Raw genomic sequence first — 61,465 nt, forward strand, 5'->3', positions numbered from 1 at the left:
AGCCGCCATGAAAATACATTTCCCCTGCGACTGCAGCAGAAGATCTCTGGGGCACTCTCATGTAATGCCTGAGCACCTCACAATTAGTGTATTTAGCCTCCCAAAAGGCCCTGGGGCAGGGCAGCACAGTTATCCCCCTTGAATGGAGAGACCAAACAACTTGTCCAGGGACACACCTGGCAGACCAGGGCCTTGAACCCAGGTCTCCCCAGTGCAAGGTGAGCACCTTACGCTGCTGGCTATCCTGCCACTCCGCAGCTGCTGCCTTTGGCCACTTTGGGGGTGGCAGCAGTGATGTGGGCCCCGCTTTGTGAGGTGCTTTCCTGAGCTAGAGCTGGGCTACCTGGGTTCTAGCACCGGGGCGTTTGCACAAGACCCCTGACTGGCTGAGCCGCCCCCATCCTGGGCTCAGCAGAGGAAGCCATTTTGGGTTACTTCCTCCGGCAGGGCTGGGAGGAGAGAAGGGTCCAGAGGAAGGAAGGGGGCCTGGTTCCCACCTCCAGTGTCGAGTGGGCTGGTCCTGTCCCCACAGAAAACAACACCAGGTAGGGGACCAGGTGTTTTCTATCTAGCCTGGCTGCTGTGTAAGTGTTTGCAAGGGGCAGGGCTGAGTGGGCTTGCGGTGGGGAAGGGGATTGTGTGCGGCTGACGGGCTTTGGGTGTCGCCACGGGGCTGACGCTTGCTCAGAGACGCTCACGCTTGGCTCGTGGGGCAGGTCCCACGCAGCTATTCGTGAGTGGAGGCTGTTTCCCTGTATGGGCAGTGGCTTGGCCTAGCCTCCAGGTTACACACCCAGGGGCCCGGGCGGGTGTGTGGCTAGCCGGTTGCACGGCGTGTTTTTAGTGTGGGGCCGGCACCTCCCAGCTCAAACGCAGAGGGACTGTTACCCCAGGCTGCCTTCTCACCCTCCATTTTCCTTTCACCATCACTAAAGCCTGAGGATCCTCTTCCCTTCCAGCTCACTGATGCCAAGAGCCTTTGTCATAAAGGCCCTGGGCAGTTCTGCACAGAAATGCTGTCCCTGAAGGGACACGGGCATCTCTTCCCTTTCCTCACAAACAACAGGCTGCAAAGCAAAGATCTCCCCACAGCTCTGTCACACCCACAAAGGGAGCCACAGCTCTGCAGACACACCTCTACCACGCAGAGCCAGCTACTGCCGTCGCCATCCAGTTCAGCTACCCCTGAGCCTGCCCCCGCTCGCTTTACCGGGAGCGCGTGCAGATAATAAACGCTCCACTTGCTCTCCTCGCTCGGCTCGCAGCCGACAACCCCCGGGCCGTGCTCCATGCCGAACATGCACACTTTGGCACTGACAGGACGCGGGCTGGGTCCGGAGCAGGGCCGGCTCCAGGCACCAGCGTTCCAAGCAGGTGCTTGGGGCGGCGGTTAGAAAGGGGCGGCAGAGTTTCCACGGTGGTGGCAATTCGGCGGCAGCTTCTCCCTTTTGCCGTCCGCGATGGCAGTTTTTTTCACTGCTTGGGGTGGCAAAAGCTGTAGAGCCGGCCCTAGCCCGGAAGATGCACGGGCTGCTCTGTCCTTTGCTCTCACCCATTGCAGAACGTGGATTTTCCTATCACAATCACAGCTTTGGCACACGCCTCAAAGTAACCCCCACGTCTCCTCCTCTCAGACACCTCTACCAAGCAGGCCCAGCTCGTGCCTCCACTGTTTAGTGTCCGCACACTTAACCCCCGACTGCACCTGGTGTGTACGCCAGCAATCCTCATTGGCTGCTGCCAGCTCCCGAGGAAGAGAGGAAACTGGTGTGAGCAACCTTCCCATCCCTCTCCCCTTTTGTCCTTCAATAATGTTTGATGGACTCCTGGGTGGGGGGCTGAATGTGGTGTAGGAGGGGAGGCGCTTGTATATTTCAGCACCTGTGGGGTGGGCAGAATAAAGGCATGTGTGTTACTGGGACGTGTTGGGGCATAGCTGAAGCGGGGCAGAGTTAAGGTTGCGTGGGCAACCTTAACTCTGCACTTCCTGGTTTTCCAAAGTTTGAGATTTGCTCAATTCAGCATTCTGCAAGGGGATGACTGACAACCAAGCGACAGTGACTCTCCGTCAGAGTAGTTTTTTGCCATTGAATGTATTGGCTTTGCAGCTATAGAAACAGGGAGAGAGCTATTTAGAGGGGAATCAGAGAGTGGCTTGTTTGGACTCCTGCATGAATTGATGTAAAAAAAAAAAATCCACTGACCCAGCATTTTACTGGGGGCATTAATTCACCTAGGGAGGACAGAAAATGCAATTTCATATTGATTTAGTGGAAAAACACCCCTACTCCCAGCCGGCTGTAAGACGGACAGAGAGATTACTGGGAGCCCCCTGAGACGCATCAGGCTGAGAACGCAGCCAGTCTGATTTTGAAAGTGAAAAATAAACTCTTTATTCTGTGCTTACAGAGTGAATTCATGTCAGTGTTACGTCCGGTCTTCGGCACGCAGTGTTTGCCGGGACATTAGTGGAAAGGGTTAGAAAAGCGCATAAACTCCCCTGTCTGTACACAAGAGGGTATATATAATATGCATAGAAAACAAACACAGTGTTGCTCACATTATACAATCCTTTTTCCACCTCGTTGTTTTCAAAAGCACTTTCCCGGCATCGATAACTAGTACAAAATAATGCTGACCCTGTGCAATCCTGTTAGAAAAGTGTCTGTCTTCCTGCGGGTTAGTTTATAAATTCTGCTCAGCTTCCCAGTGGCGTATGTAAAGCTGGGGGAAAGGAGAGGGTTCTCGGTGGTGTCTAGTTCTAGAAGAAGTGGTGGTTTTGGAACTGCAAACTTTTCAGACCTGTTAAAATGCCTCCTGATTTGCACAGATGTGAGGTAGGGCTGCTAGCAATGCCCCGGGACTGGGAGGGGTTAACTCTTCCCACACCCCGTTACAAATGTAAGCGGCCACAGCGAGAATCATCGGATGATGTTCCCCACATCACGAGGCGAGGCAATTTTTAGTAACTGCTTCACTGCTGAGTGATGTCGGGGACATGTCCCAGGGCGGGGCGCCGCCAGGACGGTGAGATGTGCCAGGTGCACCCAGCCATTCCCGAGGGGACTGCTGCCAAGGCCCAGGCCCCCTGCCACCGCCCCAGCAGCGAGCTGATCCCACAGCAATGAGATGCTCCTTTTGCAATAACCCCCTGCCCACCGAAGTGCCTTTTCTTCTGCTGATGATGGAGGGATTCCTTAGGGTTTGGGGGAAGGGATTTTTGGGGGGTTGTGGGGAGGGAACTGAGGGTTTAGCATGTTGGGCTGGGTGGAGTGGCGAGGTTAACGTATACAGGGCCTGGTGCTGCATGCTGCTGAACCCCTCCGTGGGCCTCGGTGGGAACTCTGGACCAGGCCTCTGGAACGTCCTTAGTTCTTGAGAAGAGGCTCATCTTGGAGTCAGCAGGGCCAGGTGAGCACGGGTCAGGCAGCTTCACTTGGGCAGCGGGGCGACAATCACGTTGCGATAGCCCTTCACTCCCTTCAGCTTGTCGCTCTCGAAATTCACCACAAGCTTGTGCAGGCCGGACTGCTGGGGGGCCAAGTCCACCCTGACCTTGGCCTCCTGCCCCGGCTCAATGGGGCTGGCGCTGCGGGGGAGAGGTAAAATCAGCAAACCCCAGTACCACCTGCCAGCGTAACTCGGTCCCCACTGCCTGCAGTCCTGCAGGAGGTCACTACCAAGTACCCTCGCCAGACGCATGCATGGCCCGGTCGGGAGCCCCAGGGACACCGGACAGGCTTGTCCCTTTGGTCCTCATAGGCAGCACCAGCCTGACGGGGAGATCCTTGGGGAGCAGCAAAACAAACTGTTTGGGGGGCGGGAGGGAGCTTTCCCTTTAATAACTGAGATGAAACTGAGTGTCCACAGTGGACTGCAGCAAATCGACTCTCAGGACGCTTACAGCCAGATGCCCCCGGACCGTTCCGTACGGCTACTTCTGCTGGGCCTGTCCTCCTCCGCTATCCCCCCACAGCAACTCCTGCTGGGGGCAGCTGGTCTGGGGGTGCTCTGAGCTTCCCCCGCCAGCCCTCCGCCAGTTCCTTCAGTGGCTTTCACTGGGGCGGGAGTAGCTGCAATCTCTCTCAGAGTTCGCGTCCCCACTCCATTCCCCACGGCACCCCCTGGCTGAGGTGGGACTGGGGTAGTGGCATGCGCCTTCCCTGTGCAAAGTTCTCGCCGAGTCTCAAAAGTCAAACTTGGCCCCTGCCCCCGCACAGCAGCCCAACCCCGCAGTGGGAGTAGAAAACACCTACAGCTCCTGGATCTTCTGTCCGTCGGTCAGGCCGGCCCCCTCCAGGGTGAACACGCAGCCGCTCAGAGGGGTCGAGAGGGGGTTGGTCAGGGTGAGATCGGCCACCAGCTTCCGCTTCTGCATTGGTTCCCCTAAAATCTGTTTTTAAAAGAAATCAGTTGGATCCTCAGTGAAGTCCCTTTTGCCATTAGAGAGAGAGAGAGAGAGAGAGAGAGAGAGTGTGTGTGTGTGTGTGTGTGTGTGTGTGTGTGTGTGTGTGTGCGCGCACACATACGCTCCCTTCCATTGCTCTGGTTACTGTTGACCGAGTGTGTAACGTTCCCGACCCCTCCCCGCCCCTGCCCGGCGTGAAGCTGTTACGTTGCGTTGCTCATGTCAGGCAGGCGTCTGCATTAGTTACTCCATTGATTCCAGTGAAACAAACCCCGTTCCCGGCCCCCGGCCTGGCCACATGGCTTGGCTTGGCTCTGCGCTTAGTCTCTGGCTGTGTGGGAGTCACCGAGAGGTGCGGCAATGCACCCTGCCTGTCTGACAGCAGCTATAAACTACCTGCTGCAAACCCCTCACAGCACTGCCCACACCAGCCCGCTCCCCTTTACCAACGGAAACCCTCCTGCCTTCCGCCCTCCGCTCCGGTCTCTCCTCTCTGCCCTCACAGCTGGCACCTGACCTCATCCCACACCCCCGGGCCATACCCTGAATTGCTCAGCAATGCTGCAGCATCCCCTCTGCGGGCTCAAGCCCTGCAGTGGCCCCTTGCATTGTTTGTGAGATGCTCAGCCGATAGCCCCTCAGAGGGTCCTGTGGGAGAGCTGGAGGCTGCCAGGTTTCCCCCTCCTTTCTAGTGCTGAGTGAGGTGAAACGGGAGGCACTGGGCATGGGGAGATGTGGGAAGTGGCTGGCAGTTTGGTCTCGGGGTTGGGGCCCAGGGCGGTGTTGATGCTTTTCAGTTCTGACATGGCACTACACTCGAACTCCCGTGTGCCCTGGGACACAGGTGGCAAGGCAGACTGCCAGAGGCACGCGCTCCCCCAGTGCAGTAGCAGAGCAAGGCTGGTTTCCGTGTCTGATTGCAGGGATGTCAGTTCAATACCATGCATTGGGGGAGGAGGGTATGCTGCAAGCTGCATCACTTCCGTGATTGCTGCCTGGCTAGCACCAAGGATACTGGGTGGAGAATGTGTCCCAGTCCCCTCCGCATCTGCGGAGCTGAGCAGGGACCATACATGTGCTCAGCAGTGACAGGATGGGGATGTACTGAAGCCCTTACCCTAATCTTAATATCCGGGTTCTTTATGTAGATGTCTCGGACCCCAAGGATGATATCTCCGGTCTGGTATTCAATCAGGAGGGCCATCAGCTTGATCATGTTGTCTTGTGTCAGGCAGCTGCCGTACTTCTCATACAGAATACGCAGGGGCACGGTCTTTTCTGGAGAGAAAGGTGAAAAAGATCCGGGTTAGCTGTCCCCCGAAAGCTCAACTCCCTCTGGCTTCCTGATGCCCAAGGATCACTGAGCCAGGGGCTGGGCCATCACCTAGTCTGGGGCCAGTTGTCCCCCTGCAGCTGTTGCAGTCAGCAGGCAGGAATGGAAATGACAGAGAAAAGGGGGTGATTTCAGGTCTGGCACAAGCAGGTGCCACAGACACTGATGTCAGGGGGAGGAGCCACCCCCTACCCTGGCTCTGAGCGTGGTGCAATGTCTGGTTTTCCGGGGCTGGGATTGTCCCCAGAATCAAGCAAGCACGACAGTGGCAAAGTCTGGTGGCAATACCTAGGCAGGAAGGCTGACCGGAGCCGCCAGGGTCTCTTTTCGACTGGGCATTTTGGTCGAAAACCAGACTCCTGGCAACCCTAGAGGGGGACTCAGCAGCCCCGAAAAATGAGGCCATAAGCGACTCTCCAGAGGAGTGCTAACAGGTCAGGACACCTCCGCAGTGACTCTGTACAGGGACGTTGTTATTATTTATTTGTGTTATCGTAGCACCGAGGAGCCCCCATCATGGGCCAGGACCCCACTGTGCCAGGGGCTGTTCGGACACAGGACAAAAGGAGGGACCCTGCCCCAGAGAGCCGCCCATCTCAGTGGAAGGCAAGAGGAGCCAGATGGCTACAGATGAAGGCAGGAGTCCAAGGCAACTGGTCAGCATGATAGGCAGCGCTCTCAGCCCCACTCTAGCTGCAGCGAACTCTGATCACGCCCAGACTCAGTGCTTTCCCCTTGAGGCAAATCTGGTTCATCGTTAGTTTGTCAGGCAGGATGCGCCCATCTGGCACGGACTTTGTCTGGACCTGCCGGAGCAGGACGACTGCTTCACACTCAGGCTGGTCACCATCCAGGTCCCCAGGCCTGTCCAAGCTGACCTAGGAGACCTAGCTATGGCCTCCAGTGGCTCTCCGGCCACTTGATCCAATTTTCAAGGATCTGGATCGGAAATCTCAGATCTAGCAGCCGAGCATGGGTCCAGGGCTGTAAAACCCAGGTCCAGATCAGGCAGCCAAGTGGGTCTGGGAGCTGTAAAACCCAGGTCTGGACCGCGCAGCCGAGCATGGTTTCTGGGAGTTATGAAACCCGGCTTTAACACTTCATGCATTTGTAAATGGGTTTGGGAACACCTGTTGCTTGGTTGTACCAATGAGTGGAGTGGCTTGAGTCAGAATTTTCAAAATAACAATGTATTCATGAGAGAGAACATAGAATGCAGAAATAGTGAGAGAGAAATCTCTTCTGAGAGGGGACAGATGAGTGTGGTATAAAGACCCAGAAAGAGAGACCAATGTGGATAAGCCCAACTCATTTGCTTAATAAGGAGAGAGTCAGACAGGCGCTGCTTTGGCCCATCTCCAAATCCATTTCTGGCCCCTACCTGAATAATGTTCTTTATCCTTTCAGCAAAGATTTACAAATCCACAACAGTAAATAAATAAGCGGGAAACCACTGAAAGCTGCCTTGGCCATAAAGCAGAAGCCCAGAGAGCCAGAGCCTATAAACTAGCAATCCGCCTGCGTGGGGGCTTGCACGTCGAGGCAGGCTGCGGTTTAGTGCAGCACAGCCATTTCAAAACCCTCTCTGGGCAACCGTGGAAGCGGCTAATGCAGCTTGGCGGCTACCCGCCAGGATAAACACCACCTACGTGTCTCAGCTGGGAGCCGACCCAGAGGAAATAACAGACTCTAGGTGCTATTTATCTTAGTAGTTTGCCTCCAGGGTAGAATCAGAGAATACCAGGGTTGGAAGGGACCTCAGGAGGTTCTAGTCCAACCCGCTGCTCAGAGCAGAACCAACCCCCAACTAAATCATCCAGCAGATTTTTGCCCCATATCCCCAAATGGCCCCCTCAAGGATTGAACTCACAACCCTGGGTGTAGCAGGCCAATGCTCAAACCACTGAGCTATCCCTCCCGCCGGTATGTTTGGTGCCTTTATTATTACATGGGATTAAACACAAATACTGAATTCTTGTGCTGCGCCAGCCCATGGTTTGTTTGAACTGAGGACCCAGGTGGCTTGTGTTATGTAATTGAATTAAGTAAAATAACATCTGTCGACTCACATACGGCTGTGGCACACACTGAAAAGCCAGGAAACTGAAGTTCAGAATGAAAATCTGTCCTCAGCTCACAGCTCGTTTAGCAATTCAATGCAAAGTGCCACTCTGGAATGAGGGTTGTGTTAATCTGTGTTGATTTGAGTCTCAGCAGTCAATAAGGATAATATCTTGGGCCAATTGTCAAAAACGGGCTCCAACTTTGAACAAGCTAAAACCAGAATTTGCATAAACAGATGGGATTTGTGGGTGCCATCTGGATTATTGGATTTTGTTCATGCAACATGATGCCTGCTTGATTTGCACCCACAAATCCCATTTCTGGGTGCAAATTGTGTGCAAAAGTTTGCATATAAACTTAGCGGCTGGGATGACATCCAGGTTAGATCTGGCTGTGAGGTTCTTCTGGCCTATGGTGGCCTAGAAAAGGGATGATACAGCTGTCACGCTATTGGCAAGCTTCTTCCTGGAAGTGTATTCTTAGATAGCATTTCTGCCCTAGACTGCCCATCAGCGCTAAGCTGTACTGGAACAATGGCACTGCCAGCCACAAGAAGGAGATGGATGAGCATGAGGGCAAAGCTGCCTTGGCAGCTGGCCCACCACCGGACAGTCCTGGCCTTCCCAGGACACATGGGAATGACGACAGTTTCGCTGCCTTCCGGTCAAATTGCAAAACGCACTCATTTGACTTGGCTTTCCCAGAATACTGATCAATGGAAAACTTGAGCAGCTGGGCAGGGGGAGTTACAAGGATTAAAAAAATTAGATCTTTGTTGAAAAAACAAACGTTAAGTCTTCCAAGGTTCTTAGATGCCCTGGTGCTGAGCACATAAATTCCTAGGTAGACATGCCCCATTCTGTGCCCTGACTTCAAAGTCAGTCCCTCTGTACCATACAGACACTGCCTCTCCACAGTACAAAATGCTGTCTGAGAATGAGCTCAACAAAATGCCAGTTCTTCCACAATGGAGAAAACTCTCTACAATGTTTGTCTGCGATCTCCCCTATTGTCTCAGATCCGGCTGTAGGATACACACAGAATGCTGAGCTGTGCTGTGTTTGCAACAGATACAGCCAGAGATGGGCAGCTACAGAGGGCCGCATTGTCAGCTGGTATAAATCACTACGGTGCCGCTGGGTTTAAAAGAGCTCGGCTGGTCTAGCAAGTAGAGAGTATTTTCTCTGCTCCGTTCTCCCTGCTTTATTTCCAGTGTCGTTCCTGGAGCCAGTCTCTTACCTGCATGGGGTAGGAGAATGACATTAAGAAGATCCTTCATCCCACACTCAGGGCCCATGACTCCGTTGTAACTGGTGGTCCGGGCACAGAACATGAGCCTGTAGAGCCGTTCGGCCTCGGTGTTGTTGCTGATGACTGCGTAGACGTCAAAATCGCAGCCATTGTTCATGCCCTCGGACACCTTGATCTTGATGCTCACCCCCTTCTCCTCCTCAGTCAGGTGACTTTTCTGGAGTTCTGCTTTTGCAAACACTTCCCTTTCTTGGTCGGATCCTGCAGTGCATGAAAAGATCATTGTTACCAGGTAGGTCAACCAGATGCTGGCCCTGGAGCCCCAGCTGCCTTTGCCCTTCTCCCCACAACCATCCTGAATGTGACTGCTGCAGCTTGACCAATCAGATGCTTTATTAATTAGATGATTCTTGTCCAGTCCTGGGGTCCCCCCCATTTGATCCCCCAGCATTTGGCTTTTCTTTCACTGGGCAGTGACCAGACCTTCCCAAGCTGCATCGTGCTTTGCCCTTCCTTTCTGCCTCTATTTCGTCATGACCTACTGAGATTCCTTCCAGTCCTATAATTCTTTGATTCTATGTGCTCAGTGGGAACTAGCATGATTCCTGCCCACAAATCGGCAGAAGAAATGAACACCAGCTGGCACCCGTCCCGCAGCACATCCTCCGACAAGCAGCACATACCCTCAGGATACTTGTAGTTGTGGGTAATGTCTTCTCTGGTATCTTTGCCCACGCTTTTTGTGCTCATGTTCTTTCCTACGGTAGAAGAGTGGATGGTCTTCTTTCTGGAGCCATCCTTCTGCAGCACCCAATAAACCACATCCGCATTGACCTCCGCAAAGACAAATGGGATGTCGTAATTCAGCCTCAGTTCACCTTCCTTGATGGCTTTGACTGGAGCTGGCCCGCAGCAGTATGCCCCTGGGGAGAAAGGAATCTGCATTAGTCTTCCATGTTTAGCGAGCACGGTCAGTGCACATGGGAATGCGGGCTGGGTGAACTGTGCCAGTCAGGATCTTGGATATGGTGGGTGTGTGCCATACACCATCTGGACTGCACTGAAGTATGTGGCCTCTGTAACTGGGCAGCCTGCCCTTTAAAAGCCAGGAGGGCTGGGAGCGGCCAGCTCTGTTCTGGAGAAGAGCCCAGCAGGCAAGTGCTGGGAATCATCCGACCCAGCTGCACAGCATCTAGTGAGTGGCTCTGATGGTTCCCAGCTGGGGGAATATAAACAAAGCCTAGCTCCACAAGGGGCTGAAAGGCCAGGAGGATGCTCTCCAAGTGCTGCGCCAGAAGACAATGAGAGGGCAAGCAAGCCCTGTGAACCCCTGCCAAGCCTGGGGAAGGTCCTGACCATTACGCTGCTGGAGACCGGGGGCCCCACAACCTAGGTTGGGAGCAGGGCTAGTGTGCTATTTTTCTGTTTTAGAGAATAAAAACGGTCCTGAGGTGAGGGCTACGAACAGAACCAGGCTTGGCTGATTGCTTTCGTAGGCTGTGATCAGGCCCACTGCCTATAACATCTCCTTACCTTCGCTCTTCTCCTGAGGAGTTGGATCCAAAGCCTGCCATCCATCACAGCCAGGGGGCAAGTCGGGCCGGGTCATCCAGGACTCCACCCAGCAATGGAAATTCCTGTAAGGAAAGCAAAGAGAGGAGAGAGAGAGAGTTGAAAGGTCATGTCTTCTGGATCCCTGACACAAGAGATGTCCAGCAGCCTGTCCCAGAGGGTCCCAGCTTTCCAGCGCTGTCTGCTAGGGACACTCAGGGGCTGTCCTCTTCCCCTTGCTCAATGCTTGCTGAGGTGGACATTGCCAGGTACCATTACTGATCTTATAGGGGGCCTCAGTCCTGCATGAGATCTGCCTGTAACTGCAGGGAGAACGTGGCCTGCATTCCTGAATAGCCCAGCTCCTGGCATGCCATATTGAGCAATATTCATGTAGCCTGGGATATTATGATGAGCAGTTCACCCTGAAGCAGAGTCCTTTGTCGTGGATGCTACTCACCATATCGTGTCTTTAGATGTCTTCTGCAGGTTTCCCATTTCGTCTAGGTAACGGTCAATGACCAAGTTGCTGTTGGTATCGTGGGCGGAGTTATAATTGGTCACCACACGGGTGGGAATTCCCAAACATCTCAGGACTGGGGAGGGAGTGAGAAGGGGAGAGGTGAAGCCCGGTGCATTTTGTGGCTGGCTATTGGAATCCCTTGAACTGCACTTTCCATCCCAGGCTCTCAGAGTGCTGTCCAGTCCCTGAGCCTCACAACCCCTCTGCAATGCAGGGAAGCGTTGTCCTAGCAGGTGCCCAGGCTGCTGTGCGGAAGCCCAGAGAGACCATGTCACAGACAGTGGTTGTGGCCACAACAACTCGATTTTATTTTTTTTGCCAAAATGTCATACATGCTCCAGGGGAGGCAGCAATGATGGTGCCAGGTGGCCAACAGATTCCTAAGCACCATGTCATCTGGCCATACACAGAGCAGGTCTCGCCCGACGTGACGCTCAGAACACAAGTGCTCCCAGCACTGCGCTGGTGGGGCTGGGATGGGGAGGCATCGTCACTAACGTTCTCTGCCATACCAGTGAGTCAGTGACAGAGCCAAGGATAGAAAACGTGGGTCTCCTGATTTACAGGAGCTAAAACACCAGGGAAGAGTTTTCCCCTTAAACAACACCGGCTCTGCCTTCAGCTTTGACAGAGAATCGCCCTCTTTGCCTGCGTGAAGAGGATTTGGGGCTTTGTGCTTGACAGCAACAGGTCTGTTCCACGCTCTGAGGTGGCGTCAGAGCTCCAGCCGGTGGAAGGATGTTCAGTGACACTGACAGTCTGTCAGGCTCTGATACTTCACTAGAAACAGGGCACAAAAGAGACAGGGGAAATGCTGTCGCGGGATTCCATGACCAGGTAGAATTTAGCATCCAACAATTTTATTTACTCTCCTAGCTGCTGCTTACTATAAATGGGGCACCCTTCAGAATATACCAGGAGTTTTAAAGTTTTGAAGGCCACCGGTAGGGGTGGGCCAGCCTCAGAAATCCACATATGTTTTAGCTATTTTCTGCCGCCTGTTTATGTACCCAGGAGAACGAGGCCAAACCCTCATGCACTTTGTCCCCAAGAAAAATAAGTGCGAGCATGTACATGTGCGTCTTGAAAAATTTAAGGCCTGATTCTGTTCTGATTTGCACCAGTTTGACTCCCCCCACACTGGTAAGGTTACCTTTGATTTGGAGACTTTGTCCCTGTGTGTGCACATGGGGGAATGCCAATGAATTTCCTGTCTGTCATTCACATAGTATTTCTCAATGGTCTGTGTGGATTAATTACATTCTTTTAAACTATTCTTTGTCAGTCATGTAATACATGACGCTGTGCCCTGTGGCAGGGGGTGTTCTGCGTGCTGGGGGGAACGAGAGAGAAGTAACTGAGAAACCAAGGCGTTTTTTATTGTGTTTGCAGTTTCCTGACTAATTAGACTAACAGAGAGTGTAATTGGTAGGAAATCAGCACGGAGCTGACTCTCCCCTGCTGACCTGTGATGGGCAAGTCTGGGTTCCCTTGTCTAACGCCATGGACCTCAGCAGAGTTACTCCTGCCTCACACCAGTGTCAGCTGGGTCACTGTGAGCCCTGGAATGTGGGGAGCGCGTGGGAATCTGAATGATCCAGTCCTGTGAGGAAGGGGGAATCGTCTGCAGCTGTCAGCTGGTCTCCTCACCTGTACATGCCACTGCCGCAAAGACCCAGCACTGGCCATATCGGACTGGCTGGCAACCATACTTCCTCCACCTCCTGAGAATGTCCACGCTCCCTATCCAGGACATGGGGCTCATCCCATCCTCATACTTATTGTCCCAGCGCCCTGCGAGCACCCCCTGATCATCATTGCAATTCACCTGCAACACAATAGATGAGATTCCTGGTGAGCAGAGTGTTGACTGCCCGTGCAGGGACAGAGCCCTCTGGGCCCCGGAGGGGGAAGGACTGGACTGAAGAGGAAAGAAGAGCATCTGTATGAAGTTCTCGGAGCTCCAATTCAACAGCACTGTGTCTCTGTCATGTATCCACCTGGAGCAGGTGAACAGGGCACAGGTTCCAAGCTACGGGAGCCCCATTCCCAGAGTGGCTTTGTAAAAAGATAATTGATGGCCTATCAGCCAACGAGGCTGATGGAAAAAGCAGTCAGAAGGGAAGCTGTGGGTGTGCGTTTGGACTGGATGCAGAGATCAGTGGAGAAACGGATTCATAACTGGAGGAGTGGTGGATAGACTCACAGAACAGACCAATGAAGGGTGGATGGATGGGTTTAGGGATGGAGAGAGGTAGAAGAGTGAGTGGATGGATCGACAGATGGGTGGAGTTTTTATACGTGAGAGGAAGAGAGAGCCACGTGGTCACTCACCTTTATTCCCCTTGCCTGCTCTCTGCCTACTAGCCCATCTCCCAACACCCAGGCAGCTGCAGACAATCACCCTCTTAAAAGGAAAATCAGCCTGCCTCTAACACTGGCTGTTTGCAGCCCTTGGCATTCACCGTTACCACTGCAATGGGGTCGCCCCCAGCCGTATTCACATTATGCAAGCTGTGTACCATTGGCAGGTGCGCCAGTTGGGGGCAGGGCCCCTGGCCGGGGGGAAGCAAAAGTTTGCCCCAGGACCATGTTTGACAGGGCCCCCAAACCTGAGCGTCTCTGTGACCCCCACAACTCCCAGCGTGGAGCAGAGCCACTGCTATGGGGTGAGTGTGGTTCAATCGTGCAGACCATGTGAAAAATTGCGGGGGTGTCTAGTAGCCCCTATATACAGAACAAGGCAGACCACGGTCGGGTCAGCTGGGGTGAGCGGTCAGTGTCGCCGCTGTCTGATGGTGCCCATAATACGCAGGGGCTGCCGCTGGCTGGCTAAACAGGGGCAGCTCAGGGAATACATGGACCAGCCAGCAGATACAAAGCTGCCTGTTGGCCGGCTCCGAAAGTGTCCCGGACTCACCATGGCGCTCACGACTCGGCCAATGTAAACGGGGTCATTGCGGCGGGAGCAGTCTCGGTTTTGGTCTCGAAGGAATTTGGGGTTTGTATCCAGCAGCTGAAGGCAGATGTTCACAATGTCATCTTCAAACTGGTGTGGTGGAGAGAGAGGGGAGAAAAGGGAGAGAGCGCAGTGAAGCCCGGGAGCTGGCGCTGACATAGCAGGCTACTTGTCCCCCCGGGGCGGGTGAGCGTGCCCAGCAGTGGGACTAGGTTTGGGAGGGATAGAAAATAGCTACGTCCCAGGGCGGGAGACGTGGCAGGGGGACCCAGCCCCTCCCTCACCTTAGGTCTGTCTCACTGTTCCAGTGTAACAAGGAGGACACATGGCCAGGGTGTGAGAGAGCCCGGGGGGGCGGGGCAGGGGGCATCCTCTACAGCTGACTGCCCCCAGACCCACCCCGTTAGGGGGCAGAGGCTCTGCAGCTGTCTTGGTAGCTGGGGGCTACCCAGGAGTTTGCCCCTTAGTGTGCGGGCCACGGCCAGGACCCACAAGAGCTTGGACCAGCCCAGGGGGATCAGGCACTGACTGTCTCCCTGGTTCAAACGTCAGTGAGAATGCGCATTCCTGGCTGTTTCTCTGCTGTGTTCGCACCCAGCTCCGTACCAAGGCTCCTGAGAAACGCTTGGCATGTTTACTTAGGGAGGCCGCTCGGGGGACTTGGAAGGAGAAAGCGAGAGCCCGACGGGCTCAGTGGGACCGGTGCCCTGTCCTCAAGGCACCTGTGAGAGCAGTTCTGCAATGGGGCAGCATTGACATTTCAGAGCAATTTTATCTGACAGCCTGGGGCTTGTACAAAGGGGGGAGGGGGACAGGGAGTCTGGATGCTTTTGTCCATTTGTGCAGATAAGGAGCTGGTGTGTGCAAAGTTCAAGGCTAAGAATGGAAAATGAAATCGCTGAGCCTCCCACCCTCAGCACTGAGCAGTCTGCTGGCGTGCAGCTGGGATGCCTCTTTGAAAACCGGGTCATCACCGGGCCCCACGCATCTGTGGGAACCCAGCTGCTTAGCCCCATCATCCTCGCAGGAGTCACAAGACTTCCCTGAAGAGGCTCGGATCCTCCCATGGGCCTGGCTGCCTCTTGCCTCTTTAGGAGCCTGAATCCACCACTTGGGCCCTACTGACATCCGCAGCAGCTGCCCAAATTCCCTCGGCACCCACGGTTCTGCTCTCGGCACCTGACTGTACCGTTGGGTGCGCACACAGCGCCCTTGGTGTTGCCCCACCCTGCCGCTCAGAGCCCGAGCTCTGGGGGTCCCCACCCATCTCGCCAGCAGGGCCCCGTCCTGAGGTATGCCCAGAGCACACCTGAGCCCCCCGGATGAGTGCGTGTCTCCCCCGCCCCAGAGCAGCCGAGTGTGACAGCACTCACCTGGGAGGTGGGAGGACCAGGTTCAAGTCCCTGGTCTGCAATGGGAATTTGAGTGTCAGTGTCCCGCTTCCCAGGGGAACATCCTACCCGCCAGAACACTGGATATGGGGCGGGGTGTCTCTTTCTGTCTGCAGATGGGGCTTAGGGCTCTTGGCTCAGGATCCTCAGTGGAGGGAGGTGTCTGTCTCTGGCCAACCAGCTGCTTAGGTGCCTAATCCCACCACGTTCCCTGCCTTTCACTCCTGGCTAGCTTAGGCAGCTCCCCACCCCGCTGGTTTCTGAAGAGTCCTTACTTAGGGTTTGGCTGCACGGTAAGGCAGTGCCTGGCAAGGCAGGCGGTGAACGTCTCGCACCCCAGCTTGCCGTGCACTAACGTGCTGTGTGGACAAACCCTTCAGCCAGCGTCTAACTCTCCCCCTGCGTTGTGTAGGGAGCCTGGGGCTGAGGGTTGCCCTAGGCAGCCGGCGCTGTAATGCTGAGCCCTGCGCTGCGGAAGTGCCTTGGAGGAGCTGGGCTTGAGTGACAGCTGCTGTTCTGCACAGCCGACCAGGAGCCAGGGAACTCTGGTGACCCAGGGTGATTTTTGTAACGGTGGAGGAGGAATTTGCTGCATTCAGGGGTGCAGTGGCGGTGAATGCTAAGCGGTTGGAAAGTTCCTGATTCAGCTCCACCCCAGACAGGACCCTCTCCTGGGAGGTGCTCAGAAATCTGCAGCTCTGTTGTCTGCCTTGGGAACTGCAGGTCACTCACCCCACTCAGAATCAGCCCCAAAGAGAGAGGAGCCCTCACGGGTGGGGGAGCGTTGCTGGGAGCCACTTGCAGCCCCAGGCCCAATATGACCAAAGGCATTTGAAATGCAGACATGACATGCTCTTGACCAAAATACACCCGGGCAGAGCTCACGGCGCTGGCAGTCCCCTTATCAGCACTGTAACTTGGGAGGGGAGCTGGTTATCTTACAAAGGCCCCTCCATATGTTTCCCAGACAGAGGGTGTTTTTGTCATTATTATGGAATGTTCTGTCCTGGCCCCTCTCCCAGGCCTCGTTGGTTAAGGATTTATGGGCTGCTCCTGGGATCTGAACGCAGCATTTTCGCCTCCGGAAATGAGATTTTAATTTGCCTCCAGCGGCAGGTGGAGTGAGATTTCCACTGAGGTGTTATCAGAGGACACAGAAATTGACACCTGCTGCCAGGCACATGGGATGGGACACACTGGGGGAGCAGCGAACCCTGTTCTGTGTGTTGGGGCTGGAGCTCTGAACCGCCAGGTTCACCTACTGCCACCCACGTGAGATAAAGGGACGTTAGACAGGCTGCAGCTTTGCATTGGGGTCCTCCTCCTGTGTAGGGGGACTCCCCACCGGCATGAAGCCGCTCCACCTCCACCACCTAGCCGCATCTCCTCCCGCTCTAGGACCCCTCTCCCGGTGCCAGCGGAGACACCAGCAGAGGGCACGTGTTAAGGAGAGGCTCCGATGGGCCTGATTATCTGCCGGCAGAAGGGCCCAGTGGTGTAAGTTAAAGCTTTCGTTTATGCAGGACCCAGTCAGCAGTGATTAGCCCCCGGCGCTCTCCCCTCTCCACTGTGCCTGAGCAGAGCCTGGGCCCGGTGAGGAAGCCAGCCTGGTGTGGTCATGGGGGTTCTGTGTGTTTCCCCACTAGCGACTCTTCCCAGAATCTTCTCATCTCTCCCGCTCTGACCTCCCCCTCCTGCCCCTCCAGCATCTCGGGTCGTCATCCTTCGGGGGAAGGAGGGGTGCTGGGCACCGCTCCCCTTGGACTCTCAGTGCCGGCAGGAGCGGACGGCAGAAGGCTGGGGTGGAGAATGCTGCCTCTGCACAGCACAGCCCCCAGCAGCGAGGGACCAGGGCTGACGCCGGAAAGGCACCGTCCCGCTTGGCCACGTGTGGCAGAAGTGCCCGGTTACGGGGTCGGGATTGCTGTCTCCATTCTTCCAGGCCGTTAAGTGAGCCTGAAGGGGGATTGGTGACTTGGAGCAGGGGGAGGGATGTACCTTGCCATTCATGAAGCTATCTGGCAGTAGCGGGTGGGTTCTGCTGTGTTTCCAGAGGGATCCTGCAGGCCCCTTTGAGGTGATATCCTGCATAATAGACTCTGACTAGCTGCACCGTGATGCTACACCTGGAGGAACTCCATGTGCAGGTTCCTGGGCAGAGATTACAGCCTGGGCCCCAAGTCCCTGTAACTGTGTTGCCAATACAGGGCAGGAGATCAGGGCTGGAGACTCACCTGTCCGAAATTCCAGGGAATAGGGACGATGAACTTCAGAGATCCCTGGTAGATGAGGCCCTGCTGCGTCAGCACGAACTCACACCGCTGGTCTTCAAACTCGAGAAAGACAGAGTCGTCTGTGGGGAGAAGGGAGGGAGAGAACAGGGTGAGATGCTCTCCCCCCTTGATCCTCTCATTCCAGCACCCACGAACTAGCCGAGACTTCTGGGAAAAGCAGTGCAGTGGTGGGCGGCCGCAAACCCGCGGAATAACTCAATTGTAGCCCACAGAGTTTGGGCCATTGCCGGAGCAGCACCAAGCCTAGGACTCACGGCCCAGGGATGCAGGAGAAAAGGCCGTGTGTGGTGATGCTCTGACCCCTCTGGGTCAGATCCTCAGCTGGCATGCACTGGCATCGCCCCACAGCTGCTGAGTATCTGGGCCATTGTGGAAAATGGCCACGATTTCCCGTGAGTGATGCCGAAGGAAATGAAACCGTGCCCGCTGCAGACAACATTTTTCATGGAATTTGCTGTAAAATGTCAATGCGATTAGATTTGAATTAAAATGTAACATTGGGGGGGGAGGGGGTTGGCTTTGCTTGTGTGCTCTTCTCCGCCCCCACCCCCATCTTTTTTCCCACTGGAAAGGGGGAGGAAGAAAAAAGAAGAGAGGAGGAGGGAGGGAAACGCAAGAAAATGAAAACTGAAAAATATTCCTGTCGATGAGATTTTTGGTTTTTCTTGTTTCAGTGAAAAACATTGAACAACGTGGCCAAATGTTTTGTGTCGTTTGTTCATTGCAAAAACTTCCTGCCAGCCCTGGTGTTCCGTGGGGGCAGTGGCCAAGTGAAACTTTCTAAACTCCTTATCTCTGAAGAGTCAGCACAAAATGCTTTGGAATTCAGGAAGTTTGTAATTTTAGGCCTTGTATTTCACGTGGGTGACATCAGGCTGCACTTGGATGTGGGAGTCGGTGGGGGCAGATTCCTCGTACTGATGGGGAGAGCAATGGGAGACAAGAACAAGGGGTGGGCAAGCAACCTGGTTGATCACTGGCCAGACATTGGTCCCTCCCTCCACATGCTGCTGTCTGATCTCAGCAGGGATAGTGGTGGCTTTATTTGCACCCTGGCTGGCTCGTTAACACAGTGGCATTCAGAGCTGTGTGTTCTGCCCCATAACCTGTGTCCTGATGGCCATGGTAGCTGGGAGCAGGGCAGCGAGTGGGCAAGGGGTGGGAATTGAGATGTCCCCTTGCATCTGGCAGAGTTCATCCCGCCTCTGGATTCAGCGGCAAGGCTGGCTCCTACCTCCAGTCCGCGCTCTTCCCCATGCACCAGATTGCACCCACTGTCAAGGATTTTCCAGGGAGGGAGCAGATCTGCTCAGCCTTTAGAGAGGGACGCAGGCGTCCAACCATGTGTGCATTGCTATGGCCTGGGAAGGGGAACCAGCGGTCTCTAGGGCTGCTGGCTCTAGGGTGAAGTTAGAGGGATCCTGCCTTGGAGCACAGCTGGGCCTGCTGCTGAAGCTCAGAGTCAGACCTCCCCAAAGTACTGGGTGTTTGGAGCTGGTGTTGGTTCGGCCCATCCAAGAGAGGCTGGCATGGGCCGTTCAGCTCCAGACTTGTGCAGTCCCAGGCAGAGGCTGTTGTTCCGAGTCTGTCCCATCTCCATTCTGGAGAGATCCCTGCAACTTAAATGGAGGAATGAAAATCTCACCTGGACACCAAGGGTTAAAGAGCAAGATGAACTCTCCGAGCCTGAAGCTGGTGCCCTGGTATCCCATAGAGGCCTCCAGAGTCAGGGTATAGCGGCCGATCCGGGCGTCAGGAGGGGAGTAAATCAACAAGGAGAGAGAGGTTCCGTCCTGATGGTCCACGACTGCGCTCCATTCTGACGCCTGGAGGGCATCGGAGACGGGGAAATGGGACTTGGTTCCCGACGACTCGATGGGGCACGGCCCTGCCAGAGCAAACGGCCTCGTTAGCACACCCTGCCTCTGGCCTCTCACTCGGATAGTCCTGGGGACAATGCCTCTGGGGCCAGGGGAAGGACAATGCTCTTGTAGCTTCACCCTGTGTGAGCACCGCTCGAGAGACACTAGCCCTAGGATGCACCAGGGGCTATTCCAGCCTCCCGTGGCGCAGCGCCCCTCACCCTTTGCAGACGTGTCCCGCTGGCCCCCGTTCTCCCTGCATTGGCTGTAGGTAGCACCCCTTATTGAACCAGCTGAGGCTCCGGCCCAGTGTTGGCACCGCGTCTGCCTTCGCTGGCCCCACAGCAGGGCAGAGGCTGGGGGCGGTGGTGTCCTGAGCAGACCAGCATGCGGAGGGCAGGTGAGGCTAAGTGGCTGGCGTGCTGTGGGGGGGGGACTGCACCTCCTGCAGATGATTCTCTGCTCCCAGGACAGAGGAGCCACTCGATGGGCGATTCACGGGGGGACAGAATTCTCCTGATTCTTTCCTATGCGGCTGATGCACGTGAGGGACTTGTCAGTGTGGCAGGCAGACAATGGGGACCCCATTGCTCTGCGGGCTGGATTGGTATGTGATGAGCTGATCCCCTGCCTGCTATCAGGGGGGATGTCTCACGAGACCCTGGCGGGCAGGGGCCCGTAGCCATGGGTAACATTCAGGCCCCAGGAGATGCACGGGCCTGGAGTTTCCCAGCTATGCGGTGCCCTGTGTGCTTTGCATTGGCTGCATGTGCAGTAGTAACTGCGCACACATGGTGCCTGCAGCTGGGGACCCAGGGTCCTTTCCAGTCACTGCCCATCAGCCTGTCCCTGGTCTGCACGCCCCTTGGCTGTGATTCTGTCTGTGATTCAGTCTGCTTCTGCTCCTGAGTGGTGTATGGGGGGAACGGTTGGTTCATGCCCCCCACCCCACCCTTCTGTGGACACAGCAAGGGAGACCCTAAGGGACGCACCCTGGGGAGCCCAGTGTTCAGACTGGGGCACCCCAGGCTGTCTGTGTAGTTGGGGGCCTTGTAAGCTCAAACTAACAGCTCCCCAAATAACCATTTCTGGGTCTGCAGTAGGTGCCAGGTACAGCACCCAGGTCCAGGACTGTGTGAAAGCCTCTCTGCCAGCTACAGCCAAACATCCCAGAGCAGCGCCCCACAGCTGAGCATCACTAAGCCCCTGTTACGCTGCGTTTCCACTCGCCGCCGAGCCCATCCAAGCTCTCATTCCAAAGCCGGGTCCCTGGGCGTACAATACACCCCGTGAGACGAGAGCCCGTGTCCCTTTCACGGCGCCTGGGCCCCACCTAGCACTCTTCACTTCCAGCGTCTAGCAGTGACATCAGTGCTGCCTCGGAACAGCACGCCGCAGCGCGCAGCTGTCCTTTCACTCTGCTCAGAGCGTTACTCCTAGTGCAAGGAGCCGTCCTGGAGCCAAACACTGCTCCTCCCAGAAACGGAGAGAACAGCTCGGACCTGGCCCTCCCCTGTGACTGCGCCCTGTGTCCAGGCAGCTGCAGTGACTGGCATATTTCATTTCAAGTGATGTTCTGTGTGCAGGCTTCCCTCCCACACTGGGAACTCTGTGTTATGCTGGTCCTGGGCCCAAACTCCACCGCTCCAGCGCCCTGCCCTTGCTGGGGAGTAGAACTTCATGACCAGAAATACACATGAACTAATGAGAGTGACACACTTTCTCCTCCTTGCTCCATCTGCGAGGCCCGGGGAGAGCTGACCTGGCTTGTTCAGACGCAGCTGGCTGAGCAGTTTCCCTTTTCAGCCCTGCTCCTTACTCATGTTCCCAAGGAATCCCCCTCCCCAGACAGGCGGAGGGAAACTGCTTCCTTCCCTTGCTCTCCCCTGCCCCCAAACCATTCCGGAAAAGAGCCGGGGGAAAGCTCTGCCTCCCCTCCACAGAGATGCTAATTCAGTGTTGCGAAGAGCAGAGGGGTGGGGACGTAGGTCTGTTATTGGATCTGTCCACACAAGGTACCCGCCTGGAACTGCTTTAAAAATAGACACTGTCTGTTTGCACTGAAATAACTCCCCTTCCTTGCAGGACAGGGCTATTAGCAAGAACTCAGGGTGGGGATGACTTGGTGGCAAAGGCTCAGGTTTGAACTACATGGACTGCCTGGAACCCGAGGTTTGAAGCTGGCAAGGTAGAGACAGCTCTGTCCTGCTAGCCAGGTAGGTAAATTGAGGTCCGTGCAGTTTAGGCCCCCAAACGCTGAGCCCTTTCCTGCTCTGTGCAGGTTTTAAAGAACCCCTAGCACTTTTCTGCAAGAGTAGACATGTTCGTCCCTGTGGCCAAAATGTCAGTTGCCCGCCACCCTCCACCCCAGAGGTAACTGCGTTCGGTTGTGCTCTATGGACACACTGTCACTTGGAACACCCTTTGGGATCACTTGGGGTGAAGGCAGCAAGCAGCAGGTCAGTGGTTGCTGCGTCTGTGTCCGGAATGGCCTGGGTCACTCTGACAGGGAACGTGTCTTTCCGCATACATTTACTGACGGCACGCAGCAGGTGTGTATCACCTGTGTGGCTGCAGGGAGCGGGTGGAGACCTGAGGGCCCCAGGAGGTGCGAGGGCTGGTCTTGGGGGTGAGTGTGCCTAGCATGAAACTAGGGTCACTGATTCTGGGCTTTCAGCCTGTTATGTCAGTTTGTAGAATTTGAAGATATACAAAACAGAAATGTTGTAAACAGGCAAGAAACACCAGGGCAAAAAACCATTTCTAGGGAAGGGCACGTTTCCAAGGGCAGGCTTGAGTAAATCCCTGGAGCTTCAGAGAACGGCGAGAACTGCTAAAAGGCATCGACCCAGATGGGCAATTCGGGGGGAGGGGGGAATTCCCTCCTGGCCCCTGCAGAATGTCAGTTTGTGCCCTGAAGCCTGATGGTTGATTATCTGGATCTTTGAGACAGGCCTGTACCAAAGCCCCAGCTCCAAACACCCTGGAACTGTACATCAGGATCCAAACTTTGCAGCTGGTGCCTTTCTCTCTCCAGGGCTGAGACAAACCTGCACGCTTTCCCCTGCTCCGTGGGGGCACCCTTAAAAGCTACAATGTTAGTCACAGCCCTGGTTCGATGGGACACAGAGGTGCGGCCCATCCACTCATAACCCATAGTCACCATCACAAATTGCTTCTGGCCCCTGTGCCTGACTCAGTGACCTCCTGTATCCTTGGACTGCACAAGCTGACTGGGGTAGGGTTTCTTATTTGTTCTACACTGATCGGCTGTTTGATTTTGACGAGGCCCAGTGGGTGTAACTAGGGCGCTGCTCTGAAAGTCACAGACCACAAACTCCCCTCCTCCAGCGCTGCTCAGAAACGTTCTGTCCAGGGCTGCTCTCCCCTAAACGAAACCCAACAAACCCAGGGACACTAACCTTCCTCACCTGGAGTTTCAGGATGTGTCTCAAAAAACAAAAACCCTCCCCCAAGGATCTGTTCCCAAATGCAGCAGGAAGACAAACTCCCTGGGGAGTTCTTTGTTCTATCAAAGCCAAGGGCAGAAATCCCAATGACCTCAGAGGAGCCAGGATTCCACCATCTGTGCCTAACTCCAGGGCTAATTCTGGCTTGCTAGCGAGCCCTTCCTTGTGGAGGCTCTAGATTCAATGACTTCTCTGGAGAATTTAGGGTTTTTCCCCCCAAGGGAGATGCCATTACTTACAGGTGTGGCTCTCGCCCTAGTTTTGCATCTCAGCTCTGGGATCTATCTCGTCAGAGACCTAGAATGGGTCATGTGTCCTCTAGGCATCCACCCATGGGGATGCCAGGTTCTTGTATTCCAAGATGGGGAAACACAAAAAGTCTGGTCATTTTTATTCATTACATTTTCATTCAAGATGGCTGACATTTTTTGTTGAAACTTTTTTTTCTGACCAAAAGGTTTTGTTGTTGTTGTTGTTGTTGACAGAATGGAAATGTTCATGAAAAGATTTCCATTTTCACTGGAAACATTCTGGCTTTTGTGCCAACCCCTTTTCCCTTCCCCTCCTCTCCCCCGTCTCTAGTTTTACATTTTTTGGTGCAAATCTGAAAAATGTCTAGGAGAATTTTAAACAAAACCAAGTTTTAATGTTTTTGTTGCAACTTCTCATTGGGAAAAATAAATTCCCGGCCAACTCTATGATTCATGATTTTGAATGTCAGTCATGAGCTCTCCTGTCCTGGGCCCTGGCCCTGTTTAGGACCCTCCACCATGGAGGAGGACCTGCAGGAGGCTGGTAAAACTGCTTGAGACAAGACCAGGCTGGAGAAAAGGCATTATTTATTCCCAGAAGTGTCACACTTTAGCCAGTTGCCCGGCAGATTTTCCCAATTCCTCCAACCAAAGTCCCTCTGCACTGTCCTGGTGGGACCTGCTGTGCAGGAGAGGGTAGCTAATGTGCCCGGAGAGTTCAGCCTCTCTTCGGAAGCTGCTGACAAGTCAAATCTCGTATGCTAGACAGCGCAATGGCGTTGTGATGTGGACACAAGTGACCGGATGGAGTCTCACCGAACCAGCCAGGCCAGTGCGTGGTAATGCCTCCTCCTCTGGGGCAGGTATGAAGCTGGAGCAGAAGGCTCCAGAGCTCATTCACAATCCTATGGGCCAACTGGTGTTCCTCCGGGTAAAAGTTGTCAGTACAAAGGATTGGAAAGACATAAAGTGGCTGAAACTATTAATAGAATCTGTGCTGCATTGCAGGGAGCTGTCTCATCCTCCCTGCCCTTGGCAGCTCTTCTGGACAGCAGGAGGATGGCTTTCTGCTTGGAGGTGGGAGGGACTGGGAGTCAGGGAAGGCACACAGGTTGCATCCGCATGTCAGAAATACCCTGTGAGTCTAGTGAGTCTAGGTCCCAGGTCACCTGGCTGGGGCTCGTCCTGCCGGGCTAAAAATGGCAGCGTAGCACGTCGGGCACAGGCTGGAGCCTGGGCTCTGAAACTCGGCGAGGGGGATGGGTCTCAGAGCCTGGGATCCAGCCCGAGTCTGAACGTCTACATGGCTATTTATAGCCCTGCAGCGCGAGCCTTGCGAGTCCAAGTCATTTGACCTGGGCTCTGAGACTTTTTGTGCTGTGTGGATGTACCCATTGTGACTAACTCCTGAGAAATTCCATGCACATACTTGGGGAGGATGGGACCTTTTCTTCCTTGATACTGTATTGCTAAGGAAGGTGGGTGTTGGCCCGCCTGCAAGCTTCCTGGTTTTGTTCCCCTCCCCAGCCCTCTTTGGTTGTCCTTGGCGGGAAACAGCTGCCTGATGTTCAGAGATAACACGGGGAGCCAAGATCTAAGTATCTTTCTCCCCCTCACCCACCCAGGCCTGGAGCAGCCCAGGTCTTGAATAAATAACCCTAGTGTGACACTGAAGGCGGGGCAGTGTTTGAGATAAACCTGGGTGGGAATAATCAGGCAGGAATTAAAGCCCCCAAATCCATGCAGGCTGCTATAACCACGGACAGCTAAAGGAGTCCTCCAGCCCCTGAAGTGCTGTGGGGTGGCGGGAAGTTCCGTTCCTGTGTGGCGGGAAGTTCCGTTCCATCCTAGCTTTGTTCTGCGAGCGTGTGAATATAATGTAACTGGAATATGCTTCATGCAAAAGGTCCCTTGTAAGGTATCTTTACAAAGCTTATAATCTATTGAGTGTGGTCATCCTATTTGTATTCTTGTATCTGAAACTAGAAATATGAAATATAACTCTGAGGGCCGATTGTAATTATGCAAAGTGTGGGCCATTAATGGTGGCTTGGAATCTTGATGGCTCCCATTAACCAGGACAATTGGCTGTAAATGGCTCTGTTTACTTGTAAGTCTTCCTGTATATGTGTGCGCTGGCAAGTGGGTAATGAAGTTTTACAGGGACATGTGATCATGTCACCTGAACTGGAATCCATCTTTAACCTGGTGCTTTTCCATTGAAAAGGAGGGGTGGGAACCCAGAGAGGGACAAAGGATTCCCGCCTTGTGCAAAAGCGATATAAGGGGGTGGAACAAAACAGAGGAGGTTGCAGTCATGAGAAATCCCCTAGCTACCACCTGAGCTGGAACAAGAGCTGTACCGGGGAAAGGACTGGGCCCAGACTAGGAAGGTGTCCAGTCTGGGAAAAAAGCTTATTGAAACATCTCTGAGGGTGAGATTTTATCTGTATTCAGTTTTCTTACTGTATTAGGCTTAGACTTGCGTGTTTTATTTTATTTTGCTTGGTAGTTCACTTTGTTCTGTCTGTTATCACTTGGAACCCCTTAAATCCTACTTTTTGTATTTAATAAAATCGCTTTTTACTTAGAAAGGAAAGGAGGACTTGTGGCACCTTAGAGACTAACCAATTTATTTGAGCATAAGCTTTCGTGAACTACAGCTCACTTTATCTGATGAAGTGAGCTGTAGCTCACGAAAGCTTATGCTCAAATAAATTGGTTAGTCTCTAAGGTGCCACAAGTACTCCTTTCCTTTTTGCGGATACAGACTAACACAGCTGCTACTCTGAAACCACTTTTTACTTATTAATTAACCCAGAGTAAGTATTAATATCTGGGGGGAGGGGGAACAGCTGTGCATACCTCTCTATCAGTGTTATAGAGGGCGAACAATCTATGAGTTTACCCTGTATAAGCTTTATACAGAGTAAAACGGATTTATTTGGAGTTTGGACCCCATTGGAAACTGGGTATCTGGGTGTTGGAGACAGGAGCACTTCTTAAGCTGTTTTCAGTTAAACCTGCAGCTTTTGGGAGACGTGGTTCAGACCGGGGTCTGTGTTTGTAGCAGGCTAGCATGTCTGGCACAACCAGGCAGGGCACTGAAGTCCCAAGATGGCAGGGAAAATGGGCTCAGAGGTAGTCCCAGCACATCAGGTGGCAGTCCCAGGGGGGTTTCACAGCAGCCTCCTAGCTGCGTTCTCCCCGGTAGCCCCTGCAGGACTGGTTTAGTGGCGTACACAGCTGGTGGAAGTATGATCCAATGTGGGTAGCGGGATGAGTAGTGGAGTTGGCCCATCCCAAGCACTGACAGTGAGGCTGGGTCTTTCTTACTGGGTTATACGGTCACCTGGGCAGGACCGAGATAATAAACCTTCTGTCAGGCTGTCCCTTTGCTGGGCTTCCATACGGTGTTCTGTCCCTGGACAGGCCTGGGGCTCATGCTCTGCTCTGCTGGGAAAGGAGTTTGGTCTGGCTAACCTTGACCCACTCAACTCTACTGCACCAGCACACCTGGCCTCTCTTGGTGACGTCCGTCTCTTTGGAGGTCTAATTTTACTCAGCAATTGAAAGATGGAAATTCCCCAGACATTGGCCCAACCCCAAGAGAAAAAACGTGCCCAGACTTTGAGATGATTCATAGCCAAAGCCTCAGAACCAAACCCACATCTTTCTGGGCTGGGTCCACCACTATTGTTCCTGCATGTCTGATTTCTCCCAAGATGGAGAATAGCTGTACCTTGACCCTGAGTAGAGGGTATCTCCTTACCCAGTCACTAGAAGGGAACTGGGATCTTTACACAGAACCAGCCCTGGCCCACACAGAAAGTTAGACCGGTTTAATTAAAGGTGTGATTTTTATACCGATTTGGTTAAAATGGTACAGTTTTGTGTGCGGACACACTGGTATCAGTTTGAACCTGGCTTATATCAGTTTGGCTTGCACTGGTAAATGTACAGGTGCAAGCTAAAGGCATAGAACCAGTTTTAAATCATTTTACGAGAGTCCACACGTACAAGTGTGGAGGGCAGGGGGTTGGACTAGATGACCTTCTGGGGTCCCTTCCAACCCTGATATTCTATGATTCTATGATTCTATGATAAGTTGTAGGATTTAACTAAACTGATTTACATTAAACAATTACAGCTTCCGTGTGCAAACAAGCCTTTAGTCTACGGAGGGTGGAAGCACAGTGGGACCAGGAATTGGGAGTTTTGGGCTACATTCCTGATTCTACCACAGACTCTCTGTGTGACTTTGGACTCTCACTTAAGCTCCCTTCTGTGCCTCAGTTTCCTATCTGTAAAATGGGGATAATATTACTGCCTTTTGTCATGGTGGTGACATGATGCTCAGTTAATTAATATTTATTAGGTACTTAAGATTCTCAAGTGGAAGGTACTATGTGCATGTACAGAGGGTCCATGCCACTAAGGGATATGACTATTTTATACTTGCTATCATTATTTTATTCTGAATTCCTTGCGCTGGAACCTTAGAGTACCATAAAAATAGCTTGTGAATGAAACTCTTATTTGGCTTCTGAAACCTTCTGGCTAAAGTACCTGTTATTATTCCTAGTAGTAGTTTGTTTTTCTAGTTATGGTAATGCAAATCCCAGGCGTGAAAGTGACTGCTTGGATTTTTGGAATGCCGCATTAGGAGCCTACAGATGTTATGGATTCCAACTCAGACGTTCCAAGGTAATAGCTGGGCAAAGCCCAACCCTGTCAGCTCGTCTGAAATAATCCTTTGCAAAGACTGATTGACTTGTCTTCATGCCCAAACACTTAAGAGGTGTGGAACGTGGCAACAATGAACATTGTTGGCTATGGGGAGTTAATGTTACACTCAAGCAAATAACATTCACAAGCGCTGGGGCTTTCTTTCAACTTTTATTATATTGTGGAGCCTCTGTTTTTATATCTTTCTGTCCGGGACTGTGAGGAAAAACCACCTATGACATCAGGATCAGTGCCAGGGAAATTTTACTTTAATGTTGGAAATAACATGACTGAGATAACAGGCTCCTGACAGGAAGAGGAAGCCGTCCTCTCAGATCCCACAATGTAAAACAAATTAAAAAAAGTTTGGACCAAGGGCTTTTAGATTCACTTTGTGAGTTGTAAAAACAAGCAAAGATAAGCCACGGGGGAAGCAATTTGTTTTCTTGAACAAAAATGTGAGGGCCATTCATGTGGTAGTGCTTGCTTATCTGGATGGTGACAGACCCCGGAGGGACTGTCTGCGGGGAATGGGGCGGGGTTGGCCTCTTACTGCGGTGAGGGGTGGGGAGGTGGGGTGATGGGGGTGGAAATTGAGGTCTGCTTGCCTATAAAATGATGGAGGGAGAGGGGGAATCTGTATACGAGTGACAAGTGTGGAAAGTGCTTTTTTGAATGGGCTGGGGCAGGGATGGCTCTCTCCGTGATGCCTGGGGTAGAAAGTGCCCCTCGTGGATGTGATGGCGCTGAGGTGGCTTAGCTGGGCATGGCCTCTCTCTGAGGGGAGGGTGGGTGAATATGTCTGTCTCTGAGGTGAAGGGGTAGGACGGCTCATCTCTGAGGTGATGTGACAGGGGAGGATATTGTGTGTGTCTCTGAATGAGGGGATGGAGGTGGCTCCTCTCCAAGCTGACCACAGCTGAGTTTAGTGAATAGCTCTGGACTTACCTGTCTCTACGTTGAGAGCAAGTTTATCCACTCCTTCCTCATAACCCCTTCCAGTGAAGAGCAGCGTGATGATGAAAGACTGTCCCCTCCTCACAACGAGCTGCTGGTTGCCCATGTCAGCCGTCATGTGGTTCAGATTGTTGCTCTCACACTCCAGGTTGCACGATTCCAGCACCAGATCTGCAAAACCAACAGCATCTAAAGCTCTCTTTCAGGAAGGCAGCAAAGACAGAGCACAAACTGACTCATATTTACCACCCTCTCTTCCTTTGAATCCATCTAAAAAGAACAGGAGTACTTGTGGCACCTTAGAGACTAACAAACTTATTACAGCATAAGCTTTTGTGGGCTACAACCCACTTCATCGGATGCTCAGAATGGAACATATAGTAAGAAGATATATATATATATATATACATACAAAGAAGGTGGAAGTTGCCATACAAACTGTGAGAGGCTAATTAGTTAAGATGAGCTATTATCAGCAGGAGAAAAAACGTTTGTGGTGATAATCAAGACGGCCCATGTAGACAGTTGACAAGAAGGCGTGAGGATACTTAACTTAGGGAAATAGATTCAATATGTGTAATGACCATTTAGTGATTCAGAGGCTAGGCACCAAACTCTGATGCTCCAACTGAGAAGAGATCAGTTTTACTCCTACAGAGCTCATGCATTTGGCTTCACTACCGTGTGTTTCTCATGTGCACGCACACACGGCCAGGTCGTTGTTCTGCTGCGTTTAGGGAATGCAGGTTGCATCTCCATGCACGAGCAGGGAACACTGAGCTCCAGGGGATTCACTAGATGGGAATCTTTACCTTGGTGTATGTCGGTGTAACACAGGGCTGGATCTAGCCCCCTTCTCCCCCCACCACACCCCCACACTCATGAATAGTCATCTACTAATACTCAGTACAAGTTTGGTTGATAAAGGTAACACTATTGATGTAATACACATAGACGTCTGTAAGGCATTTTACTTGGTACCACATGATATTTTGATGAAAATACTAGAATGATATAAAATTAACATGGCACACAATGAAAAGGATTAAAAACTGGCTAACTGATAGGTCTCAAAAAGTAGCTTGTAAATGGGGAAACTTCATCAAGGAAGTTGGGATCAGTTCTTGGCCATACACTATTTAATCTTTTTATCAATGACCTGGAAAAAAACATAAAATCATCCTTGGTAAAGTCTGCAGATGACACAAAAAATTGAGGAGTGGTAAATAATGAAGAGGACAGATCACAGATTCAGAGCGATCTAAATTGCTTGGTAAACTGGGTGAAAGCAAACTATATATGTTTTAATATGGCTAAATGTAAGTAGACACATCTGGGAACAAAGAATGCAGGCCATACTTACAGGATGGGAGGATTCTATCCTGGGAAGCAGTTACTCTGAAAAAGATTTGGGGGTTGTGGTGGATAATCAGATGAACATGTGCTCCCAGTGGGAAGCTGTGGCCAAAAGAGCCAATGCAATCCTGGGATGCATGAACAGGGAAATCTCCAGTAGGAGCAGAGAGGTGATTTTCCCTCTGTATTTGGCACGTGTGCGACGGCTGCTGGAATCCTGGTTCCAGTTCTGGTGCCCATAATTCAAGAAGGAGGCTGATAAATTGGAGAGGATTCAGAGAAGAGCCACGAGAATGAATAGAAAACAAGCCGTATAATGATAGACTCAAGGAGCTCAACCTATTTAGCTTAACATAGAGAAAGTTAAGGGGTGGCTTGATTACTTTCTGTAAGTACCTACATGGGGAACAAAGTTGAAGCTAGATACATTCAGATTGGAAATAGTGTGTACGTGTTTGACAGTGAGGGTAATTTACCATTGGAACAACTTACCAAGTCAAGGTGGCTTCTCTATCACTGACCATTTTGGGCGTTTTTCTAAAAGACCTGCTCTAGGAATTACTTTGGGGAAGTTCTACGGCCTGTTCTGTGCAGGAAGTGAGACGAGGTGATCGCAATGATCTGTTCTGGCCTTGGAATCTGTGAATCTGTGCACACGCACAGCGTACATACATGCACACGCAGCGTGCACACATCTCCCCTGCATTCTAGCCTGGAAATGGCTTCAGTAAAACCTGTCTGAAGTCCTGGGTTATCTGTCCTTTTAGGGTGCTTGCCTAACCAGGGTCAATTGCCTCAGCGGTTGGGAAAATAGCTTCCCACCATGAATCATAGAATTATCAGGGTTGGAAGGGACCTCAGGAGGTATCTAGTCCAACCCCCTGCTCAAAGCAGGACCGATCCCCAACTAAATCATCCCTGCCAGGGCTTTGTCAAGCTGGGCCTTAAAAACCTCTAAGAATGGAGATTCCACCACCTCCCTAGGTAACCCATTCCAGTGCTTCACCACCCTCCTCGTGAAATAGTTTTTCCTAATATCCAACCTAGACCTCCCCAACTGCAACTTGAGACCATTGCTTCTTGTTCTGTCATCTGCCTCCATTGAGAACAGCCTAGCTCCGTCCTCTTTGGAACCCCCCTTCAGGTAGCGGAAGTCTGCTATCTAATCCCCGCCGCCCCCACTCTTCTCTTCTGCAGACTAAATAACCCCGGTTCCCTCAGCCTCTCCTCATAAGTCATGTGTCCCAGCCCCCTGATAATTTCCATTGCCCTCTGCTGGACTCTCTCCAATTTGTCCACATCCCTTCTGTAGTGCGGGGACCAAAACTGGACACAATACTCCAGTGTGGGCTCACGAACGCCGAATAGAGGGGAATAATCACGTCCCTCAATCTGCTGGCAATGCTCCTATTAATACAGCCCAATATGCCGTTGGCCTTCTTGGCAACAAGGGCACACTGCTGACCATATCCAGCTTCTTGTCCGCTGTAATCCCCAGGTCCTTTTCTGCAGAACTGCTGCTTAGCCAGTCAGTCCCCAGCCTGTAGCAGTGAATGGGATTCTTCCTTCCTAAGTGCAGGACTCTGCACTTGTCCTTGTTGAGCCTCATCAGATTTCTTTTGGCCCAATCCTCCAATTTGTCTAAGTCACTCTGGACCCTATCCCTACCCTCCAGCATATCTACCTCTCCTCCCAGTTTAGTGTCAAACTTGCTGAGGGTGCAATTAATCTCATCATCCAGATCATTAATAAAGATGTTGAACAAAACCAGCCCCAGGACTGACCCCTGGGGCACTCCGCTTGATACTGGCTGCCAACTAGACATCGAGCCGTTGATCACTACCCGTTGAGCCTGACAATCTAGCCAGCTTTCTCTCCACCTTATAGTCCATTCATCCAGTCCATACTTCTTTAAACTTGCTGGCAAGAATACTGTGGGAGACTGCAGCAAAAACTTTGCTAAAGTCAAGATATATCACACCCACCGCTTTCCTCATATCCACAGAGCCAGTTATCCCATCATAGAAGGCAATCAGTTTGGTCAGGCATGACTTGCCCCTGGTGAATCCATGTTGACTGTTCCCGATCACCTTCCTGTCCTCCAAGTGCTTCAAAATGGATTCCTTGAGGACCTGCTCCATGATTTTGCCGGGGACTGAAGTGAGGCTGACTGGTCTGTAGTTCCCCGGGTTCTCTTTCTTCCCTTTTTAAAATCTGGACACTATATTTGCCTTTTTCCAATCGTCCGGGACCTTCCCCGATCACCACGAATTTTCAAAGATAGTGGCCAATGGCTCTGCAATCACATCCGCCAACTCCCTCAGCACTCTTGGATGCATTAGATCCGGCCCCATGGACTTGTGCACGTCCAGCTTTTCTAAATAGTCCTTGTCAAGGTTCCTTCCCCACTCTGAACTCTAGGGTACAGATGTGGGGACCTGCATGAAAGACCCCCTAAGCTTATTTTTACCAGCTTAGGTTAAAAACTTCCTCAAGGTACAAACTTTGACTTGTCCTTGAACCCTATGCTGCCACCACCAAGCGTCTTAAACAAAGAACAGGGAAAGAGCCCACTTGGAGACGTCTTCCCCCAAAATATCCCCCCAAGCCCTACACCCCCTTTCCTGGGGAAGGCTTGATAAAAATCCTCACCAATTTGCATAGGTGAACCCAGACCCAAACCCTTGGATCTTAAGAACAATGAAAAAAAACAATCAGGTTCTTAAAAGAAGAATTTTAATTAAAGAAAAAGTAAAAGAATCACCTCTGTAAAATCAGGATGGTAAATACCTTACAGGGTAATCAGATTCAAAACATAGAGAATCCCTCTAGGCAAAACCTTAAGTTACAAAAAGACACAAAAACAGGCATATACATTCCATTCAGCACAGCTATTTTACAGTCATTAAACAAAAGAAAATCTAACACATTTCTTGCTAGATTGCTTACTAACTTTTTACAGGAGTTCTGGAGAACATTCCTGACCTGGTCCCGGCAAAAGCATCACACTGACAGACAGACCCTTTGTTCCACCCCCCCCTCCAGCTTTGAAAGTATCTTGTCTCCTCATTGGTCATTTTGGTCAGGTGCCAGTGAGGTTGTCTTAGCTTCTTAACTTTTTACAGGTGAAGGGATTTTGCCTCTGGCCAGGAGGGATTTTATAGTTCTGTATACAGAAAGGTGGTTACCCTTCCCTTTATATTTATGACAGTCCTTAACCTGTTCCTTCACCACTGTTCTTTCACCATGGCCAAAGCTCCCAGGAGCAAACTGAAACTAATTAATATTTTGAGCAACTTGCTTGTGTGGGAGAGAGAAGTAGCATCCTGGCTGTCTCTGGGCTAAAATCTCTCTTGGATCATCACTGGGGCCGGGGGATGCGTTTGCTAATCTCCTCCCCACTCTCCCTTCTCCCAAGACACAGACAAGCGTGACACAGTTTACAGTCGCTGTAGCTCTGAATGCTGAAGGCAGCCCCGGTTTGGTAGCACCCATAGAACTTACACAGCTCGTGCGTCGATCTCAAAGAGCGTTACAGAGCTGACGCACGTTACATTCCCCGTTCCACCAGGGAGGAAACTGAGGCGCACAGAGAGAAAACACTGTGCCTAATGTCACGCAGCCAGTCAGCGGTAGAGCTTCCCATGCTCAGTTCTGTGCCAGACTCCTTGCACTAGGCTTCTGCTCTTAATGATACAACAATGGCGAGGCCTGAGGCCACGCCTAAGGTGTGTCGCAGAGCTGCGCTGGGTCCATCAGGATTTAAGGGCAGGAGAGGCTTGCAGAGGGCCAGCAGCAGAGAAGGCCAGTGCTTATCCTTCCTACCTCTGGAGGAGTTTGGCTTCAGGCTTCTGCTGCCAAGTTGTTTTGGTTGTTCCCTCCCAAGAGAGAGAAGCATTTCTGAGCTCGGGGAATGCTTGGCTTTGGATGTTCCCTGTGCCCTCCGTCAGGCTGACAGGAAGTTTCCTATTTCCTATGCCTTGACAAATCGGAGAGACTGACCATAAACGTGCTGAGAAAAGGGATGTCTGATGGGGTGGCCTGAGGCATTCTGTGGGGCATGCTCTTGTGGCAGTAGGGCAGAGAGACACTGATATAAGCAGGGCCTGTGTAGGCAGCCGGTGATAATCAGACAGCACCATTACCCGTTCTTTCAGCATGGTTTCCTGGGGCAATGTGATATCATTCATCATTGTTCAAGGCTAGCGACCCGTGAATGCATTGCAGTCAGGCAGATTAGTTGCCAGAATAAGTGAAAGTATTTAATGTAGGAGAACACATAGCGAGTTCGGTGCCAGAGTACCTGAGCCGGAAAACCAGGGCCTGATTTATGGAGCAAGTGCTGACAGGGCTGGGGCTGCTCAGCTCACTGCTGCTTCGGTCCCATCCTCTCTCAGCCATCGGTCACCTAGAGCCGTGGTTCTCAACCGGGGGTATGCCTACCCCAGGGGGGACGCATGCAGAGCTCTTCCAGAGGGTACATCCCCTCATCTAGAGATTTGCCTCGTTTTACAACAGGCTACAGAAACAGCACTAGCGAAGTCAGAACAAACTAAAATTTCCTACAGACAATGACTTGTTTATACAGCTTGTGATACAGGAGGGTCAGGGAGCAGTGGGAGAGGGGAAATATATAAGCCCTAGGCTAATTAAGGCATGGTTCCCTGTAGACTAGGGAGGGTTGCTATAGGTCAGTGGTTCCCAGACTTTAACAGCCCGCCAACCCCTTTCACTAAATTGTGAAATCTCGTGAACCCCCTCCTAAAAATGAATATTTCCAGGGATTTAAGTTTAAGTTGGGGGGAGGGATAGCTCAGTGGTTTGAGCATTGGCCTGCTAAACTCAGTGTTGTGAGTTCAATCCTTGAGGGGGCCATTTAGGGATCTGGGGCAAGAATTGGGGACTGGTCCTGCTTTGAGCAGGGGGTTGGACTAGATGACCTCATGAGGTCCCTTCCAACCCTGATCTTCTATGATTCTATGAAATTTCCTCCGAACTCCGTGAGGCTGCTGCTGCTGGACCCCGTTGACCGCTCCGGTCAACTGAGCTCCACTGAGCTTGGGCTGCAGGTCCAGCTGACCGCCAGGGCCTCGGGCTGCCAGCCCCAACTGCCCAGCCCCACTCTCCCTGGGGCTCGGGCTGCCAGCCCCACGCGGAGCGCTGGGGTTCGGGCTGCCGGCTCCCCCGCTGATGGGGGCAGGGCTCGGGCTGCCAGCCCCAACTGCCCGGCCCCGCTCTCCCTGGGGCTCGGCCTGTCTGCCCTGCAACCGGGTCCCACCTGCTGCCTCCAGTGCCCAGGGTCCTCTGGCCGCCGTTAGTGAAATTTTTCTGGCGAACTCCCTGTAACGTTCTGCGACCCCCAGGGGTTCGCGAACCCCAGTTTGGGACCCACTGCTATAGGTTAATTGAAGCACCTGTAGTCAATTAAGGCCCTGACAGGAACCTAATAAAAGCCCCTGCTTCAGGCAGTCAGAGAAGGAGGAGGAAGGAGAGAGGACTGGAGCTTGGAGGTGTGTTGAGAGATTTGAAAGACCAGCGAACCGAAGTAAGGGAGACCCTGCCCCAGCGTCTAAGGACTGAAGGCTCCCCACCCAAGGGGGAAGAGCCCGCAGGGGTTGAGAGGGGCTGGGGCTCAGTGAGGAGCAAACCCTGACCCCTCCCCTGCTTCCCTCCTCTACCATCTTCCCGGGCCACTAGTGGGGACCTTGGCGGCCCAAGAGCAGGGGCATGGGGTGGCGTCTTAGCCCCCTGCCAAGAAAAGCGCAGGACCCACCATACTAACATCGGCTATCTTGTCACAAGCTCTCCACGCTATACTCTGAAATGTAAGCACAGTACCGGTATTTATAGCCCAGTTGATTTATTTTATAATTCCGTGGTAACAATGAGAAAGTCAGCCATTTTTCACTACTAGTGCGCGGTGACCCTTTCGTATTCTTATGTCTGATTTTGTGAGCAAGTCGTTTTTAAGTGAGGTGAAACGTGGGGGTGTGCAAGAGAAATCAGCCCCCTGAAAGGGGTACAGTAGTCCAGAAGGGTTGAGATCCACTGCCCTAGGGAAGGGGCTGAATGCTGGCCAGAAGGAGGAAGGGAGGGAGCTGCAGAAACCCGTTGCTATAGGAATGATGCCAGGTGAAAAAAGGAAGACCACTGACCTTGCCGCATCCAGAGCGAAAGGCTTTCTTGCAATAGTGCCCTCACGTTCGTGCTTGTGGATATGCCCCCAAAACCTCACCACAAAGGCAGCCCTGTTGCTTGCCAGAAGGGAAGGATGTGTGAGAGAGAAATAATTGCTTTCACTGGTGAGAGGCTATTGTGGTAAGACCTAAGAGATCTAGATAGATGGAGTTATGGAGAAAGCATAGCTTACCCATAATCAAAATGATTCCATTGGGCTGCCGAGCTGCAGGGGTGTGACCAACATATAACAAACTGAAGGGAGAAGGGAGACTTCCATTTTACACATCTCACCCCTGATTTAGCAAAAACTGCACCCAATTACATGTGTATGATCTTATTTCAAGCTAGACTTTGCCAGAAAATTTGGGCCAAATCAGAAAAAGTGTGTTTGAGAAAGGAATTCTAAAAAATGATTTTTGGCTCAAAAAACCAGCCAGAGCTGGTAACTCCAAACTTGTTGTATTCTGTTGGCCTCTTTGATCAGTAACAACCAGTTTATTCCTTAGTTATTAAATTGATGAAAACATATAGTAGGATGTTTGCAGAGCTCTTCCTGGAAGTCTGCATGCTAGTCACTGCAGGTATTACAACGTTCACAAGGCCACGAGTGGAATGAAATATCTTAACGTTCCATTTCCATTTTCCCTGTGTTTTAAAATCCTTTAATGTAACAGGGACACCAGTTTAACTGTCACATTTCTGTCTGCCAGACTTCTATTTCCTACTGGTATAACTAACCCCTAGGACAGCTGCCATGAAAGAGATCAGAAGGGTTTTTCTCTTCTGGTTTTTTGAGTTGTCTTTGCTTTGTGCATTGGAGAGTCAGACCTGGACTCTGGTGCTCACTCCTGCGAGGGATAAGAATGGCCACAGGCCTTGCTGCATTCACAACAAAACTCCCCTTTTCACCCTTGCTTTCCCTAGACATACTTGCACTTTAAACATACACAAACCAGCTCTGAACTAAGCTCTTCCTGGCATCTAGCAGCAGGAGACGCAGAGAGAGATTGTCAGTGTTTGTTTCTATTTTGAAAGATGTCGGAGTGCTTGGAAGTTGGACACACCATGGGAGGGCCCTGTGAGAACAAAGACAGAGGAAGAGGAGCTCATGGAAAACTTCAGTTCCATCTTCTCCTAGGAACAGCCCAAACCAAAGGCCCAGGTGAGGGCCCTCATGGAAGAGAAATGCCAGAAGCAGCATTCCCCAGCCATGGCAGTGAGCACCATGCATCGACCTCAGTGGAGTTTTCCCCATTTACGTGTGCATATAATTTGGTCCAGTCTCTGATGTAAGGGATCCTGCTTTTTATCACCCTGAGGGGAAATGAAGGGTTAGGGTCTTCCGACCCTCCCAGAGTCCCACTGCTGCCCTAGAGCAATGAGCCGTCGGAGGGGTGCTCTGAAGACTCAGCGTCACAGTCCGTCCTGGCAGCCAGCAGAGGGACCCTGCTTTCTCGAGGATGCAGCCATTGCTGGCACCTCCTCTTTCATTCACTTTGATTTTGTCTTGGAACTTGATTGAATAAAACCTGGTCTTGTCACTGAGATCCCAGGTGGCTGAACTGAATTAACTTCCCTGTTTGTTTTTGTCACTGTTGTGGATTTGGCATGTCTCTCAGCTGCCTATCTGCACCTCCACACGCAGCCGTAGGGCACAGTCACTTGCTTTAGGATGGGCTGTGATGCCATATAATGCTGAGACTGTGTTGCCTTGGCTCCCTGACTATAGACTGAACAAAGAGGGCTACACAGTGATCAGAATCTGACATGGGAAATATTATTTCATAAGAACATAAGAACGGACCAAGGGTCCATCTAGCCCAGTATCCTGTCTTCCAACAGTGGCTGATGCCAGGTGCTTCAGAGGGAATGAACAGAACAATTATCGAGTGATCCATCCCCTGTTGTCCAGTCCCAGCTTCTGGCTGTCAGAGGTTTAGGGACACCCAGAACATGGGGCTACATCCCTGGCCATCTTGGTTAATAGCCATTGACGGACCTATCCTCCATGAACTTATCTAATTCTTTCTTGAGCCCAGGTATACTTTTGGCCTTCGCAACATCCCCTGGCAGTGAGTTCCACAGGTTGACTGTCTGTTGTGTAAAGAAGTACTTCCTTATATTAGTTTTAAACCTGCTGCTTATTAATTTCATTGGGTGACCCCTGGTTCTTGTCTTATGCAAAGGGGTAAATAACACGTCCTTATCTACTTTCTCCTCACTATTCATGATTTTATCGACCTCTATCTCCCCTCAGTTATCTCTTTTTGGAACTGAAAAGTCCCAGTGTTTTAATCTCCCCGTGTATGGAAGCTGTTCCGTACCCCTAACCATTTTTGTTGCCCTTCTCTGCACATTTTCCAATTCTAATATATCTTTGTTGAGATGGGGTGACCAGAATGGCACTCAGTATTCAAGGTGGGATGTACTATAATATGATGTTTTCTTCTATCCCTTTCTCAGTGGTTCCTAACATTCTGTTTGCTTTTTTGACTGCCGCTGCACATTGATCAGTGAACTATCTACAATGACTCCAAGATCTTTCTTGAGTGGTAACAGCTAATTTAGACTCCATCGTTTTGTATGTATAGTTGGGATTATGTTTTCCGATGTGTATTGCTTTGCACTTATCAACATTGAATTTCATCTGCCGTTTTGTTGCCCAGTCACCCAGTTTAGTGAGATTCCTTTGTAACTCTTCACAGTCAGCTTTGGGCTTCACTATCTTGAATAATTTTGTATCATCTGCAAACTTTGCCACCTCACTGTTTATCCCCTTTTCCAAATCATTTTTGGATAGGTTAAACAGCACTGGTCTCAGTACAGATCCTTGGGGGATGCCTCTATTTACCTCTCTCCACTGTGAAAGATCTAGAGAAGTGCTGATAAGCGATGGTCACGTAAACAACACCCGATACCGGAAATCTACTGACCCCTATACTTACCTACATGCCTCCAGCTTTCATCCAGACCACATCACACAATCCATTGTCTACAGCCAAGCTCTAAGATACAACCGCATTTGCTCCAACCCCTCAGACAGAGACAAACACCTACAAGATCTCTATCAAGCGTTCTTAAAACTACAGTACCCACCTGGTGAAATGAAGAAACAGACTGACAGAGCCAGCAGGGTACCCAGAATTCACCTACTACAAGACAGGCCCAACAAAGAAAGTAACAGAACGCCACTAGCCATCACCTGCAGCCCCCAAGTAAAACCTCTCCAGCGCATCATCAAGGATCTACAACCTATCCTGAAGGACGATCCCTCACTCTCACACACCTTGGGAGACAGGCCAGTCCTCGCTTACAGACAGCTCCCCAACCTGAAGCAAATACTCACCAGCAACTATACACCACACAGCAAAAACACCAACCCAGGAACCAAACCCTGCAACAAACCCCGGTGCCAATTCTGTCCACATATCTATTCAAGGGACACCATCATAGGATCCACACCATCAGGGGCTCGTTCACCTGCACATTTACCAATGTGATATATGCCATCATGTGCCAGCAATGCCCCTCTGCCATGTACATTGGCCAAACCGGACAGTCTCTACTCAAAAGAATAGATGGACACAGATCTGACATCAGGAATTATAATATTCAAAAACCAGTCGGAGAACACTTCAATCTCCCTGGTCACTCGATTACAGACCTAAAAGTGGCAATTCTTCAATAAAAAACCTTCAAAAACAGACTCCAAAGTGAAACTGCAGAACTGGAATTAATTTGCAAACTGGACACCATCAGATTAGGCCTGAATGAAGACTGAGAGTGGTTGGGTCATTACAAAACCTAAACCTAATTTCCCCCATACTAATTTCCCCCTACTGTTACTCACACCTTCTTGTCCACTGTTTGAAATGGGCCACTCTCATTACCACTACAAAAGTTATTTTTCCTCCCTCGGTATCCTACTCTTAATTGAATTGTCTCGTTAGACTGACCTCGCACTTGGTAAGGCAACTCCCATCTTTTATACCTGCTCCTGTATTTTCCACTCCATGCATCTGATGAAGTGGGTTCTAGCCCACAAAAGCTTATGCCCAAATAAATTTGTTAGTCTCTAAGGTGCCACAAGGACTCCTCGTTGTTTTTTCTAGAGAAGAAAGTATTCTTTCCCCAGCGAAAGACTGCACAGAAAAGCCAGCTATGTGTCAGAGGGATTTCTAAAGGCTTAAAAGGGGTTTTTTATGGCTTTATTTAGATAACTCTCTTTAAAAATAGAGCGAGACTTAGAATAAATATTTTTAGAGCAGCTCTCTGCTGAGTCCTGCTGAAAGGGAGCTTGCAATTTAAAACAGTATTTTAACATTTCACTCTTTACAGCATCGGTGTTCTTACAACAATAGCAAATTACTGAAGCTATGGTAAAGAAAAAAATTAACTCAAAATAGTTCTGATCAGGAGGAAACTATCTTCTATTTTAATCTTCTGCGTGTCTGATTATTCTGCACGTGAGTCAAGGTATTGCCATTCAGTTTCAATACGTTCCAGAAATACAAACAAGTGCAGCTGAGATAAGGAAGCTTGCTTAGTGTTCCAGCCTGAGCTAAAGGAACCAACTGTAATCGACTTTCAAAGTAGAACTCGCACACAGAGACATACCGTGACCCCCCCTTCCATATACACGCTGCAAAGTTCCCTGTAACCAAGCAAAACCTTCCTGATTTAGAAGAATATAAAAAAGTTGTCAAGTTTGCTGAAATGCAGCCTCTAGCAATGTGCCATTCTGCAGCGTTACCTTCAGCCATGGTGTCCAGCCCTGGAATCCCTCTTACTCTGCTTGGAGTGCCTGCAGCAACGAAAAAAGAGCTGATGGTTTATCTCCTCCCACCCTCACTAGTTGTTCTCTCCCTTTATACAGGCAGACACAGCACACACCCCCTCATCTGGGTGGATGGAGCAACCTTAGCAAGAACTGGAAAAAAACCACTGTTTCCAGGAAAAACTAAATCTACCTTTTTTTTTTTTTTTACCAACTTTGAGCCTGGATCTGTGACACAAGCAGGTCTGTAATAGCTCAGTGCCCCCCACACATGCTAAAAATATACGAATAAGGGACACATACAGAAAAGGCCAATGCAGGGACACTGCAGTTGAATAACCCCTCTAGCTGGTCACTACTGTGAAATTCCTTCCCCTGTTTCAGGGAAGGGAATTTCTAATGTCATCCTCTGAAAGGGGGGCTCGGTGTGCAGTGTCTGAGGAGGCTCGTCACAAACCTGGGTGGGTGGGACGTTCTCTTTTAGTTAGTTGGCCCGGAGATTGTGTCACCCGTAATCTGCACAGGCCATTAAAGGGAAAGGCAGAGTTCTTGGAAACCCCCTTCTTGTCAGCACACTGGGAGGAGATGTGCTCTCCTCGGGAAAACCATGGCGGACACCTTGTATGCCTCATGTCAGACCCTGCTCCACCCACCACCCCACGGGCTAACTGGGAGAATGGGTCAGCGAGTGAAGCGCTGGGGTTGTGCCCTTTTCAGACTGCGACCCCACATTCTCCCCCGAGCCACAACCCAGAATCCTTTGGGCCAGTTGCTGTGGCCTTTGACTGTGGGAATTGGCAGCTTTTGGTACCTCAGGAAAACCATTTGCAAGTAGTGGGCAAATCTGCGGGGAGGGGGGGAGGGAAGGGAGTTTGGGACCAATCTATGGTGCTGAGCTCTTGGGGAAGGGAGGGAACTCCCCGCAGAGTTGAGTCCTCGCCAGGAGGGGGTGAAGGTTAAATATTCGGTGGTTCCCCAGGATGGGAGGCGTTGCCGCTCCTGCACTTTGGTGCTGAATGTCAATCACAAGTGGCAGCTCCAGAATCCATCCATGCAATGAGATGGTTGGACTCCCTCACTGATGGGTAATTTACACCCCTTTCTGAATCCTCTCCAGATCTGGCCCTTCATGAACATGCTCCGTGGGTCCAGGATCATTCATAACCAATCAGCGCGTAGGGGCATTTTGCTCACAAGCCGCCTGGGACCAGACAACCATATTTTATGTATTGTTGTCTCCCTCTCATTTGGGCAATCCCAGCACTGGGAGGCAGTTCACGGGAGCCCGGCGGGAAGGGGCCTGCTCCATGCCACTGGAACTGGAAGATGTTCATGAAAAATGTGTCCCGTGTTTTTAGTTGAGAGGTTTTGACATTTGACACTTTTGCTATTGTCCATAATGTCTGAACTGCCCTGCAATGGAAACCGACCGAAATGCCATCTAGTTCCGCTGTCACTTCCACCAGCTCCTCTGTGCGCTAGGCTGATAGGCCCCTTTGCAAGCAGAATGGCAGATCGCCATGGGCCTCCTGCGGAAGCTATGCAATAGAGGGACTATTTTCCTCATTCTCCAGTGGAGGAAGAACCCCCCCGTCACAAAAGTTGTGCTGAGTCAGCGCCCTGGCCTTTTCCGACAGCTAATTGCATTGCCACTGCAAAGCTGGAAAATGACTTTGCTGCAGCCCCTGTGGCCCAGGGATTGACCTGGCTGCAGCACTGGCATCCAGTCTCTCCCCGCTAAATGGCTACTCTGCTAGGCGCCAAGTGGACGGAGGCCGGGCAGGCTGTCCGTTGATGATGGGAGGAAAGCGCTCCAGCAGGGAGAAAACAAAATGACTGATTCAGTAACACACAAGGAGCTGGGTTGTTTTCATGTCCGTGTGCGGGATTCTGCAAACATAAGAACACAAGAACAGCCATAGTGGGTGAGACCAAAGGTCCATCCAGCCCAGTAGCCTGTCTGCCGACAGTGGCCAATGCCAGGTGTCCCAGAGGGAGTGAACCTAACGGGTAATGATCAAGTGATCTCTCTCCTGCCATCCATCTCCACCCTCTGACAAACAGAGGCTAGGGACACCATTCCTTACCCATCCTGGCTAATAGCCATTAATGGACTTAACCTCCATGAATTTATCCAGTTCTCTTTTTCTGCAAAAAGAAATCCTTGCTCTAGTGGTCAATACCATGTTCTGGCACATGCAATGGAGGGAGGAGCAGCCACTGGGAAATGAACTCTGATGGATTTAGGGCTCAGCCCGTTGAGTTTTTCGTATTCACAAATGCTTTGCAGTTGATTGTCCTAGAGATATGGCACTGTTCTGTCTCATACGGCAGAGAGCCGGCTGGGTTCTCTGGAAATGAAATATCTCCCAGCGCATGAAATGAAGCAGGCAAGCAGAGCCTAGCGTTGATTTAATGTTCCAGCTGCCCAGCTGTGGCTGGGAAGAGCCAGGCCATTCATCATAACCCGGAGGAGGGGAGGCAGGGAACAAGGTTAAATGTGCAATAAATCCTGGCTGAGTGGAAGCCTTGTGGTTAGGACCTGATGTGGTTAGTTCCAGCATCCTGGTGAATCAAGTGGGGGAGCCATGTCTTGAGCTGCACTGCTGATGGACCTGAGGAGGAACACATGGCGTATGGTCTGCACTTTTCATCCTGTGTAATGTAAATCAGCTGCCTCGAGAATATTTGCCTTATCTTCCCATCTCGGAACATACCAAGGGATTGCTCAGTGGCTTGAGCACTGGCCTGCTAAACCTATAGTTGTCGGTTCAATCCTTGAGGGGGCCATTTAGGGATCTGGGGCAAAAATTGGGGATTGAGCAGGGGGTTGGACTAGATGACCTCCTGAGGTCCCTTCCAACCCTGATATTCTATGATTCTATGACTCTGTGAAATAAGAACGATACAGGAGCCCTTAGGCTGCAGAGCTCATTTAGTGCACATGGAATGACAATACAGGATGTCCTGAGGGGGCCAGGAGAGCTGGCTGTATTTTAAAGAAGCCTTATTGAGGGTGCAGGAACAAACCATCCTGAAGTGCAGAAAGAAGAGCAAATATGGCAGGCGTCTCCTAGGGCACGGTGGTAGCATAGGGCCATTGTGGGGGCTGTTTTCTGGGACGCAGTTGGGATTAGAGACCAGACTGATAATTAAATCCTATTTTTGGATGGTCAACTGCCTCCCTGTTTGAGCACCTGCCTAGACAGTGCTGATGGGATTTACTAGAGGTTTGAAATGTCTCACATTGCACTTTATCTTTTCGCTAGGGCTCGCATTTTGTCTCCCCTCTGTACTTTCCTTGGTTGCTGAGCCTTTTTTAGTTACCCTCCTAGGTAAGAGAATCCACACACCTGCGTGGTCTTCGATCTTGCACATAGTACAACATCGGGCCAACTTTTCAAAGCCTTCTCCAAAAATACGCCCCCACACGTGCAAGTGGAACCCGTTCATAAAGCATTTGTGTCTGAAAGCGGCCAGCTTCTCTTGTACATGCTGATTTGAGCACACACCAGTGCAGGCTTTTGCACCTGCCAGGGCATGGGGCACCCCCCCCCCCCAGGTTTTTAGGCACATTTTTGAAAATGTATCTCTTCAAATCAGGTTGAGAATGCAGCTCACTACGGCTGTTGCATCAGTGCAGCCCACATGCTTCATGTCTGTTCTCAGGCAAAGTCCTGTTGACTTCGCTGTTTTGCCTCAAAGGGAATATAAGGAATATCAGAGCAGGGGAGTCAATTGGTGGACCACAGGCCAAATCCGGACCGCCAGGAGCTTTTGAACAGACCACAACCTCTTTATATTTTATTATTATTTATTTATTATTATTTAATTTCTGTATTGTTCTCTGGAGTCTGGACCTTGACTATACCTTGACCAAGAAATGTGGACCTTGATAAAAAATAATTGATTACCCCTGTACCAGAGTCATGAGGCAGGAGTTGGCCCTGTCTGCTGCAGAGCATGACAGGCAGTCTGTACTGCCACGGCATTTCAATCCTGCTCCCTGTCTCTGAACTTTACTCATGCTCATCGCGTTGAGATGCTGTGCTCGGGATGTGCTTTTTGTCATGTACAGCAAATAGACCAGTAATGAGCATCTCAGCAAAGCAAATCTAAAACACATCGAACGGCTTTTTCTCACTCTGCTTTCATGTTGCTCAGAAACCCAAGCTGTTCATTACCCTGTAATGTGTGTGTATTTGTGTATCTGCTTGAAGGAAAACAAATTAGGAAGACTGGATGGCGGAGAGGACTATTCACTGACTACAGTGAATTTCATCTTTATTTCGATTGTTGGGTCAAACATCGCCTCGGTCAGCAATGCCCAGCAGTCTCTACCCTCTGGCCGTCTATGGTCATCATCATTGCGGTATCTGAGCACCTCACAATCGAGACTGGATTTGTCCCCACACACCTGTGTGAGGCATGACAGAGCTATTATCACCATTGTACAGAGGGGGAACTGAGCCCCAGACAGATCAAGTGACTTGTCCCCGGTTGCACAGGAAGGCTGTGGCAGGGCTGGGACTTGAGCCCCTAGCTCCCAATTCCTATGCTAGTGCCTTAACCACTGGGCCCTCCTTCCTGTTTGGATGCCGACTGGTGGCCTATATGAAATGAGTTTACTAGTGTCAGTCCATGTCCACACCCCATCAACCACTGTCACCGATTCAGACAAATGAGCAGCGGATTGGCAACCTAAGGACTGCATGGGTGGGACTCTGAGCTACTCTCTCATGCCTAGTAGGGTAGCCTTTTAATTTTGGCATATCAGGACTTGAGTTTTTAGGGACATTTGTGGACACTAAATTCACCGACAGGACGCCAGGCATTGAGAGTGTAAAGCCAGCGATGTCAGTTTTGAGGCATCTGAGGCTTTGCCCATGTTCCTTGAGTTTTTTGAGTACCTAATGCAAGTTTTGACAGCCTTACGTTCCAACACGGGTGAAAAATTGAGTGTGGGAAGAGTTCCCAAGGGACACGGATGGGCACAGAGCTGTACTGGGGTGACACAATCGGGTTTGGAGGGAGTGAGGGAGTGAGCAATGTGACCTCCCCCTGCGTCCCACCGGGCACAGCTCTCTGCAGTTAAGGACATTGAGGTCAATGATAAATGGTAAATGGGACAAAATACAATGTGGTTTTACAAAAGGTAGATCGTGCCAAACCAACCTGACCTCCTTCTTTGAGAAAGTAACAGATTTTTTAGACAAAGGAAACACAGTGGATCTAATTTACCTAGATTTTAGTAATGCATCTGGTACCGTGCCACATGGGGAATTATTAGTTAAATTGGATAAGATGGGGATCAACAGGAAAATTGAAAGGTGGATAAGGAACTGGTTAAAGGGGAGACTACAACGGGTCCTACTGAAAGGTGAACTGTCACGCTGGAGGGAGGTTACCAGTGGAGTTCCTCAAGGATCGGTTTTGGGACCAATCTTATTTAATCTTTTTATTACTGACCTTGGCACAAAAAGTGGGAGTGCGCTAATAAAGTTTGCGGATGATACAAAGCTGGGAGGTATTGCCAATTTAGAGAAGGACAGGAGGATCTGGATGACCTTGTAAACTGGAGTAATAGTAATAGGATGAAATTTAATAGTGAGAAGTGTAAGGTCATGCATTTAGGGATTAATAACAAGAATTTTAGTTATAAGCTAGGTTTCAGAGTAACAGCCGTGTTAGTCTGTATTTGCAAAAAGAAAAGGAGTACTTGTGTCACCTTAGAGACTAACCAATTTATTTGAGTATAAGCTTTCGTGAGCTACAGCTCACTTCATCGGATGCATACTGTGGGACGCATCAATTAGAAGTAATGGAGGAGGAAAAGGACCTTGCAGTATTGGTTGATCATAGGATGACTATGAGCCGCCAATGTGATGTGGCCGTGAAAAAAGCTAATGCGGTCTTGGGATGCGTCAGGAGAGGTATTTCCAGTAGAGATAAGGAGGTTTTAGTACCGTTCTACAAGGCACTGGTGAGACCTCACCTGGAATACTGTGTGCAGTTCTGGTCTCCCATGTTTAAGAAGGATGAATTCAAACTGGAACAGGTACAGAGAAGGGCTACTAGGATGATCCAAGGAATGGAAAACTTGTCTTATGAAAGGAGACTCAAGGAGCTTGGCTTCTTTAGCCTGACTAAAAGAAGGTTGAGCAGAGATATGATTGCTCTCTATAAATATATCAGAGCGATAAATACCGGAGAGGGAGAGGAATTATTTAAGCTCAGTTCCAATGTGGATACAAGAACAGATGGATATAAACTGGTCACCAGGAAATTTAGACTAGAAATTAGACGAAGGTTTCTAACCATCAGAGGAGTGAAGTTTTGGAACAGCTTTCCAAGGGAAGCAGTGGGAGCAAAAGATCTATCTGGCTTTAAGATTAAACTCGGTAAGTTTATGGAGGAGATGGTATGATGGGATAAGATGGTTTTGGTAATTAAATATTCATGGTAAATAGGCCCAATGGCCTGTGATGGGATATTAGATGGGGTGGGATCCGAGTTACCCAGGAAAGAATTTTCTGTAGTATCTGGCTGGTGAATCTTGCCCATATGCTCAGGGTTTAGCTGATCGCCATATTTGGGGTCGGGAAGGAATTTTCCTCCAGGGCAGATTGGAAGAGGCCCTGGAGGTTTTTCGCCTTCCTCTGTAGCATGGGGCACGGGTCACTTGCTGGAGGATTCTCTGCTCCTGGAAGTCTTTAAACTACGATTTGAGGACTTCAATAGCACAGATATAGGTGAGAGGTTTTTTTGTAGGAGTGGTGGGTGAAATTCTGTGGCCTGCGTTGTGCAGGAGGTCAGACTAGATGATCATAATGGTCCCTTCTGACCTAAATATCTATGAATCTATGAATCTGCAGTCCATTCAGAAGAGCTCGTGCCAAGGCTCCTCCTTAAAATGCCCACCCCCAAACTCTCATTGGCGATACCTGGGCAGTGATGTAGGGAGAACTCGGGGAAGTGAGTGTGATCAAAGTATCTCGGGAAAGAAGAAAATCTTCATGTTAGTGTCCTCTTCATCCAGGCTTCTGCGGCATGCTATAGTGGTGTCTGCCATTCACTGGAAAGGGCCACAGGCATGGGAAGCAAACCACAACATGCCTATTTTTACTTTGCTTAGCAAGCCAAGGGCTTTTAGGAGGCATTTGTGCTGCTGGGTGCTAGGAATTTTCTCAAGGTGGATAGCATACAATTGTGTTTTCCTCTCACATCCGTCTTTGAATCTGGCACCTCCTCAAGGCATGCACATTCCTGGCCCTTCCAAATCACTGTACTGTCAGGTCGAATAATATTTGCATTATTGGATGCGTGTACACTAGACAAACTGCTCCTCTCTACACTAACTCCATTGTAGCAGTAGATCCTGACTCAGCCTCCAATGCAGACAGGATAGCAAGCCCATGAGAAGAGGCAGTACATTAGTCATTTGTCTAAGTTATCCACCCTCAGTTAAAAGTCACTCTGTTTTCTTAGATTATTTCATATTACGTGCAGGTGCCATTAAATATGTTGAGTGAGTAGGGTCAGAAAAATGTCAACTCCCACTTTGCAAATCAACATGTAGAGTGTCTGTGGAAAACCACAGTGACTGAATAACTTGAGCACTGTTCAGCAAAAAGAAACAGCCGTTCAAATGGGTAACAGGGGAAGGGCAGCTTTAAAGGCAGCCATGTTTCCTGAGGTTTCAGGTAGTGTCAATATTTGGACTAGAAATCTTCAAAGAACATAAAAATAGTCATACTTGGTCAGATCAGCTGTCCATCTAGCCCAGTGTCCTGTCTTCTGACAGTGGCCAATGCCAGGTGCCCCAGAGGGAATGAACAGAACAGGGAGTCATCAAGTGATCCATCCCCTGTTGTCCACTCCCAGCTTCTGGCAAATGAAAGCCAGGAGGAGATGGTGTTGGTGATTTAGAAGGTGGCAGTTGCGGTCTTATGCTGCGCTCATCACCCTAGTATCTGAGCATCTTCATTAAGCAACATCACTGCACCTGTGTCAGGTGTTTGTTCTCTCATTCTCTCCCTGGGGGGAGAAGTGCATACAGTGCAGTATCTGGTTTGGTAGGGTTGGTTTGTTTCATATCCATATTGCTGTGTATTTATTTGCGAGAAAGCTGGTCAAAGAAGTGCCCCTTGCACTTGAAGTGGGAGATAATGAGGTTTATGATGGTCCTTAGGTCCTTAGTTTGTTCCACAGTCTGGGGCTAGGCCCTGAGGAAGCACTGTCTCCTGCACAGACAAGCTTTACCCTTACTGTGGAGCATTCCACGGTGTCAGAGGAGCGGAGCTGTTGACCACGGTCTTTATCCCGGAGCTTTAGGCTGTTTTAAATACCTGGGCCCAGGCCATGGAGCGCCCTGAAGATAAGGACTGAGACATTGAGCTTGATTCAGAATTCTATGAAAGGGGCAGGGGGAGGGTTCTGGAGATGCTGAGCAAAGCCCAAGTGAAAGGGTTTGACTTTAGCTTTCATGAAAATGTGCTAAGCCCTGGCAGGGCTGAAGGAAAGAATCTGCAGCCTCTGGGGAATCTGAGAAGAGCTGTGGTTCCCTGATAGACAGCGTCTCTGCTCAGCCAGGTCCCCTCTCAGGTCCATTCCTATCATGGTTTAAGCACTTTTACATTTGTTCTTTGTCAGTTCTAAAGCATTTCCCCGGGCATATGAATCAGAGGTTGCATCTATAAAGGCACTGTTTTAAGGATGACTGTAATGGAATCCCTTGGGCATGGGGCTGCAATGGTCAGGTACATATATTCCCTGCCTGCTCCATCTTCAGGAACCTAGGAACCCTAATCGGTGACTGTGAAATGCCACGGGAGACTGGACAGCTACAAAAACGGAAAACTCAGTAATAATGGGGGGTGCCAATTATACGCATATTGACAGGGAACATGTCACCTCAGGGTGGGAGGCAGACATAAAATTTCTAGACACCAATCATGGCTGCTTCTTGGAGCAGCTAGTCCTGGAACCCACAAGGGAGAGGCAATTCTTGACTGGCTCCTAAGTCACATAGGATCTGGTCCAAGAAGTGGATATAGCTGAACCGTTTGGTAATAGTGACTGTACCATAATTAAATTTAGCATTCTTGTAGGGAAGAAAATACCAAAGAAACCCACCACAGTAGCATTTCACTTCCAAAAGGGGAACTACATGAAAATGAGGAAACTAGTTAAATGGAATTAAAAGGAAGAGTCACAAGAGTGAAATGCCTGCAAGCTGCATGGCAAACCCCAAACTACACATGTACGAGGGTTACATGTGGCCCAGCCTCATCTCCTCAGCTGGCTCCATCCCTCCACAGAAATGCTGTTCCCTGTGTCCAGGGCTTAAATTCTTATAGAGGATTTCCTGGAGCCCCTCACACACCTCCCCCCAACATGGTATAAAAACTCCAGGGGGGCTGATCATATTTACCAGAGCTGTGCTCAGGACAGCTGTGGCCGAATTTAAGCCCATCTCAAACTTGGGATCTGCTCTCATCTCCTTGGAAGCTAAGGGAGGGTCAGTGCATCACACCCCTCATATTTAAATATTCTCCCAGGACTTTGGGTTGTGGACCCAGGAAGGGAGGGGGCCATACAGCAAGGTATTAGCACAGCTAGGTGGTAGGGGCCTCTGGCTGTTTCAACACCTAGGAAGGCTATTTCTGCTTATACAGTCACCCCAGCACAGGCTACAGAGCAGCTCCATAGGTGCTTTGGTTACCTGATCCCACAAGGCGACAGCATGAAAGAGGCAGCCGGGCAACAAACTCTCCCAGCCTGACCCCATTAGGAGTCCACAGTGTCGCCCTAAGCCGGGAGGCAGAAGTTCTGTGCTGGGTGGGGCCATTCGGGGTGAGTTTGGAATACAGGGCATGAGGACTGTATAATGTTAGGGGCAAAGGAGTCTCCTCCGTTTGGCCCGAGAACAGCAGAGACGAGTTCCTGTGAACTGGAGCCATATTTGGAGTTGCCTCCATTTCTGATGAAGCAGGAAACATGGTAATCGAATTCTTGGGAAAACCTTGGGGCAAAGACTCTGGGACCTTTTTAAAAAGAGACTTAAAGGGGAATTTGTTGTTTCATGGTCTCTGTTCCCACGCCCAAGGTCTGTGGATTTTATTTAAATAAGGAGAAGCACAAACCTTTGCTTCCAAATGATTTCCAAATTCTTTCAGGAAGAGCTGGGGGCAGGGAGTGTAACCATTTTATTTGCAGTTCCTGTGTGGTTATATCTGTGATTTGATCTGGGCTCAGAGCAAGGGCAGCAGGAGATGAGGTCTTATTAGAAGAGCTAAACACTTAATGTTACGGGCAAGGTTTGGGGATGATGGGAAATTACTTTTTAAAATGCAAAGCACCCAGCATGTGGGGCTCAGTCAGGTGACAGCTGATGTCCTGGGAACTAAAGGGGGATCTCAATGTGTCCTGTTACTGCCTGGCCTGATGGGCATAGAGCTGTACTGGGGTGACATAAGCGGGTTTGGAGGGAGTGAGGGTGGCTGGGCTGGTGCTGCTCTAGGATTCAGCTGTGTGGTCCCTAACTCAGCTGTGAGAATCCTCCTTGACATCCCCCTCCTAACCTGTTACCATGTCTGGCACCTTTACAAGGGCCACCCCGCGGCAGCCCAGTAGAGGCTGCAGTGGCCTGTGACCCAGGTAACATGCAGAAATCCTGTGAAGTGCTGAGGAATACAAGAGACTTCCAAGCAATGTGACCTCCCCCTGCGTCCCACCGGGCACAGCTTTCTGCAGTCCATTCAGAAGAGCTCATGCCAAGGCTCCTCCTTAAAATGCCCAACCCCAAACTCTCATTGGCGATACCTGGGCAGTGATATAGGGAGAACTCGGTAGTCTCCTAGTTAAATGGCCACAGTATTGTTTGTTGGGCACGTGCATTTCTAAGCCATCTCCGTGTGTGCAGAGTGTAACAGCCATTTTGTTATGGGCACTCAGCACAGAGGGTTACACACACACATGCACACACACACACACACACACACACACACACACAGTGTGCTCGCGCCTGGAGACTTCACTTTTATTCTTTAGTGGCCTCTTTAAGATAAAGTTGAGCCTGCTTGGGAGTCGCTTTTAACTTCTGGTTGTACAGCAAAACCTGTTGTCTTCTAAATGTAGGGTCAGTTACTTCAATGAATGTGAAATCTTCTATCTCGGGGAGTTGGGAATCAGCGGGGCCTACGTGCGGGGCTCTTCTCCTATGCCAATAGAAGAGCCTCTCCCCTTGGTGCAGCTAGTGTCTTCACTGCAGTGCTGCAGCTGCAGCCTTTTAAGTGTAGACGAGCCCTCGGAGTTGTTAGCAAACTCCCCCTCCCCTGCAGGGTAACCGCATTGTCTACATACAACCCCCCACCTCAGCTGTGGCTGCATTTCAGTGGCTGATGAAAGAATTTCTTGGCTGTGTGCGCATTGCTCTCTGGTTTGCATTTGATGATACAGTATCCTTGGGGATTTTAATTGTTCATAGAATCATAGAATATCAGGGTTGGAAGGGACCTCAGGAGGTCATCTAGTCCAACCCCCTGCTCAAAGCAGGACCAATCCCCAGCTAAATCATCGGCTTGGTAATCTGCTAAATTCAGCCCATTGCCATGGGTCTTCCAGTTATTAGTGTGATCTAGTGAGGCTTTGTGGCATCTTTGCAAATCCCCAGTGCCCAACAGTGATACTTTGCCAGGGAGTTGGCTTTGACCTAAAAGATGCTGATTACTGAAGTACTGGCCCCAGTGACAGCAGTCAGCTCTTCTTGAATCCTAGATGAGGAACCTGAAGCAGCGTTGGCTGTGACTGGCCCTTGGCGGGGTCAGCATTGGCAGGAGGCTCAGCCCCTTACATTTTTGGAGGGAGTGCTCCAATCCAATCCAAAAGCACAACTGATTGAATAAGCCCCGGCATGCGGCCCTGTGGTGTGCCAAGGCAGGGGATGCCAGCTTTGCTCTTTGTCATTTATTAAGGCTGCTGGGTGGAACAGAGAGATCGCAGAGCAAGAGAAACAAGTGACAGGTTGAGTTATAAAACAGGCCCAAGGTTTCTTTTGAAAATTGAAATACATAAATCTGACTTAGGTCAAATTGCAACCTCCCAAGTGCCACTTCCAAAACAGTTCGAGGCAAAAAAAACCTGATTGGAAATGGTCTTGCTCAATTCTCCTTGGAGCCTTAGGCCTTGGCTACACTTGCAAGTTACAGCACAATAAAGCAGCCCCGGGCGCCCTAGCTCACTCGCCGTCCACCTTGGCAAGGCACGTGGAGCTCTCTGACTCCACGGCTACAGCACTGCTGGTACTCCACCTTGGGAGAAGATTAACGCTCGTTTCGTAGCGGCTGAAAAGCCCGGGTGTCAGTGTGAACTCTCTGATAGGCCTCCAGAAACATCCCATCATCCCCTTAATTCAAGTGGCCACTCTTGTCATTGTTGTGAAATCGGCTGCAGGAATGCGGAAATGACCTTTCAAAGTTCAGTTTTGGAGAAGCTGGCTGCTTATCAGCTCCGAGAAAAAGCAAACATTTACTGTTTGCTTTGAGTGAGTGAGAGAGACGTGGCGGGGAGGGGGGTCTGAACTTACAAGACAGCATGCTGACACTCTCAGCACCCCGAAAACCCACTCTCTATCCCCCCGCATACACACAACATACTCCCTGTCACACTCCCCCCCCCCCATTTGAAAGGCACGTTGCAGTCACTTGCATGCTGGGATAGCTGCCCACAATGCACCGCTCCCAGTGCCACTGCAAGTGCTGCAAACGTGGCCATGCCAATGCGCTGCCTGCTGTCGGTGTGGACAGACGGCAGCGCTTTCCCGACTGTGCTCTACGAAGGCGGGTTTAACTCTCAGCGCTCTACATCTGCAAGTGTAGCCATGCCCTGAGTGTCTTTGAACCTTGTACTCCTGAGGAATTTGACATCTCTGTGATATTTGAAAGTAAGTCCCCAAGAGTCTGCTAGAAGAAACAAAAGGCCTCTATTTGCCTGTTAGTTACTTTGATTTGTAACCATACCTTTGCACCTATCCTCCAAGGATCTCAAAGTGTTTTCAAACATGAGTGCATTGAGCCTCACAACTTCAGCCGGAGAGGTACAGAATTTGTTAGCCACATGTTTCATTAGCTAAACAGAAACAGAGAGAGGTTAAAATGACTTTCCTTCTTCCTTTAGTCCCTGGAATTTCAAAAAATGCCTTCAAACAATGGCCTTTGTGTTTACCAGCAAGGTGGTCAGTGTAATAACTGTACAATTCAAACTTTCCAGCAGGCAGCCAGAGAATGGAGCTTTCCCTGGCTCAGCTGATATTGAAACCCAAACCTTGGCTTTCCCTCACTGGCTGAGCTCAGACTGTGTCTGATTTTGGACCTTTGACCCTGCTGCAGCTGCCCTGTTGTCCCAACTACTCTGAAGCTGCTCTCCAGTTTTCCCCCAGATCTTTGCTGTCTGCCTTTTTTGTGGGGGAGAGAAGTTGCGGGGGTGGGGTGGGGAGATTCCTCTCTGTTCTTGAGGGGAAATAGCATCTAACAAAGTCTGCTCCAGTGCCAGAGGCCCCATCTTGGCTTGTAATTTAAAAAAAAAAGATCCCTGAAGCAGATTTAAATGCCATTGGAAGCTACTTGAGCCAATGTGGTTTTCTGATCGCAGTTTAGCTGGCCACTGTGTTGAAGGTTCCTTTGTCTGTTCATTCATTAGCCCAAATGAAATCCATAGATGTGACTGGTGAGTTTCAGACCAGATCTGGATGTGAACTCTGTGACTAGGCACTCTCTTTGTCATGAGCTGAATCTAGATCCTGGGTCCGAAACGGTCCAGGCAGCCCTCTGACTGTGTGTGCCAGCCATGTGGCCCCTAGGACGTGCTGGAGGCCACAGCATAAATTATTGCGACCTCCGGCTGCTTCAGCTTAAACCAAGGGCCAGGCAGGTCCCTGGCTACCCCGAGGAGATGGGGAGCAATTTGCCCCCACTCTATTACTGCACCAAATGCAGGACTAGAGCTACAGAGAACTTGGCCCATTCCCACCACTGTTGGCCAAGGGATGGGCCTGTTCTGTCCCCTCCCTCTGGCCCAATGTGTGCGCAGCGAGTCGTTACAACTCCGAGAAGCAGAGCCGGAGCTCTGTTCCCGAAGCACAAACGTCACAGAGCAGCGGGACGTCGACATTTCTCAGTCTCGCCTGCAGTGTCCCTGGGGATGATTCTCTTCCATTTGTCACAACGCTGTGGGTGTGTCTACCATCGGTGCTGAGTCAGCACTCCCCACAGGAGCAGGGCAGAACAGGAGCAGCTAGAGAACTTGGTCAGCTTTTGGGAAAACAAAAGGAGGAACACACATGGTGACCTTGATTCACCTCAGATAGCTGTCAACGTGGTTTCTTGCAACAAGTTCAGAGCTGGGCGTTTATTGGCGATAAACTTCGGAATTTCCACGGGACGTCTTATGCAGCTTTCTTGTTTGAAAAATTCTCTGAGTGGAGTTTGTCAGGTCAGTAGATGTTATTAAAAAGTCACCAAGTATCCACAACTGCCACACAAGGCTATTTGAGAGATTGCAGTGTTTCCTGTTGGATGGGTATATTGGACCAGGAAGAGAATCATCACTCCGCTAGATTCTAAACTCAGATACATGCGCCAGCGTAAATTTAGTGCAACTCTGTTGATTCCAGTGGTGCTATTCCAGACATAAACTTGTGCAAAAGAGATCTGAATCTGTCCCTCCCCCTAATATATAATATCACACAAACACGGACACACACATTCCTTGTGCGGCCACATCTGGAATATTGTGTTCACTTCTGGAGGGAATTCAGAGAAGAGCAACAAATATGATTAAGGGGAGTGGGAGGGATTGACGCAGGAGGAAAAAGATCAAGTGAGCTAAACATGCACAGTGTGGCTAAGCAACAACGAAGCCATGATAGCAGTCCACGGGTATTTGAAGGGCGTACAGTGGGAGAAGAGTTTATACGGCAGAAGTGAGTGGGGAGAATATAGCGAGGCATAATGGAATGAACTGAAGAAAGGGAAAACGTAGGTTGAATAAGTAATTCAAATACTCATGAAACTTCCTGCCAGCAAGGTCCATTAGGCTGTGGAGCAGTGTCCCAAGGGAAAGGATTGGAACTCCCTTTGCTGGGGACAATTGAAGCTAGACAGGATAAGACATTTATCAACATGCATCAGGGAGCAATCCTGCATTGGCTGGGGGATGCACCAGGCCGTTCAACGGAGTCTTTTTTCCATTTCCAACTCTGATGATTCTATTAAATAAGTCTGGGAGCCTCCCCCGGCTCATGTGGGCTTTAGGATGTAGTTATCTCTGTGATGACTTGTATTTGTGCTGCTCTGGCTCCAGTCTTTGCTGACTCATTTCCTCCATCCTGACTGTACATTGCTGGCTAATGAATTCCTATTTTGTCCTATTTTGTGTCTTGTTTCAGGACCTTAGGTCAAGCGGCTTCTTGCACATACACACTGCTTGTAGAGACCATCACACTTTTTGTAGCAGCAGAGAGCTGGTGGCATGTTTGCAATGTAGTCCGGTGTGGTGAACGAAAACTGGTGCTTTGGTGCATGTCCAAGCTATTGCACTATTTGAAGGGGGCCTGCTGTTTGGTTAGCACAATTCTTCAGTAACCTCATTAGATATCAAAACAATCACCTCTGCCAGGCAGAGTAAGCTCTGCACTAGTCTGCTATTGACTCAGCTGTGGGAAACTGGAAACATTCCCTGTATTGTTGTCAGGGTTCCCCTCCCCCCGCGAACTCTGGGGTACAGATGTGGGCACCCTCATGAAAGACTCCTTAAGCTTATATTCCACCAGCTTAGTTTAAAACCTCCCCAAGGCACAAATTCCTTCCCTTGTCCTTGGACAGTATTGCTGCCACCACCAAGTGATTTACACAAAAATTCAGGGAAGGGTCACTTGAAATCCCTATTCCCCCAAAATATCCCCCCAAGGCCTTACCCCCTTTCCTGGGAAGGCTTGAGAATAATATACCAACTAATTGCCTTAGCAATGTGAGCACAGACCAGACCCTTTGTCTTCAGGACACTAAAATCAATCAGGTTCTTAAAAGAAGAACTTTATTATAAAGAAAAAAGTAAAAGAATTACACCTGCAAAATCAGGATGGAAGGTAACTTTACAGGGTAATAAAAAGATTTAAAACACAGAGGATTCCCCTCTGGGCTCAGCTTCACAGTTACAAAAACAGGAATAAAACTACCTTTGTGGCATAGGAAAAATTCAAAAGCTAAAACAAAAGATAAACTAACGCATTTTCTTGCCCTACTTACAATTTCTGTTTTGGATGGATTATTCCAGGTATATTTTCAGGAGATGTTGTACCTGCTTGAAAAACAAACAAATCCTTCCCTCTCCACCCCCTCCCCCGCCAGATTTGAAAGTATCTTCTTTCCTCATTGGTCCTTCTGGTCAGGTGCCAACTAGGTTATTCCAGCTATTTAACCCCTTACAGGTAAGACGATCCAGTACAGCTGCCAAGGAGGGATTTTATGCTACTGTATACATAAAGGTTGTTACTCTTTCCTCTACATTTATGACAATTGTGCTTCATTCACTGTAGCTGGTTTGGAACCATCTCCAAGATTTTGGCTTCTTTTCTATAACTACAGAGCTAAGTAGCCCACCTGGTGTCTCCACTTCAGCAAAGCACATGTGGTCCTTGCATCCACTGCCTCTTCGCTTTGGGTGGCGATTTTCTAAGCTTCCACCCTTCTGCAGTGTGGCTTGATGAGAAATCCATCTCCATGGCCATTTCACTGCAGTGGGCTTGCCCTAATTCCCGGGACAGATCTCCACCAAGAAGACTTTAAAAGAACTAAACTGCAGGCACTTCCCAGATAACCCATCTCAGGCTTTCACAAGTGCGTGTGTTACACTGCTGAGCTTTCGAAGGAGAACCTTTATCCTGGGAATTCCAACCTTTTACTTTAAGACCGTCTTGCAGCCAGAGACCTCCTCCGTGCCTAGCTACAGTCCAGCTTTCACTTGTGGCAGCCTGCCGGCCACACAGGTCTCTCACGCCTGGTGCCCCCACCCTGTTCTTAGAGAGGCAGCTCCCATTTCTGTTGCTCTATAATTTATATCACTATTACCAAAACAACAAATACAGCGATGAACAGGCACTCAAGATGATGACTAAATATAAACAATATGAGTCTATTTGTAAAACATCTCTTCCAGGGTCCTTGTGCATATGGGGCGGGGAGCGTGGAGAGTGTTCTCTTGGGAGGGCAATGCAGACTCTCTGCAGCGAGAGTTGTTGCTGGACCTGGTAATTGAAGGCTCCCAGTCACGTGGGTGGAACTTGGCGGCTCCAGAACAGCACTTAAACTTTGGACAGTGCTTCATGCTGGTTAAGCTAATGTCAGACGTCTCTCTGCTGTCGTCCGAGTGTGGGCTGGCCTGCGTAGGTAGCAATGAACGAGGCACTGTGTTGGTAGTGGAATGGTGAGCGCGGGGGGTGCAGGGCTAACAGACACTCCACGAGGAAAGTGGAGGAATGAGCTAAGATCTTTTCCAGTTATCTGCGTAGCCAGGGTTAGTCCATGGTTCTTTACAACACCTATGGAGCCTGGAACCCACTGAGCTAATACATTGGTATTTTATTTACATGCAGTGAGTTTTGTTCAGTCTAAACCAACTCCTTATTGGAGACAATGATGGGCTCTCTCTCTCTCCCATGGAAAGAGCCTTGGGGGGGTGGGGAGGAGAAGACACTCCCTCCACCCGCCAGATTGTCCTACAAGGGAGAAGAGCAGGCTTTGCCCACCCTGGGATAAGGAGGGAATTCCATGGCCAGAACCTGCATATCCTCCAAGATCTGCTACACACAGCAGGTCATCAGCGCTGCACTGGCTCTGGGCCACCTGACCTCACCGCAGCTCCTGGGCAGCACCGTCCTGCAGTGCCAGGGATGTGCCCATGGTATCTACCCACTGAGAGTGTTGTTGAGGGGAGAGGGAGTCTGGAAAATGGGGCAGGGAAGAGGCTGTATGAAAGTGAATACAGATTCCCTTCTGGGGGAACAACATAGGTCTCCACTAGCTCCATCCCTTCACTTCCCACCTGTCTCCCCTGCTTCGATCGCTGATGTCAGAGAGAGCTCTCCACAGAGCCTGGACATTGTTGCTGTGGAAGCAATGGATGCTTCCCCTTTCCCTAGAGATAGGGTGAGATGCAGGCACAATGGGCACCAGCTGGGTTACTTAGCTCTGTTACAGAAAAGAAGACACAATCTTAGAGATTGTTTCAAACAATACCTGGAGCTTGCCGGGGAATGAGGCCCCTGCTAATGCTTGTAAATTGTGACCGTAGTTTTGTTTCTTAGTTTCAGTGGGTCAGTTTCTGTCTGTTGCTCCTTCTCTCTTCTCTTTTACATCTAAGATTGATTAGCTTTTCCCTTGGAAAGAGAATCATTTTCTCAAAGCCTCTGGGGGCCACCAGTCTTTGGACTGCAACTCCCCTCCCCATCTCAGCCTAAAATAATTGTTCACTTGAAATACCTTCAAGCCCAACTCACCTCACACTTCCAGGACTCTCTGCAGAGCTGTTGGAGATCTCTTGACAAATGATTTTGCCATTTCAGGGATGGGGAAGAAACATTCATTATCTCCTGCACTTGGCTTCCAGAAAGGTTGCAGCTTAATTGGTCAGACTATCAGCTATAAATCAAGTACTGAAAGGGAAGGAGACACAAGGAAAGGTTTTACAAGAGGATGCAAAGGCTTTTCTTGGGAGCATCCATCCAAATGAGTGCAGAAAACCGAAGGCAGGCAGGACAGCTGAGAATCTGAGAGCATGGAGCTCTTCTTAGAACAATACTGCACCTTCCCTGGCTTGCCGGCAGCTCTCCAGTCTGGTCTCAATTACTGGCTGGGCAGCAAGACGAACATTTTTGAAAGAAAACAAAATCAGTAATTTTATTCAAAATTTTCCATGAATTTTTAAAATAAAAATGATAACATGAGAATTGTTTGAGAAAATATTCATGTCGGTTGAGTGGGGAAAACCCCCACCATGCCTCTGTGTTTTTTTCTTCTATAAAGACAGCAGCATAAAATCCAGATGCCTTTTCATGGCGTAGATGCCACCCATAAAGCATTCCCAGGCAGATGTACCTTAAACACTAATGGGCCCAATTGTCCTTTGCACAGAGGCCCCTTACACAGTTCTAGCAGTGCAAAGGAGCCTTGAAGTGGGTCTGAGACTGCTGGGTTCAGAGTTTCTGGACCCACTGACATTCCCATTGGTGGAGCTTCAGCTGGTGGATTTGTGGGAAAAGGGAGAAGCGAAGTGATTTCCAGGAACATGCAGGTTTCCCTAGAGATCCCAGCTGGTTTGTGCATTCTCATTGCTCTGATGCTCGAGTGCACATTCCCACAGAACACAGGAATTGGGATTAGGGAAACCCCCTGCTTCCCCAGATGTGGCTGTCTCTTGCCAGGGTTCCATTGCACCCCTGTTCCCACCCAAAGGTCAGGACTGGTCAGATTTCAGGGTTTGTCTCTGATTAGAAGCTGGGTGTGGTGAGTGATTCAGCAATAGATTAAAACAAAGTGAAAGGAGGCTGTGGATGGCCCAAGGGATTGGTAAGGGACAGGGTGGGTCTCTCTAGGTCGCTGGCTCAAATGCCAGCCAAGCTGCTGGTACTAGGCACCTTCTTGGCGTGAGACTCACATCACAGCCAGCTTCTTTGTTCATGATTTCGGCAAAGGACTAATCAGGCCACGCAGCCTGACTGATGCTTCACCCTAGACCAGGCTGTGGCGGGCCATTGTCAGGGGATGAGGAAAGGCAGATTGCCCTGCCAGTGACCTGTAGATAAATCAAGGCTGTCCCTGCCTAGCCCTGCCAGTCAAGCACCTTTCACAAGCACGGAGTTCACCAGGAACAAATAACCTCCCCACAAACACTGTTCTCCAAGAAGGTCCTCTGCCAAAGTCCATTGTGAGACCGGTGCAGATGTCAGCTCAGATATTTTGCCAACTGGCATATGCTAAACTGTGAACAATTAGCTTCTGGATGACATTGAGCAGGCAATGGCTGATTGGGCTGGGAGGCCTCTTTGCTACTCAAG

The 61,465-nt window shown here is 50.4% G+C and overlaps 1 protein-coding gene across 1 annotated transcript; it reads right to left on the minus strand.

Annotated features, from left to right (window-relative positions):
- Window positions 1-2,368: 2,368 nt before the first annotated feature.
- On the minus strand, window positions 2,369-41,478 carry TGM2 (transglutaminase 2). The gene is made up of 13 exons (XM_007071003.4): window positions 41,332-41,478; window positions 29,034-29,213; window positions 19,420-19,662; window positions 17,715-17,833; window positions 14,051-14,179; window positions 12,781-12,958; window positions 11,068-11,203; window positions 10,590-10,693; window positions 9,740-9,979; window positions 9,045-9,317; window positions 5,526-5,686; window positions 4,257-4,393; window positions 2,369-3,589 (listed from the first exon to the last, which is right to left on the minus strand). The coding sequence occupies exons 1-13, from the start codon at window positions 41,339-41,341 to the stop codon at window positions 3,433-3,435; spliced, it is 2,067 nt and encodes a 688-aa protein (XP_007071065.2). The 5' UTR covers window positions 41,342-41,478; the 3' UTR covers window positions 2,369-3,432.
- Between the last annotated feature and the right edge of the window lie 19,987 nt (window positions 41,479-61,465).

Source organism: Chelonia mydas, chromosome 13 (assembly GCF_015237465.2).
Source record: "Chelonia mydas isolate rCheMyd1 chromosome 13, rCheMyd1.pri.v2, whole genome shotgun sequence".
In the NCBI taxonomy this organism is placed as follows: domain Eukaryota; kingdom Metazoa; phylum Chordata; order Testudines; family Cheloniidae; genus Chelonia; species Chelonia mydas.

Excerpts from the sequence above, each read along its gene's own strand:
- TGM2 (XM_007071003.4), bottom strand. Across the intron at positions 9,980-10,589 it reads TCCTCAGGAGAAGAGCGAAG|GGGCATACTGCTGCGGGCCA; the intron begins GTAAGGAGATGT and ends CTTTCTCCCCAG. Across the intron at positions 9,318-9,739 it reads CAACTACAAGTATCCTGAGG|GATCCGACCAAGAAAGGGAA; the intron begins GTATGTGCTGCT and ends CATGCACTGCAG.